The sequence below is a fragment of the Mercurialis annua genome, linkage group LG2 (assembly GCF_937616625.2).
Source record: "Mercurialis annua linkage group LG2, ddMerAnnu1.2, whole genome shotgun sequence".
Taxonomy (NCBI): domain Eukaryota; kingdom Viridiplantae; phylum Streptophyta; class Magnoliopsida; order Malpighiales; family Euphorbiaceae; genus Mercurialis; species Mercurialis annua.
The window spans coordinates 49,135,642-49,207,730 of record NC_065571.1 but is presented as its reverse complement, the minus strand read 5'-3'; the positions used below and the strand labels follow the sequence as shown (position 1 = coordinate 49,207,730).

At 32.6% G+C, this 72,089-nt stretch overlaps 5 protein-coding genes, 1 long non-coding RNA gene, 1 other non-coding gene and 1 pseudogene across 12 annotated transcripts; 5 read left to right on the top strand and 3 right to left on the bottom strand.

The window, feature by feature from the left end:
* Positions 1-458: 458 nt before the first annotated feature.
* On the bottom strand, positions 459-1,342 carry LOC126669412 (uncharacterized). The gene is made up of 2 exons (XR_007638487.1): positions 698-1,342; positions 459-520 (listed from the first exon to the last, which is right to left on the bottom strand). It is a non-coding gene; the product is annotated as an uncharacterized LOC126669412 (long non-coding RNA).
* Positions 1,343-2,501: 1,159 nt separating this feature from the next.
* Positions 2,502-7,664, top strand: LOC126670145 (cytochrome P450 714A1-like). The gene is made up of 5 exons (XM_050363814.2): positions 2,502-2,880; positions 4,054-4,280; positions 5,518-5,777; positions 6,571-6,937; positions 7,103-7,664. Exons 1-5 carry the CDS (start codon positions 2,595-2,597, stop codon positions 7,526-7,528), a joined length of 1,566 nt encoding a protein of 521 aa, XP_050219771.1. The 5' UTR covers positions 2,502-2,594; the 3' UTR covers positions 7,529-7,664.
* Positions 7,665-10,778: 3,114 nt separating this feature from the next.
* LOC126670146 (cytochrome P450 714A1-like) lies at positions 10,779-16,824 on the top strand. The gene is given in 6 exon segments (XM_050363815.2): positions 10,779-10,975; positions 10,977-11,172; positions 13,150-13,376; positions 13,790-14,025; positions 15,650-16,013; positions 16,219-16,824. Coding segments are annotated over 6 exon segments (1,539 nt in total). The 5' UTR covers positions 10,779-10,885; the 3' UTR covers positions 16,645-16,824.
* LOC126668670 (trifunctional UDP-glucose 4,6-dehydratase/UDP-4-keto-6-deoxy-D-glucose 3,5-epimerase/UDP-4-keto-L-rhamnose-reductase RHM2-like) lies at positions 16,738-19,664 on the top strand (annotated as a pseudogene).
* A 2,246-nt stretch (positions 19,665-21,910) lies between these two features.
* Positions 21,911-21,984, bottom strand: TRNAN-GUU (transfer RNA asparagine (anticodon GUU)). The gene has a single exon. It is a non-coding gene; the product is annotated as a tRNA-Asn (tRNA).
* A 3,708-nt stretch (positions 21,985-25,692) lies between these two features.
* LOC126666831 (probable sarcosine oxidase) lies at positions 25,693-27,135 on the top strand. The gene has a single exon (XM_050359705.2). The coding sequence runs from the start codon at positions 25,839-25,841 to the stop codon at positions 27,072-27,074; it is 1,236 nt and encodes a 411-aa protein (XP_050215662.1). The 5' UTR covers positions 25,693-25,838; the 3' UTR covers positions 27,075-27,135.
* A 22,828-nt stretch (positions 27,136-49,963) lies between these two features.
* Positions 49,964-51,477, top strand: LOC126669147 (probable sarcosine oxidase). Its single transcript, XM_050362520.2, has one exon. It carries the CDS (start codon positions 50,123-50,125, stop codon positions 51,350-51,352), a length of 1,230 nt encoding a protein of 409 aa, XP_050218477.1. The 5' UTR covers positions 49,964-50,122; the 3' UTR covers positions 51,353-51,477.
* Positions 51,478-51,706: 229 nt separating this feature from the next.
* On the bottom strand, positions 51,707-62,919 carry LOC126669146 (uncharacterized). Of its 6 annotated transcripts, none has more exons than XM_050362515.2 (10): positions 62,682-62,918; positions 62,240-62,383; positions 61,217-61,745; positions 55,311-61,087; positions 54,228-55,101; positions 53,462-54,129; positions 53,032-53,173; positions 52,852-52,933; positions 52,645-52,759; positions 51,707-52,049 (listed from the first exon to the last, which is right to left on the bottom strand). In XM_050362515.2, the coding sequence occupies exons 2-9, from the start codon at positions 62,288-62,290 to the stop codon at positions 52,657-52,659; spliced, it is 8,226 nt and encodes a 2,741-aa protein (XP_050218472.1). In that variant the 5' UTR covers positions 62,291-62,383; positions 62,682-62,918; the 3' UTR covers positions 51,707-52,049; positions 52,645-52,656. The 6 variants fall into 6 exon arrangements, with proteins under 6 accessions (XP_050218472.1, XP_050218473.1, XP_050218474.1 ...); XM_050362516.2 differs by having other exon boundaries at positions 55,311-61,076; positions 61,221-61,745; XM_050362517.2 differs by having other exon boundaries at positions 55,311-61,076; positions 61,230-61,745.
* Between the last annotated feature and the right edge of the window lie 9,170 nt (positions 62,920-72,089).

Below are 72,089 nucleotides of genomic sequence, written 5' to 3'. Positions count from 1 at the left end.
TATCAATACATTATCAACCAAATATCAACCTAGATTTAACAAAAAATGTAGTAAATCAAAAGAAAAATAATTTCAATACAAAAAAATTGAACAAAGCCAAAAATTTATAAAAGCTATTGTAAACATAATCATAAAGGAACTAGGCCGAAACAACAAAAATTCATATTTTAAATGATTGATTGTAAATAATACCATTACACTTAATTTTACAATAAATTGTGTTTATTAAAAGCAAAAAGTGAAAAAACAAAATGAAAATGAAAACCAAATAATTAACTAATTTCTATTGCGGAAGAGCACCGAGCATTGCTAGAGATATATTTGATCTCAACAGCAGCCATCTGCAGCAAACAAGCTACCCCCTGTATTTCAAATTTTAACGCATTTGCTTTAGGTTCCTAAATCATACCGTATAAACATAATGATGCAAAACTTTTCAAAAATGATGAAAACAAAAATTCAATAGTCCACGATCCCCTTCATTGATCTCATAAACACACTGGTTCTTGAACTTTAGCCACTACAATAATTCAAGAATTAAACTAATCAATTAAAAAACCCAACTAAAAACAAAGAAAGATATCAAAGAGACATGGCAACTAAATTAACTTTAGCACAACCAAACCCAATTTATGTACATTAATCTATAAAAGTAAACATAAAAGGATAATTTAATACGGATGCAGTAGCTATCTACCTAGCAAATGGATGTCAATCTCTTAGAAACCTTCTCTCTTTCACCATCAGCCATAAACCTTGAAACCTTTTTAAAGGCAAAATGCAAACAATTCGATAACACGATTCAATAAATCACTTCATAAACAAATCCATAAGCAAATTTTGAGGCTGATGACTAAGAGGATGATTCATCCCAATTTTGCCCTCCAAATTTATCAAAATTTCACCCTCTACACCGTCACTTCAGTTTCCACCACTGCCACCGCCAAAAGGAGAATCACCATCTCCATCGCTGTTAAAAAATCGGAGATCCTCTCCTCCATCCTCCAACTCACCGTCGCTAAATGATCTTCGCCTTGTCTTCCGCTTCTAGCGCAGAGAGCGATGTTGAAATTGGAGATTAAATTTGACGGTGAAGAAACGAATTTGGTAATGGTGGCAATGATGAGGTGTTCTGCGGTGGAGGCGGAAAAGTCGGAGGAGAGAGTGGTAGAAGACAATGAGATTTCTAGGGGCAGCACTATAATAACAAAGTATAAATTTACACCTACATCTTAATGGACACGTGTAGAGTTGGTATAAAAGAAATAATTGGACGCGGGTACGGTAGTTTAAGAATTTGATACTATAAATCGTATAAAAGTAAAGTAAAGTGAAATTTTGGTCATTTTGGAAAAAAGCCCTTTTAGCTAAGTGCCCAATTCGGCCCAATATAAATGGTGGATGGCCCAATCATCCTACTTATCTGATCAACAGCTAAAATGTTAGTAGGCACGTGGGTGTATCACGTTAGAGTGGAAATTGGGCCAATCCTGCTGAAATCATCAGTTTCCCTTAATAACCTTTATGATTAATGGGAAAGTAAGAAGAAACATGTGAAGATGAGATTTGAATTAATGATGGAACATTAAAATTAATGGTGGGGTCATACAGAGAGGATTTTATGAATAAAGTAGGAAGAGGACACGTGCCAACCAGGCATTAACATTGTAAGTAAGGTTTTAAAATTCTTAACAGAAAATGACTTCTCAATCAATAATACATCACTTCCCTCCAAATTATTATACTTATTGGACCTCCAAATAATTCACAACTTTCTAGCTAGTGACGGCACTAAAAATTCTATTCATATGGGCCAAATTTTTATACATCGATATATTGTTCGGTTAATTTTAGACGGAACGATATGTTAAGAGGATTTGTTTAATTTTTTTGAAATAAAAATATATAACTTTTAAACCGAATAACATTCTTCCTCCGTATTTTTAGTTGTCATTACTATTTTATCCCTAGTGTATTTTACCTATTGTGTTTCCAGTACACTCAATAATTTCTCCTAATTTTACATAAGTCGAACCATTTTAAAATGATGTATGTTTTGTGAATTGAGTTATAAATTTATTTATTAGGAAGAGATAAATTTAGAGAATAATAGCTAAAGTCATCTTAAAATTTTAAACGGATAACTAATTATATACAATTTATTTGACTAAATGGACAACTAAAAAAAATAAAGAAATTACTATTTAATTTTTATTTTTTATTTTTTTAGACCAAACGACATACATCATTTTAAAATTGCCTCACTCTAGCTTCCCGGTATTTTTTTGTGTAAATTTAGTTCACCACGTTAGATTATAAACTACTATCAATTTACTGTGTGACACATGTCAATAATAAATCTTATAATCAATCAATTTATTGATTGATTATAAGATTTATTATTGACGCATAGACATAATAAATAGATAGTTTATAATCTTACGTGGCAAATTTGTTCTCACCGGTATTTCCCCAACTACCCCTGGCTGTTACACTATACATTACTGCCTTGCTCGCTACTCAATATAAACACAGCAAAAGAAACTTGCGATTCTAGAGGAGAGATAAACAAGTTAGAGAGAGAAAGAAGATCGATGGAGGATTTGGTATTGAAGATGGTATGTTCGACGGTGATGGCGGCGGTGGTTTGCTTCGTTATTCATTTCTACAGAACAACGGTGGTGAAGTCACAGACGGTGAGGCGAAAACTCCGCGTTCAAGGAATCAAAGGTCCTGCTCCTTCGTTTATGTATGGAAATCTCTCAGAAATGCATCAGATTCAGTTCAACGCAATCAAACCGCAATCTCATTCTCAAATCGTAGCTCATGATTACACCTGCTCCGTCTTCCCTTACTTCGAACACTGGAGAAAACAATACGGTATGGTAATTTGAAGTTAAATAAGTTAATTGTTCGTTAAATTTATATGTAGTCAATGTCTATAATGTGTGCAAGTGAAGCCACTTCCCTCTGTTTTTCGTGTTTTCTTCATCAAAATTATTTTTGAATATTGCCAAAGAAAATATTCCTACAATATATTACTGTAACTTAATTTACGTTTTTATGATTCTTTAAGAAACAGTTAAAACTTAAAACCATTTTTTGTATAAACTATCTGTTTAATTTTTCATTACAATATTTTAGGCCAATTCCACTAGGTGTGGTTTAAGTTCACAAATCGGAGTAGTAGGAGAGTAATCAGAATAATTGATTAATTTTAAGATCCATTCAGTTAAAGGTAAAAAATGAGGGTGAAATCGGATAAATTTACGTACTTTAATTTATAAATATGATTGACAAAATGAATATAATTAATTTATAAATATGATTGACAAAATGAGTTAGTTCAAGTGGTAAAAGTGTCTCACCTGAACCGATATATTTTGGATTAAAGTTATTACTAAACAGGAGTGAATTTTTTTAATCCTTATTTACAAAAAAAAAGAGAAATTAAAAAAATTAACATGGTCGTTGAGAAATGAAATAGAAAAATGAAGTTGAAGATTTTAAGAATTATAACTCCTAATTCCAATTGGCCATGCCTATTTTATTATGGATTGTCGGCCAAATTGATTGATTTAATTATTAATATCCTTCATAAAATATTTCTATTAATTTAATCAATAATTATGAATATCTAAAATTATTTTTCAAAACACTCTTTTTTTAATTTATTGAATCTAAGATTGCATGTTCCTTTTAATGGTAGATAAATAATAAATTGAAATGAAGTTATACTGTAAAGTCAACTGCACTGTGTGCAGCTCATTTCATAATTGAGAATAAGAAAATACTGTAGTTAATAAGTCATCTTTTTTCCAGAAGCTGAATATTTTGGAAGCTGATAAAATTATATTTTATCATTCGACTCTTTTGTTTCTATTATTATACAATTTGGAAGATATTATTTGTAATGTAACACATGCTGACAGTTGATTACAATTATATATGGAAAGTGACACATAATATTGACAAACACAACGGTCGGTCGAAAAATAAATCAATTATTTTGATACTCTGAAACAATAATATATATATTGCGTGGAAATGCAGGTCTCATATACACATATTCAACAGGATTCAGACAACATTTGTATATTAACGACCCAGAACTTGTAAAAGAAATGAATCGGTCAACTAGTTTAGACTTGGGGAAGCCAACTTATATGACCAAAAGACTTGAACCCATGCTCGGGAACGGCGTTATTCGATCCAACGGCCACGTTTGGTCTCAACAACGTAAAATTATTGCTCCTCAATTTTTTATGGATAAGGTCAAGGTATGTAATACTATACATATATTATATATATACACACACTAATATATTCAGAATTTATATATGCAAGTAGCTGGTGAAGGAATATTTATGGAATATAGAATGTATAAAGATTTCCTCAAAAGAAAAAAAAAATATAGTAGATAATTACTTATTTTATAAATTTTATATTTTAAATAGTATCATTAAATATTTAAATAGACCATTACTTATAAATTATAAATTTTAGTTTATATCATTGATATATAAAATATAATACTTGTATCCATCTTAAATTTTTTCATTTGTTTATATTTATGAAATAATAATAAAGTAAATATCAATCTCTATCCGTCCATAATTAATAACTAACCATAATATCCTTATAAAATCATTAATCTTTTCATCATGCAAGTGCTACATGTTCATTAAATATTAATAATTTAAATGAATTCTACAATATGTATAAACTATTTTTAATATTTAAATTACTAAAAATTAAAAATTATTTATTATCAAAACATAATCAATTTGATTTAATTGACTAAAACTTAGTCAATTAAGACACCGTTTGGAAGAATTCGGATGATTAAAATACATAAATTTTACACAATTCACGGATTTAAACAAAATCCATTATGTGGAATAATTAAAAGTGATGGAATTCACGGATTGTCACAATCCACCATTCTCCAATACCTTTCATTTAATAGATAGGAAAGTTGAAATCCATCATTTTTTTTATACATGATGGATTGTTGAATATTTTATTATTCTAAAATTATTCTTATAAATCCATTAATTTTAGCTTCTATCCAAAAGATAGAATTTGTAAATCCACCAATTTCATATTCCATGGATTCTAAAATCATTAATATGTCAAATCATCGATTTCAAAATTGTTCAATTCAAAATTCCAAATGATGCCTAAAAGTATTCCAGAAATTTATCTATTTAACCACCTTCTAAAATGAAAACGAGCTTATAATTTGAGACATTCAAATGAGAAAAATAATTTATAATTATGGATAGAAGATGTAAATCACATTTTTATGAAAAACTAGGTCATCCAATGGATAAGTAGGAAGTCATAACATTGAAATTTATTTTAAAAGTAGTTGGTTTGCAATAATTTTGAAAACTTTAATCCTGACATCATTCTTTGAATTATTTACATAAATACAAATGTGATTTTGATTGCATATATATAAGATTTGTTTGTTTATAAAGATGAAAAATAATTGAAAATGGAAGTGGGCAGGGTATGGTGGGACTGATGGTGGAGTCAGCACAAGGTTTGGTGAGCAAATGGGAGGGATTAATTGAAGCAGAATGCGGTATGGAAGCGGTGGAGATTGAGATTGAGATTGACGAGGAGTTAAGAAGCCTCTCGGCTAATATGATTGCAAGGGCTTGTTTTGGGACCTCTTTTTCTAAGGGCACTCAGATTTTCTCCAAACTTAGAACTCTCCAAAAACTCCTTACCAACCAAAGCTTTCTTTTTGGTGTACCGGGTTTTGGGTATGTTTTCACTTCCTCATTTAAATTAATACCCCCATGAATAGTGTAAAAAGAACAAAATACGCCGACAAGCAAATCAAATCGATAAATTAAATTTGATTTTTTTAAAAAAAATTAATGTTTTTTGTTCGGTGCAATTTTATATTTGAAAATGTTTAGTCTCTTTTTTGTGTAAACTGAATTAAAACAAAATCGATCAAACCGGTTAGTTCAATTCAATTTACATATAAAATATAAATTTTTAATTTAATTCGACTTGAACTAAATGCATCGTTGCGCATAATTGGTCAATTATTGCATTTATATAAAAACCGCATTACTTTCAAGCAAATGTTTTTTTGGAAACACTACATTTGCATGTTTCTTTCCTTTTAACTATGGAATTTTAATTTATTTTAATTTAAACACTAAAGTTTAATATTACAAGCAGCAAAAAGTTTTTTAGTAATTTTTGATCATATTCATATTACGTAGCAACTAGATCTCTTCATATTACATTTTATCCTACATCAATATTTTATCATCATTACACCTTTTTATTTTATTTGGTGCAAAAAAACAAAATCTATTGTTCTATGACGTGATAAAAAATATTGATTTTCATACAGACTAATTTGGACTAGAATTACTAAAAACATATACATTGTTTACAATTTTAAAGTTCAATGAATGCATATTAAAATAAACTCTCTAAAAAACAAAATAATAAAAACTATTACACTGAAAATTTCATACCCCATCACTTTCTATGCAAGCAACAAAATTGTAACAAAATTATATACATACAATGCAGGTTTTACGCTTACAAGAATCGGAAATCAATGAGCAAGTTGGAAGGAGAAATAGAGTCTTTAATTTGGGAGACAGTGAAAGAACGAGAAAAGAAATGCTTAGACAAAGATTGTATTGAAAAGGATTTACTGCAGCAGTTGCTTGAAGAAGCAATACTGAATGATACCAACATTTCATCACCCAAACGGTTCGTCGTTGACAATTGCAAGAGTATATATTTTGCAGGTCATGAGTCTACTGCTACTGCTGCCACCTGGTGCTTGATGCTCCTGGCTTTACATCCTGAGTGGCAATCTCGACTCAGAGAGGAGATCAATCAAGTTTGCAGTCATGGATTCGATTCAGATTCATTATCCAACTTGAAGATGGTAACTAATCAATGCTTTTTCAGTTTTTTCTTTTATCTAATCTAAACTCACGAAAAATTTTTAGGTACACCCACTCCACTAATAATTAGGTCTAATGCTTTCCCCTTCCTATTATTAAGGTGATTGCTTAGTAATGATTTACATTTGTTTGATCTGAATGCATAGGTGGGTATAGTGATACAAGAGGCACTGAGGCTATATCCACCAGCAGCATTTGTGTCAAGAGAAACACTCGAAGATGTACAAATCGGCAAAATCAGAGTTCCAAAGGGTGTATGCATGTGGACATTGATTTCAACTTTGCATAGAGATCCAAATATATGGGGCCCCGATTCTAATGAATTTAGACCCGAAAGATTTGCCCACGGAGTTTCTAAAGCCTGCAAATTTGTTCAAGCTTATATCCCATTTGGAGTCGGGACTCGTTTGTGTTTAGGCAAAAACTTTGCGATGATCCAGCTCAAGATCGTTTTGTCTCTCATTGTCTCCAAGTTTACATTCACATTATCTCCTAATTATCACCATTCTCCTACTTATAGAATGATCGTCGAGCCTGAGCATGGGGTGCAAATTATTTTCCGAAAAGTTTAATTAGTATAATTAGATTTTGAAATAAATTAAACACCAAAAGAGTGATTGAAATTAAACTTTTTATCTAGCTAATAAATTGTGCAAATATAGCTACTATGGTTGCGCGGTGCTGAAAGATTGGATTGGATTTGGGTGAGGCTGCTTGTAAATATAAATAAAAAAAAATAACTTTAATAATTTTAATCAAACTGAAAAAATTAACACTAACTTAAGCTAATTTCACTAATTATTTAATTAACTTGTGTTTTTAGTACTATGAATTAAATGATTAGGAAAATTCAAATATATAAATACAGTGATGTCTAGAGTAATATTGATTTTTACAAGATATATGTTATTTTGTTCACTTATATATCATTTATCTACTGGTGACATTTATAAAGTAAATGATAAATAAAATAATTATTGATGGATATCGGACCCATAGATCTGAATTCCAACATATATGAAAGAACCGACTCTTAACAGAGTTTGTATTAAAGACCAATTTTCAAGAATCAGTCTATTAAGATTGAATCCCCGAAGATCGCCCTTAGGGAGAACTCTATAGAGACTCGCTCTTAGCATATATTGAAAGAACGTTGCATTTGGATAAGTCTTGATAATCACCCAAAGAGGTCAAAAAATCACCAATATTTAGATTAACCTTGGCAATCGTCCAAAAAATCAAAAAATCACAGAAGTTTAGATTAACCTTGTGAATCGCCTAAAGAGGTTAAATTAATCAAGGTTTCAATCAACTTCCAAAAATGCACCAAGAGGTTATAAAATCAATAACTCTCCTAGAAAACAGGCATTTAGCGACGGAAAATGCTTTAATTCTGTCGCTAAACACGTTTAGCGATGGTAAAACTTCGTCGCTAAACAAGTAGCTACGGAAAAAAAAATTATTGCTAAATTAGCGATGGATCTGCGACGATGATAAATTGACTAGCGAGCAATCTTTTTTATGTGGAATCATTATATTTGATCAGGGACGAATATATCAAAACTTGCATAAATATTATGTGGAATCACTATATTTGCAACGGGAGTTAAAATGACTCATTTTCTTACAAAATATTCTCTAAATAGAGTGGAAAGAGAGAGAACTCTCAAAATGAAAAAGATATATCTTATATAGACCAAATTCAGGCTTATTCTCACTCGTTGTCTCTAACATTTGAGCATTTAATCACTTACGTCTCTAATTTTTTTTTTCCGGTTATAAACATTCTGAATTTGTGTTTGACGATTAAGCAAACTCCTTTTGTCCAAATTTTGCTTAACACTGTCAATTTTAATAATGTGGCACCTATAAAAATAAAAAATAAAAAAATCACCAGTCCGCGTTAGTAAACACATCATTAAAATTCCATAACACATCATTAAAATTCCATAAAAACCCAAAATGCCCAAAATACCACTAAAACCCTAAAATTAAAAAAATAAAATAAAAATGACCCAGTAGATCTACTCACTGTCGTCTTCCATCTACCTCCCTGATCGAGTTTAGCCTCCTCTGCAACCCCAACACCACAACCATTGTAACCCAACATCGGCCACTCCTCTTAGACAAGAATCTCTGGTTTGAGAAGACGAATACATCTAAGTTATAAGAGACGACCCTCGTCTGAAGAGACGAACCCATCCGGGTTCGTCTTCTCAGCTCAAACAAGACAAAGCTTAATCGTCTGAGACGAGGGTCGTCTCTTGTCTGAGAAGACGAACCCATCTCGTCTAATTCATAGAGAGGCGGCCAGGGTGGCAGCGGCTATGGTGGAGGCGGCAACAGGGTTTAGAGGTGGCTAAGATTAGGGGCGATGACAATTAGGTAAATAGTTTGAGTTTTGTTTTTGTTTTTATAGGCATTTTAAATTTAGAGTATTTTGGTGACTTGTCAAGTGATGTGGAGTGGATTTTCTATTTTATTTTTTTAACGCCACGTCAGCATTTGGTAATGGCGTCAACAACAATTTGGACGGAAGAAGTTTACTTAATCGTCAAACCAAAGTTCAGAGGGTTTACAAGCCGTAAACAAAAGGCCTAAATGTTAGAGACAACGAGTGAAAATAAACCCCAAATTGAGAGAAAAGAAAGAAACTAAACCGATCTTCTTTGAATAACAATTACTCTTCAAATAAGAATAATCATGGCAAAAAATAAAACTCTCTCTCTTCCCTCTAAACACTTCTCAAAACTTTTAGCCGGAAAACCATCTCCTCCACCACCTTTTTCTTTTCTTTGCGTCAATAATTACTTCATGGTTGGAGTGAGTTGTATTCTGTTGTGGGTTCATTTTTTGAAGCACTTAAAAAATCATGTTTGATTCTTGATTTTTTTTTTTAAGTTGCATGTTAAGGATGTATGGTCCAAACATAAATTTTCAAAGCCTTTTTGACTTGCATAACAAAAATTTCCTGTTTTTTTTTAAGATCCATGAACCTTTTGGGATTTTTTTCAATATTATATTGTTTTTTGTTTCTGTAGTTTATTTTGATATTTAATTTTATATTGATAAATCTCTATATTTTATATTTTTGAAAAATATGGTTGCAAAGGTTATAACCTTAAAAGTTCAAGCGGTTTTTTGGCATAATCGATCAAATTTTAAGTTAAGACACTCCTACCGGAACTTACTTTCGTGTTGGATGCCAAAATAGAAAAATTAGCGGAATTTCGGTTTAATTTTTTTTCTTCGATTATTATCATTTGTTTGTATTCTTATATGTTTCATATATTTTTAGATTATTGTATTTGAAAGATTATATTTTATATCTTTTATTGTATTTTAATCTTCCTCTTCAATTTATCTATTTTTGATGAAAAAACAAGAATAATCATGGCTTGCAGTATGTGCGCCGTCAAATATCAAAGTTTATAAAACCATATGATAATTAAGTTTGGCAAATAATGGTTTAATATCTTAAAACTATCAAATATTTTCAAGTGAAGTTAATTCTATCTAATCTTTTAAAAACACGAATTCTTTGATAAATATATTTTAATTTTAATCAATCACTAATAAATTCCTAAAAAATACTTAAACTTTTTGATTTGTTTTAATTATAATTATTCGTAAACGACTCCTCAAATGGTATAAAAATTCCAGATAAAACTATTAAAGTCACGGCTCCTCAAATGGTATAAAAATTCCGCATGAAACTATTAAAGTTATGGATTCAATTCCTCCCGCAAGCATTTTTCCTCCCACTAATAAAACAAATACTATAATATATACATCACTTCTCTCCAAATGATTATAGAAATTGGTTTGCTAGCTGTAGATACTACTCTCTGTTACTATATAACTATATGCCTCGCTAACTCGATATATATTTAAAGAAACTTGCAACTCTAGAGAGAGAAAGAAGATCGATGGAGGATTTGGTATTGAAGATGGTGTGTTCGACGGTTATGGCGGCGGTGGTTTGCTTCGTCATTCATTTCTACAGAACAACGGTGGTGAATTAAGTCACAGACGGTGAGGCGAAAACTCCGCGTTCAAGGAATCAAAGGTCCTTCTCCTTCGTTTTTCTATGGAAATCTTTCAGAAATGCATCGGATTCAGCTGAACGCAATCAAACCTTCTCATTCTCATATTGTATCTCATGATTACACGTCTTATCTCTTCCCTTATTTCGAACACTGGAGAAAACTATATGGTATGTTCATATTTCCTTATAATTACTTATTATCGCCACTATAATCATACTTTAGCATTAATTATTTCTTTTAGCTTCGACTATCAAACTAACAACAAACTCATAAATTCATAATCATGGAGTTTTGAAAATTCAGAATAGTTTCATTGTTAGTTAGTTTATTCGTAGTCAATCACAAGACAACGAACTTTTTAATTAATGGTCATGTTTGGTTCATGAAATAGGTGCGGAATGGAATAGCTATTCCGTATAGAATGAAAATTCTTTGTTTTGGTTCATGGAATAGATATTCCACGGAATTGCCATTCCATGATTTTGTGGAATAAGTACTCCTCTCAAAAACTAAAGAATGGCTATTCCATTCCTTATGGAATAGAATAGCTATTCCATGCTATTCCATTCCATGAACCAAACATGGCCAATGGTGTAACATAAAAAGAGCCAGAGGTCATACTCCCCGTCGAACGGTTGTTGTTTGATGAATACTTTATGTCTAAATAACCTTTGAGTGAAACCGACAATTAAGAACTTTAATTGATAGAAGGAATATTTGTTTAGAATTAGAAAGTATATATAATTATATAATAATGAGATGTCGATGTAGCGGAAGTTACAAAAAATAAAGATAAATTTATGAATTGTTGATTTACTAGTAACTAGACATCAAACGTTCGTTGATTCGATTGAATATCAAAATTTTAAAAATAAATAATATTATCTCAAAACATTAAAAACCGCCTCTCTAATAGGAGAACCAAAGAAATCGAAACTCTAATTGAGCCAAAAAGGAAATAGAAACTGAAATAATTAAAATTGGACATAAATTGCCATTTTGGAGGCACAACCGATGCAATTTGGCCCAAAAACAACGAAACTAGACCAAAAAATCACTTAAATCGTACGGCTCCAACTTTGATAAAATTACAAAATTGCCACTTTGTGTTTCTCTAAAATATTCAATTTTGCATATGTACTCGCATCAAATGTTTTAGATTGCGGAGATAGATATTATTAGAATATGAATTTACTGTATAAATTAAGAAAATTGTTCTCTTTATCTCATAAAAATTGATAAAATTGCTATTTTGAACGTTTCAAAATATAGACAAAATTATTATGTTAATTTGGATCAATTTGAAATACATATACTATCTTTCATGGATTTCATCCACTTTTATTTATATTCTCTAAATTATTACTCTCTCCGTCCCAAATTGATAGGGTGTTTTTGGGGGGATTGCTTCTCTTGGTCTTAGCTTGCTCCGATCACTTTATCCAATGGAAATATTAATAATAAACTTACTTTTTAAAAATTTAATTATAATCTCAACAAAACATTTAGCTTTTCCATATTATAAGTAATTAAATTTAAAATATTTAAATAATTAAATGAAGATTATTATTGAAAGTTAACTAAAAATAATTATTTTAACTTTTATTTTTTAATGTTCGTCCAAACTCAACTTTACCTATATTTGTGGGATTTGTGGGAGGAAGGGAGTATTTATCTATGCCTATTAGTTAGAGTGTCACAATAAATGAATTTCCTTCATGATATGATCCAGTGAAAATCAACTCATCCTTTTTGAATTGGGTTAACCAAATTTACTAATTTAATCATAGTTATGAATAAATATAATTATTTTTTCAAAACACTTAATTCACTCATCATTTTATGGAATCTTACATTGCATGTTCCTCATAATTCATTATAGATGAATAAATCAAAATCAAGTTATACGTAAGACAACTGCACCGTGTCATCTTTTATTGAAAATAATCAATTTGTCATCTGTCTCTTTCTTGTTATATACATGTTGGAGTATGTTATTCGTAATGTTTGACAATTGAGTACAATTATATATATGTTATCGTCATATAATATATATACAAATGGGCGGTCCAATATAATATATAAGAAATTAATTGTTTTGATTATCTGAGAGAAATAATTGCAATAACATAATATGAATGCAGGTCCAATATATACATATTCAACAGGTTTCAGACAACATTTGTATATTAACGATCCAGAGGCTGTAAAGGAAATGAACTTGTCCACCAGTATAGACTTGGGGAAGCCAATTTATATGACCAAAAGACTCCAATCCATGCTTGGCAACGGCATTAATAGGTCCAACGGTCACCTTTGGGTTCATCAACGTAAAATTATTGCTCCTCATTTCTTTGTCGATAAACTGAAGGTATATATTTAATGAGTAAAAAGTTATCATTTCGGTTTTTAAATTTGCACATTACGATCAATTATTTCATATTAATTATTTTAATCAATGTAGGATAATATATTCTATTTTTATATCGATTAAGGAAAAATTTATACAAAATAGATAAATCAGGACCGAAATAATTCAAATTTGTTTTTATTGATCTAAAAATAAACATATTATTTGTGATTGATTAATTGGCCAAACATAAAATAGTTTTTTTTGATGAATAAACATAAAATAGTTGATCATGATTTATAAATAGAGCGATGCCTTTTTCCACAATTTAATTTAATCATGGCATCATTCTTTGAATTAGTTTACATAAATACAAATCTGATTAAATATACATTATATTAAATGGAAAATAATTAAAAAATGAAAGTGGACAGGGTATGGTGGGGATAATGGTGGAGTCAGCAGAAGATGTGGTTAGAAAATGGGAGGAATTAATTGGGACGGTGGAGATTAGGGTTGATGAGGAGTTAAGAAGCCTCTCAGCTAATGTGATTGCTAGGGCTTGTTTTGGGACCTCTTTTTCCAAAGGCAAACATATTTTCTCCAAGCTTAGAACTCTCCAAAAACTCCTCACTAACCAAAGCTTGCTTTTTGGCATGCCAGGTTTTGGGTATGTTTTCACTTCCTCATTTTAAATTTATAAAATAAAAGGAAAATATACTTGCCTATTCTTAATTATACCTAGTACGTTAAATATATTATTCTTTTAAAATTTTATCGGTTTAATCCATTAACTTTTTTATCTTTGCCAAATATATTTACAACTTGTTTAAAACTGACATGATACAATAGCTAAAATTTATACGTTTACATGTCTAAAATTTCAATATATTATACGTCCATATGTCAAAAAAATTTCCTACATAGCATATGTATTATTACGCCACGTCAGCTAAAAGTTAAGTATGAATATTTTTGACAACTCTCAAAAAGATGATGCACCAAACTAGTAAAATTTTAAAATTATAAGATATTTAACAAAAGAGACATATTCTTAGATACATAAATACATTTTTCTTAGTAAAATAAATTAAGATATTCAACGATGAAATTAGTTAAATTGCTATGAATAAAGTTACGACTATTTTGTCTATTGGTTACGTTAAGAATCAATTGTGTTCAAATAATAAAAAGTTACGACTATTTTATTTTGAGTTGCACCTTATTTGGTCCTATGAGATTGTTTTTTTTTTGAGATAAAAAGTTCTATTAATCAAAAGCTGATTGATCAGCCAATATATAGAATTTGATAATCGGAGGGACATGCCCCAACCAATTAGATAAACTAAAATAGTCATATGCTACCGCATGAGATTTTCTATTAAAACAACATTTATGCATCTCAATTAAGTTAAAGTAGTCATTTGCTATCAAACTGATAATATTACAAAGTAAAGAGTTGTTGTTGAAGGCATCCATTACAACCTTTAAAATAAAGGGAATTAGATTAGCTTCACTTGCCATGATAATACTAACTTTAATCGCACGACTGCTACAGCTAGCAGCTATAACTTCATCGTTAAAGTCCCTAATCACATTTTCTGTGACATATCTCTTTTCTTGAACATTAAAGACATCATCGATATTGACGCAAAACATACCGATATTTGGTGAAATCCGTTGTAAGATGGTGGCTCTAATTGTTTTAGAGATCCAAGTCGCTTGCATCGCAAAAAACAATTTCATCTCTAACGATGAAAAAAAAAACTACTCTTAATTTCGATTAGATCAGATCTAATGAAATTAAGATATTAGAATAGAAAATAATTTCTAGATCTAGACCATAAATGGTCAAGAAAGAAATTTTATTCAAAATTAAAGACAATAACTATGGAGAAAGCTAAAAAGACTGAATATGAGAGATTAGGGAGGTGATTTTAGGCCAAGAATGGCCAAAAACCACCTCCCAAATGACAAAAAAAAAGAAAATTTACTAGGGTTTGAGAGGTTTCTTAAAAAGAGAGACGGCTAGCTAGGGTTTTTTTGTTGGTCCTATGAGATTGTTACTGGGTGCATATTTCATTGTTGAACTTGATGGCTTTTTAGCAATTTTGCTATTATTTTTTTAAACATATAATTATTAAAAAGTCGGGAGTTTTTAAACATTAGACTTAAATTTATTTTCTCTTTTAAATACACATAATTGGTCAATTCTTGCACGTCTAAAAGTTACATCACCTCCTATGCAAACACCAAAATCTATAACAGTATATATACAATGGGGGTAATGACAGGTTTTACGGTTACAAGAATCGCAAATTGATCAAGAACTTGGAACGAGAAGTGGAGTCACTAATATGGGAGACAGTTAAAGAACGAGAAACAAAATGCTTAGAAAAAGATTGTATTGAAAAAGATCTATTGCAGCAATTACTTGAAGAAGCAACACTCAATGATACTGATTTTTCAGCCAAACGATTCATAGTTGACAACTGCAAGAGTATATATTTTGCAGGTCATGAATCTACTGCTACTGCTGCCACTTGGTGCTTGATGCTCCTCGCATTACATCCCGAGTGGCAGTCTCGACTCCGAGAGGAGATCGCTCGATTTTGCAGTCATGGCTTCGATTCAGATTCATTATCCAACTTGAAGATGGTAATTAATTATATACGCATGCTTTTTTTAATGATTTTCTTTTATATATAAAATGCAATAATATTGACTTAAATATCTTAACTAAAAAAGTAAGAATTTTTTCAAGGTATATTTATCAGTTTCAACGTAATTATATAAGTATGTGCTAATTCATTTTGCATAATAGCTGATAATTTATGTTTGTTTTGTCTCTATATATGTATAGATGGAAATGTTGATACAAGAGGTACTGAGGCTATATCCACCAGGAGCATTTGTGTCAAGAGAGACACTTGAAGATGTACAAATTGGCAAAATCAAAGTTCCAAAGGGTGTATGCATTTGGACTTTGATTTCAACTTTGCATAGAGATCCAAACATTTGGGGACCCGATTCCAATGAGTTTAGACCCGAAAGATTTGCCGACGGAGTTTCTAAAGCCTGCAAATTTGCTCAAGCTTATATCCCATTTGGACTCGGGACTCGTTTGTGTTTAGGCAAAAACTTCGCGATGATCCAGCTCAAGATCATTCTCTCGCTCATCATCTCCAACTTTACATTCACTTTGTCTCCTAATTATTGTCATTCTCCTATTTTTAGAATGATCGTCGAACCTGAACATGGAGTCCAGATTATTTTTCGAAAGGTTTAAATTGCAATATGTAACTAGCTTTTGAAATAATTAAAAAAAAAGTGCTTGAAATTAATTTTCTGTGAAAATAAATTGTACAATATAGCTACTATAATGCTGTAATATTATTGGAATTGAGCGAGCCTTCTTGTAAATGTAAATAAAATTTGCCTTGATATTAAAAGTAGTAATTTTAGTCAATTTCACTATTTATTTAATTGGACATACTTCCTCAATCCAAATTATTAGGCAATATTTCAAATTTTTTTGTCTCAAATTATAGACACTAGATATTTATTTTACTAAATAATTGTCAATATCAAATTATCAAAAAAAAAGTAATTGTCAATATATCCTCATTAATTATAGAAATATTTTGAAAAATAATAAAACCCATTAAATATCAAAGGAATTATTTTTCAAATACATGTTTTGAGTAAAGTATTTACACCATTTTGGCCCATCTTTTCCTCTTATCCTACATTACCTAATAAGTTAACTTATTTACCAAAAATACCCACTATATAAAGAAGTCTTATCTCATTTTAGGTTAAACTTTTACATAGCCACCTTTTTTCTCTCTCTCTTCTCTCTCTTCTTCTCTTCTTCTTTTCTTCTTTTCTTCTTCTTTTTCATTTGATTTTCAGTTTATCTCCTCCGATTACTTTTCCGTTCGTTTTTCCGGTCGCGCTTCCGTTCGTCTACTTTCGATGGATTTCTCGTCGTTTTTCCGTTCGTCTTTTCTGTTCGCGCTAGTCCGTTCGTCTTTTCCGTTCGCGCTATGGATTTCTCAAGTCGTTTTTAGATTTGTGTAATTTTTTAGGTTTTTTTTAATGATTTAAATATTTTGTAAATAAATTATTGTAGATCTATAATTTTTTGTTTATAAAATTATTCTATTGTTCATATAATTATTTATTTTGTCTTCTCTTATTCATAATTTGTTTATTGCTACTGATTTTGTAAAGAAAATATTGATTTGTGGTGCATTTGTAATAATTTTATAATATCTTTACGTTTTAGTGTATTTTTGGTGTATTAATGGTGTATTTCTGCCGTTTTTTAGTATATTTATGGTGCATTTACAGTGTTTATGGTGTATTTGCAGTGTTTATGGTGTATTTGCAGTGTTTCATGGTTAAACCACAAAAAAACACTACAAAATGCTATAAATACACTACTTATACACCACTTATACACTATATACACTAATTTACACTATGTAAACACCATAAAAACACTTATACACTACTGTTACACTATAAAAAATAAAATAAAAAATTCCAGGAAAAAATCTATAAAAAATAAAAATTAACATTATATATACACTAATCTTACACTATATAAAAAAAATTGCCGGTCGGTTCGGTCGGTTTGGTTGACCGAACCGAAAAAATCGAAAACCGAAATTGAAAAACCGAAAAAGGTATTTTGGTAAATAAAATAACAAAACAAGTAAATAAAGTTAGGGCAAAAAATCAAAAAATAAAACTCAAAACTTGCAATGTAAAGTTGTAATTATTTTGGCGAAACATGTATTTAGGGAAATTAGCACAAAACAAAACTTACCACTATATTAAATGAGGGTGAATATGGTATTTTTTTTATATATAACTCATTTTATCTAGAGAATTTAATTTTTTTAATATGTGTATTTGTCTTAAATTGTCTATCAATTTAAAATGGAGAGAGTATATTTTTAGTATTTTGAATAATAAGAAAAAAAATATTGAAAATTTACTTCACTAATTTTATATGACTTTTAATTTTTCTTTTAAATTTGATAACTATATTACTACCAAATCTAATTAAGCCTAATTCAGTACTAAATCTAATTAAGCCTAATTTAATACTAATTAATACACATTAATTTTAATTAACCCGTTGTTGTACACTCACTGGAAATCGTTGCTGACTCCGACACCCATCAGAAACCGCCTCTGGTATCAAAGAAAGGAGCGGTCGGCAACATATACGAAGGCGGCGGCAGTTGCCGGTAGGTGTGTGACAACGGTGAGGTGGAAGTGTGAAAAAAAGTATAAAACGTTCTTAGATTTTTTTTAAAGAAATTGTTTGATATATAATTTTTTGAAATTGTAGGAATTGTTTTTTTTTTTATTTTGAAAACTATCAAGTGCTAATTTGAAGGATTAAAAAATATTAAGGACTATTTGAAAAAAAGAATCAAACGAATCAAATGGTTTTGTTTTTTTATTTACCAAAATACCCATGTTGATAATTCTTTCGGCAACTCTTTCGAATTCACCACCAACAATATTTACGGTACTCATGTTCTTCTCGAAGCGTGTAAGGTTATAAAAAGAATCAAACGGTTCATTCATGTGAGTACGGATGAAGTTTACGGAGAAACTGACATGGAGACTGACGTAGAAAATGCCGAGGCTTCTCAGCTTCTGCCTACAAATCCTTATTCAGCTACAAAAGCTGGTACTGAAATGCTTGTGATGGCTTACCATAGATCTTATGGTCTTCCTACAATTACCACTAGAGGTAATAATGTGTACGGACCTAACCAATACCCCGAAAAGCTGATCCCGAAATTTATCCTCCTCGCGATGAAAGGTGAGCAATTGCCAATTCATGGGAATTGATCGAATGTGAGAAGCTACTTATATTGCGAAGATGTTGCTGAGGCGTTCGATGTGATTTTACACAAAGGTGGTATAGGGCATGTTTATAACATCGGAACGAAAAAAGAGAGACGAGTTTTGGATGTGGCGGAGGATATATGCAGGCTATCCAGATTAGACTGTAAAAAGTCGAAAAATTATGTTCAAGATCGGCCTTTCAATGATCAAAGGTATTTTTTAGATGATGAAAAGTTGAAGAAGCTTGGGTGGCAAGAAACGACTTCTTGGGAGGACGGGTTAAAGAAGACGATGGAATGGTATACGATGAATCCAAATTGGTGGGGTGATGTTGCTGCTGCTCTGCATCCGCATCCGCGTATCTCGGCCACAGTTTGTTCCAGTGATGATTCTTGGTTGTTGAAGGATGAAAGTGATCACAATATTAATTAGACTTCAACAATTGATTAACATTAAATTTGTTCATTTTGAATATGTGCCCAGCTGGAAGATTTCATTCCTGCAGATGAACTATGGGGGCCTATTTTTTTTTTTTTGATAACGGGACCAGTAATACAAAGGCGCCTTTGTATTACTGGTCCCGTTATCACTTTTTATAATTTATGTAATTTTTTGTTTTTTGTTTCTTTTATATACTGATCATGTTTTAATTACTAGGTATATTATGAGATAATTATAGAGATCTTCTAAATTTTGTTTATGGCATTTGATTCAGTTCTAGTATACAAGTAAAATTAAATTCTAAATAATATTTTTTGATATGTGATAGCTTTAGTGTTCATTCGCCATTATATTTTTATTTTATTTCTCTCTTTTTTTTTTATTTGAACTAATAGGCAACAAATAACGATGATGAATAACTTACAGAGCAAAATATTTTAAAATCCCTCATATGTGTTATAATTTCCACTTTAGTTGCTATCGTTGAAAATCAAATTATTTGATTTATCACTTTTGTTTTTGTCAATAATTTAATCTCTCTACCTATTTTTGTTATTAGTCAACCAAGTTAAAGGATTTAGAGGTAAATTAATTTCAAACTTGACAAAAATAAAAGTGAGGGACCAAATTATTTTTTAAAAATTAATTTTTTTATTTGATTTTTTGACTCGGTTGACTAACACTAAAAATAGACGGAAAGATAAATCATTGACGAAAACAAAAGTGAGAAGTCAAATCGTTTGATTTTTAAATAAAAGATATCAAAATGTGAATTTTAACACATATGAGAATTTTAGAGTAATTTGTTCTAATTCATACGCTAAAGATTCTAGAAACCATAAAATTGATTCAACCAAAAGAAAAAATTAAGAGTTATTGAAAATTATTTATATGTTTTTTTATTTTTTTAACTTTTGTGTTGGTTCTACAAGAACATAAATTCAATGATCTTTTTTTTTTTTGAGGGACAATGATCTTCTTTCAACTCCTGTCCAATGTTTTTAAAACCGGACCGGAACGGGAACCGGCTTCGTCGGGGGTTCACGGTTCAACCGGTTCAACCGGGTTGGATCGGATTTTTTAATTTTAATAAATATAAATTTTTTAAATTAAAAATGTATAATATTATAAAAAAATATGATAAAATAGTTATGTAATACCATTTTTTAGAGTTTTTTTATAAAAAAGTAAAATATAATTATAAATAATTAATATTTAAGAGTATATAAAATAATTATTATATATGAGAAATAAAAATTAATTTTAGTAAAATTTATTGTGTGAAATATAATAATAAAAATTAATATTTAAAAATATGTTGAATAATTAATTTGTGTTAGAGAGAAAAAATGAGTGTTGTATATGAAAGAGAAAATGTGAGTTATTATGAAAGAGAAAAAAGTATGAAAAAGAGAGAATAAAGTAGGTATGAGAGAGAAAAAACAAAATAAAATGTGTATAAAGTAAAATATGTATAAGAAAGAGAAAAATAAACACATGAGATGTGGACATGTGTAAAATGGGACCACAAAAATATTCTTTGACAAAAAAGAGACTTTTTGGTCTAATTTTTCTGAAAACCGGGTTTGGCCGGTTTTGGTCAAAAACCGGATTTTCCCGGTTCAATCCGGTTTTTGACCGGTTTTTGAAAAAGTTGACTTTTATATCTAACCGGACCGGACAAAGGTCCGGTTCCCGGTTAACCCGGTCGGACCGGCCGGTCCGGTCCGGTTTTAAAAATATTGCTCCTGTCCATATTCCCTTGTCTTGTATCAACAAAATTTAACAATTCTCTTGATGTTGACCTATTCATGGGCCTGGTATCCGTTTGGCCTTCAGGTTCGTTACCTTGTGCCGATTTTGTTGAAGAAACCCAACTCTTTTGACCCAAAAACTCAGCTTCTCCACTCGACGATGAAGAAAATGAAAATCTTACGTGAAGTTAGATCAGATCTAGCTTAACTAAGACACAAAACTAGAAATCAATTCTAGAAAGACCAAAAATGGTCAAGAGAATACTAATCATAAACTAAAAAAAAAACTACTGAACTATTTAAAAGCAAGAAGATATAAGCAAAAATAAAATTATGGGAGTAGGGAGGTGATCTTTAGGCCAAGGAAAGGCCAAAAGACCACCTCCCTTCCAAGAAGAAACCGGCGGCTAGGTCAAAAGATGGAGAAGTTGGGAGAGTTTAAAATCTTCCTTTTGAAAAAAGGAAAAAAAAGTAATTTAATGCCGCTAGAAGGAGGGGTTGAACCTCCGACCTTGTGGTTAACAGCCACACGCTCTAACCAACTGAGCTATTCCAGCTGATGGAACAAGTAATGACAGACAACTACTTTAAAGACATAATGTATATTGGGTATTTTATTTTTCCTCTTTTTCATTCTCATTTGATCAAAAAAAAATAACTTTGTTTTGTTGCTGTTACAATTCCTCTTAGCTGTATTTCTGTTACAACAAACTTTATTATCTACTAATTTGCTGCCACCTGTCTTGATAGTTACGTGACAATATTATTGTTGGTATCTGGTTTTTTTTTTTTTGAATTCATCGGATTTCATTAAATTGAATATGAAACAGTTATATTTGTAAGAAATTCGGGATAATTTGAAAACTAAACCCGACGACCTGACATGGAACATACAACATGCTGCCTGATTCGCAGACCTTACTTACGGAAATAAAATAAATTACTAAATGTTTCGCGAATTAAGTGCAGTCTTCAATCACTCTTCATTCAAACTTCTCCAAACACCCGCAAACTCACAGCATCCGATTTAATCAACACTTGATATAACTCCCTCTAAAAAGGAGACAACAACTCCTTCTAAAAAGGAGACAACAACTCCTTCTAAAAAGGAGACAACAAACCTTTCACAGAGAAAGTACAACAAACCTTTCATAAAAAAAGGATAAAGTAAAACATTCATAAAAAAGACAAATAATAAAAAATAAATAAAACTAGTATAGCTCATAAACGAATCCATTTTGTTACTGAAAGATCTTCAATATATCGTCGCTTCTTGATAATTGAATTGCGCTTCGTGATAAATTTTTATCCGTCAGAAAAATGAAAAAGAATTAACTATTTATTATATTCTATGAAATTAAAATAATATAAACAAAAGGGGTGGCTACCGTCAATAGAAAAATTAAGCCATTGACGGCTGCAGAAGAAAAAATAAGAAAAAAACTCTACACGGCTAGGGTTTGTTAGAGAGAAAAGAGAAGAGAAGGTGGCTTGTTGGTATCTGGTTTAAGTTGCATGTTTAATGAGTTTTGAACGTGAGTCTTAGAGTTAGAGAGATATTAGAGGAAAGAGGATAGATTTAAGATGGGCCAAGAGTAGTGATGGATGTGGATAGAGTAATTACGTGCCATAACACTTGTATTGAATAAACCTAGGGGTGTAAACGAACCGAGACATTCGCGAGCATCTCGGTGTTCGGCTCGATAAGAGCTTGGTTCATGTTCGTTCATATTCTAAACGAACCGGTCTCGAATTCGATTTTATGTTCGTTAATATAAACGAGCTGAACATGAACATTGTGGTGTTCGGCTCGTTTAAGTTCATGAACAACTCGAATAAGAGTTCGTAAACAAACTCGTGAACAAGCTCGATTAAGAGTTCGTAAACAAGTTCGTGAACGAGATCGTATATAGTTCATTAACAAGCTCGTTTAAAAATTCGATTGCGTGTTCGCGAACTAATTCATATTTAAATTAATTCATATAATTATGTTTTTAATTTATTCAACTATTATTCGTGAATGATCTCGATTACATTGTTTTTAATTTATTTAGCTCATGTTCGTGTTTGTTCGTTTCACATATCGTGTTCGTTCGTTTATTGCTAAACGAGCGAGCTCGCAAACAAGCTCCTTTATTACTTATCGAATTTGTTCGTGAACAAACTCGTTGAGTACTTATCGAGCTCGTTCGCGAAATTGTTCGTTTAACGGCTAAATGAACGAACACAAGCTGAACACGAACTGAATATGAATACTATAAAATCTAAACGAACCGAACATGAACACTCTGTTCAAAGCTCGACTAAACATGAACCGAACATGAACACCTTATTCACTAAACGAGCCGAACATGAACACTTTATTCACTAAACGAGCCGAACATGAACACTCCAAAACTCGGCTTGACTCGGTTCATTTACACCCTTAAATACTTCCTCCAATTCATAATATTTGTCGCATCTGAGAAATATGAATATTTGTCGCATTTGAGAAATTCTTTTGGTCCAATATACTTATCATGTTAGAATATAAAGAGAGCATTAATTGCTATTTTTCCATATTTGCCTTCCATTAATTTATTGAAAGAATATAATAAACAAATAAAAATGGTTGTCATAAGTATAAACAAGTTTCAATGTAGGGTTAATTTAGTAAAATTATTTACAAATTAAGATATATTAATTATTTTTTTAATTCTTGTGCTAAACCCAAATGCGATAAATATTATGGACTGGAAGGAGTAGTAAAAAAAAGTCAGTTTAAGACCTAAAATTTATGACATTTACATAAACAATGAGATAAAATGATTTTTTTTAACCTAATGCAATTATTAAATCGAGCATTACTTTCACTTTGTACATAATGTACCAAATTATTACAACTTAAATGTTTTGTTCTATCCTATTGAATGTTTATTATATTCTGTTACCAATCATGAATTTTTTTAGCACTAATCATTTAAATAAGTATATACTACAATTTAACATTAAAGTCTCTATGTATATTTTAATTTTGATTGTTCTGTCCTATATGATTTAATTTGGAGCAGAATTTCAAACAATTTAAAAAAAACATTTCTAGGATGCCACTGTCACCATCTAAAACTTTTTTATATACTATTAATTGGGAGTTGTTTTAGATCGAATTACTTTTAAATTTATTAAGAGTATTAGAAATTAATTTTAATTAAAATACATATAAAAAAATTCAGTTTGATGTGGTGATTTTGATAGTTGTTAAGAATATAGTAGTATTGCTGGCATTGGTGATGATAGCGGTGACAAAGCTTAAAATGAGTAATAAACAGAGAAAAGAATTAAAAAGACGAAAATAATATTAAAGTTAAAAGAGAAATATAAAACCTACAGAACTAATTATGATCATGTGTTGATTAAAAATTAAAATTGGCCCGATCAAATTTGAAATCAGCCAAAATTGGTTCTATATTTATCAAAATTGAAATCAATATCGCAATCGACATGAAATTAAATTTAAATTTTAACCTATCCGACTTTCCACACATCTCCCTCTCTAATATATAGTAGTACATATATGTTTAAAAAAAATTATGATAGTAATTGTTTATACGTTTACCTAGAATAAAATTAGGATAATTATCTAATGATCTACTCTCCCCGGTCCATAATATTTGTTGTATTTGAAAAAAAAATCAGTCCATAATATTTATCAAATTTAAAATATTAAGAAAACATTTATTGTCATTTTTCAAATTTGTCCTTGGCAATAAATAATTTAGTAAGAATAGAAAAGTTAGTCAAACATAAAAAAAAATAGTAATTAATGTGAACAATTTAGTAAAAGAGCATATAGATTGAAACATATATATTTATTACTTTCTTAATCTATGTAAAATGACCAAATGAGATAAATATTATGGACCGAATGAATAATTATATGTAGCGGTCGTGTTATATTATTTTCACAATAAATTAATAAGTGCTCGTGATACAAAAAGATTCAGGTATTATAGTATATTATTATTATCATAATCTTAATAATATAACCGTCTTAATAGTTTATTGAATTACCTAATATAACCGTCGGATTGAATAATTATACGTGCAATTACTGTATTAATATAGAAGTTTTTTTTATGAGAATGTTAATATAGAAGTAAAATAAACTCTAATGATCACTCTACTTAGCGATAAGTACGAGGCGGAATAATTATGAACTTTCTATCTTTGGATTATAGCACACATGCATGCTCCGTCAGCAATACATAATAAAACAAAACAAAGCATTCAATATCAGCATGCAATTGGATGATTTCTTTCTTTATTAGTAGTATATACCAACTGGCTCTCGTCAAAATATTCACTCCAACAACTGCCTCACTCTCAATAAAGATCCCACTAATATCACTATCTACACACAAAGAAACTAAACATGGCATATTCCGGCGATGAATTTGATGTGGTAGTGATCGGTGGAGGCATCATGGGCAGTGCCACTGCCTATGAGCTAGCCAAACGAGGTCAAAAAACGCTTGTGCTCGAACAATTCGATTTCTTGCACCACCGCGGCTCGTCCCACGGCGAGTCACGCACCATCCGAGCCACCTATCCGGAGGATTATTACTGCGCCATGGCCATAGAGTCTTACAAGCTTTGGGAGGAAGCTGAGTCGGAGATGGGCTTCAAAGTTTATTACAAAGCTCAGCAGTTCGATATGGGTCCTTCGGATAACAAGAGTCTTCTTTCGGTCATCTCTAGCTGCAGCAGAAATTCACTTTCTTGTCAAATTCTTGACAGTCAACAAGTGGCTGAGAAATTTTCCGGTAGGATTAACATACCGGAGAATTGGATCGGGGTGTCGACTGAACTCGGTGGAATAATAAAACCCACAAAAGCTGTGGCTATGTTTCAGTCACTTGCAATCAGGAACGGTGCAATTTTAAGAGATAATATGGAGGTGATTAGCATGGACAGGGATGGAGCGAAAGGTGGATTATGGGTGTTAACTGCTAATGGTGAAAAGTTTTGGGGTCAAAAATGTATTATTACAGCTGGAGCATGGGCTAAAAAGTTGGTCAGAACAGTGAGCGGTGTTGAATTGCCTATAAAGGCGTTAGAAACTGCGGTGTGTTATTGGAGGACAAAGGAAGGGCATGAGAAGGAGTTTGGTTTAGGTGCGGAATTTCCGACATTCGCTAGCTACGGTCAGCCTTACATATACGGTACACCTACATTGGAGTTTCCGGGATTGATAAAGATTGCTGTGCACGGAGGATGTGAGTGTGATCCGGACAAAAGGCCGTGGGGAACTGTCTCTTCCATGGATTCTTTGAAGGAATGGATTCAAGAGAGATTTTCCGGGATAGTCGATAATGGTGCGCCGGTTGCTACTCAGTTGTGCATGTATTCAATGACTCCAGATGAAGATTATGTGATAGATTTTCTTGACGGGGAGTTTGGAAAAGACGTGGTGATCGGAGGTGGATTTTCCGGTCACGGGTTCAAGATGGCTCCCATTGTGGGTAGGATTCTGGCGGATCTTGCACTTCATGGGGAGACAAAGGGAGTGGATTTGAAGTATTTTAGCATACAAAGATTCGAAGACAATCCTCGAGGAAATTTGAAAGACTATGAAGAACAAGTAGGATGTTCTTCCAATCATAAGTAGATGAAATAATATGTATCTATCAGATTTTCATTCAAATAAATCACTTTTATTATTACATAAATTATTCTATTTCTTCACTGCACTATGAGTGTGGCGTACTCAGTTGATTGAAACTTTTGCAGCAAATTTCATTATGATTGTGGTGCATGATGTAATTGACGCGATTATATATAATATGGTATATTCTTCACCAAAATATTTGTACAGAGAGTATAAAACAAAATAACTAACTCGGCTTCTAAATTTATATCTAAAGGTCAAATAAATATTTTTTAACTTTTTAAATGAATTAAATCCTAAAACTAGCATTTTGGAGTTGAATAGATAATTTAGTCCGCGTTGAAGTATACAATTTTTAGATTACTTGAACTAAATTGAGTTTGCAATGTAATTAATTTATAGAATTAAAAATGACTTGATTTAACTGGCACGAAGACACAAATTTGTTCTCTCCCTTCTCTCTAGAAAAACTCATATCTTCTCCACTTTTTGAGTGTGGGAAAAGATGATCTTTCCGGCTAGCCGGAAAGACCATCTTCTCTCCGCCCATAATATTATTCAGTATAGATCTATTATGTTCTTTTTTATTTGAATAAAGTCTTTGGATTTGAAGTTTTTGTGTTGTGATTTGTAATTTTTCATATTTGAATAAGTTAGAAGGTCTTTGGTGTTTGTAGGTAGATCTATCAAGATTTTTGGTGGGTTTTCGAACTTTAAATCCGATTCTTAAAGATCTAAAATATATGTGGGGTGTTTTTAGATCTATACAAGTTTTTGAAAAAATGAGGATTTTTAGATCTATCAAAGTTCTTGTAAATCTATATTCGGAGAGTTTTGACAACCCATTTAAACTTTGGTTGATCTAAAAGTAGGGAGGTTTATTGGGTTATCTTTGTTAAAAATTCATTGAAGATGAAGATTGGAATGTTAGCCTCAACCGAATAGAGCGGTTTCAAAAGCAAATCGGAAGAAGAACTATCCAAGTACTCCGACTACAAGAAACATAGTTTCATCGTTGTTAAGTTTATGCGGAAATATAGTCACAGATATTTTCTCACTTTTGATTATTTTTTACTTATCCAATTGTTACTTAGCTTCTAATGGTTTCAAATTTGAAAGATCATAATGTGTTGTGATATGACTTTCATATGTTGTACTTGTATCTTCTTAATGAATTTCTATCGTTTGAAAAAAAAAAGATTTTGAGGGATAATTAATTTTAGAAATCACTGTATTTTTTTAAAATTTTCAAAATGGCCACTGAACTAATTTTTATTTCAAAATAATTACCGAACTTATTATTTCTGAACCTGTGACAGTTTCTAAATAAATTTCGGAGACTTTTGTCCCACGTGACTCACCGAATGCTGACTCGCCCTTTCTATTCGCCATGTAATCGTCCATGTCGCTTATAAGCCTCCACGTCATCATCTTCTTTCCTAATTTTTTTAATTTTTTCCATTAAAGATTTAAAATAATATAAACTCCATTAAACATGAATTGTTTTACGAAATTAATTTTTACAAAATCGATTTTTTGCAGAATAATTTTTTTCATAAATTTCTCTAATAAACATCAAAAATTTTAAAAAAAATATTTCTTAATTTTTCAAACCCAGACAAAGATTTCGTTTGGATTCATATCCAGACGTTCTTCTTCGTCTGGATTTGAAAAATTAAAAAAAAATTGATTTTTGATTTTTGATTTTTGGTGTTTATTAGAATTTTTTTCTCTTTTGGTGTTTGTTAGAAAATGTTGATACAAATCAGGGAATAAGATGATAAAGTGGAGGTATAAAAATGACATAGACAATGATATGGCAAAGAGAAAGGCGTGAGTCAGCTTCCGGCTAGCCACTTGGACAAAGGTCGCCAAAATTTATTTAGAAACCGCCGGAAGTTCACTAATGCTAAGTTAAACAACCACTTTAAAACGAAATTATTTCGATAACCTTTTTAAAATTTTGGAAAAATACAGAAAACCCCAGCATTAATTACCCGATTTTGAGGCATAAGTTTGCACAACGGTTAATCCTTTATTTTAAACAAAATAACTGCAGAATTCACGTGGAAATATCCATAAAATAAATATAAAAGGATGATTAAAATAGAAAATATTAACATATGCCATATCAAAAGGAAAATTATAAATAGAGTTCGTTGGTTATAACTAGGGGTGAGCAGAAACCGAACTAAACCAAAAAAATCGAACCGAACCAGATTGAAGTTCTTACTTTGGCTCGGTTATTCGGTCAAATCGGCGTGGTTCGGTGTGAAATGTATAGAAGTTTGGAGTTTGGTGAACAATTTGGTTTTGACAATTAGAAAACCGAAAAACCGAATCAACCGAATAGCTAAAACTACGTCGTTTTAACTAGGGTTAATACTCTCCTTAAACTGACGAAACCGGTGTCGTTCTGCACCCCTATATATACACTCTTTAAAGAAAAAAAACCCTAACACTCTCATTTTAACACAACCTCCATCGTTTCTTATTCTCTCTGACTCTCTCGCTTACAAAATTAAAACCTTAGATGTTAAAGTCTCTCTGATTCTTCAATTTCTCTATGATTTTTTCAATCTCTCTCTCTCTCTCTGATTCTTCAATCTCTCTCTAGTCTCTGATATTATCTTCAAATCCTACACTATTTACTATTTAGGCATAGCAATTTCCCATGGCAATCTCGCGCTGACCCAGTGAATGTGAGTTCTTTGATGTTTATTATTGCTATTTTTCTAAACTTTCTGATGTTTTATTTAATTATTACTCCTCCTCAGTTTCTTGTTTGTTTGATATTGCTATTTTTTTTTCATTCCATATTCAAATATGGAGATTCGGTGGAAGCCCTCTTTGGACAAGGTAAAACGATCCCTTTCTTTTTGACTTCCTGTGGTTGTTATTTTGACAGTAGATGTGTTATATTGAATCGGATTATCCTTTTTATTTTTTGAACGGGATGATGGTTTGAAAAGATGATCTTTTAATCGGCTGAGTGTTTAGTGAATCATTGGTGGAAGCCCTTCGTTTGACTTATGATCTGTTGATCTGCTGAATCTTTTCTGATCAGCTACATCCTCTTGTTTAAGTAAGAATCTAAACATTTCTGTTATATTTGTTTTTTGATTTTGTTTTGAGTTTTTATTTTTCTGATTTCTAGTATTTTTTGTTGTTGTTTTCATTTCTGCAGATGGGTGATCATGAACAACAAGCTACTGGTGTTGGTGGTTGTGATGGGCTTGATGACTCTAGTCCTGACTTTGAGTTATCCCTGTCCTCCCAGCACCAGCAAGATGTTGGTGAGGAGCCTGTGGCTGTGGATGTGGGCTATTCTCAGCCCTCTCAACAGCAACAAGCTGATGCAATTACTGCTACCACTGGAGGTAATCCAGTAGTAGTAGAAAAAAAAAGCAGATACCGATAAGATCTAAGGTTTTGGACCATTTTGAGCGCATTGTTGATAAATATGGGAAATTGCTTATGGCTAAATGTATATATTGTGCTAGAGTATATCACTCTGACACTAAATTGAACGGCACTTCCACACTTAGAGCACATAATATGGCATGTCTTAAGAACCCTCATAGTAAAGACACTAGGCAATCTCTGTTAACTTTACAACCTGCTGTGAAATTTGATGGAAATGAGGGGAAGGGTCAGTTGGGAACATGGAAGTTTTCACAGGATGCTGTTAGGGATGCACTGTCTTACATGATTATTGTTGATGAACTACCTTTCAGATTTGTTGAGGGTTTGGGTTTTAAGAAATTCATGCATGCTGTTTGCCCTAGGTTTCATATTCCATCTAGATGGACTATAAATAAAGATTGCTATCAAAAGTGTCTGGATGAGAGATTGAAACTAAAAACTGTTTCTAAAAACCAGAGTCAAAGAGTTTGTATAACTACTGATACTTGGACTAGTATTTAGAGAGTCAATTATATGTGTGTTACATGTCACTGGATTGATAGTGACTGGAAGCTGCATAAAAAAATTATCTCTTTTGTTCCTGTTTGTGGTCATAAGGGTGATTATATTTCTAAAACTTTAGAAAATTGTTTGTTTCAGTGGGGTTTAAAGAATGTTTTTACTGTGACAATGGATAATGCTGGCAGCAATGGCACATCTATTGCTGTATTTAAGAAAAAAATGATTGTTTGGGGAACTGATGTATGTAAATGCCAGTTTTTACATATGAGGTGCATTTCTCATGTGCTTAATTTAGTTGTTTCTGATGGTTTAAAAGAAATGAACTTGTCTGTCAAGAAGGTTAGGGACTGCATCAGATATATTCGGAACAGTCCTTTTAGGCTTAAAAGATTTAATGACCTTGCTGCCGAAGCTAACCTTGGTACAAAAAAGTCCCTTTGTCTTGATATCCCTACAAGGTGGAATTCCACCTACTTAATGCTTGATACTGCTTGCTTATAGAAGTCAGTTTTTGATAGTTATGAGGAAGTTGATGAAAATTTTAGATTTGATATGGCTGAAAATATACATGGTTTTCTTGATTGGCAAATAATTAAGAAGTTTGCTATTTGCTTGTCATATTTCTATACCACAACATTGCGTATTTCTGGATCCTTATATGTGACATCTAACCTGCATTTTCTAGAAATATGTGATTTATCTGTGTTGTTGGATGAAATGATTCCAAGTGAAATTTAATTTAATTTTCTTAACAATTTAATTTTTTTATAATCAACCTATTCCCTTCTCTAAAGTTGTTTTTGAAATTTGATTAATTTAAATAATTAAAAAGCATTATTTTAATTTAGTTTAATTGTTTTATTCATTTTAATCATTGGTTAACCTATCCGGTAACAAGACCAAATTTTTAAATATTGTCATCCTTATTAGTACTAGTTTCGCATTACGTGCTATGCACGTGGCTCGTAACGTAACTCGTCAATGAGCATATTAGTAAATTTATTATAGTTATATTAATTTTTTTATTTATAATTAATATTAAATTAGTTAAGAATTTTTGTAAAAGTAAATATAATATATTCGGTTATTAAAATTTTTTTTCATACTGAATTTAGTCTTCTTTTAGTTTTATAATAACCATAATTAAAGAATTAACTTAATTTTATTAATAATATCTTTAAAAATAATAAGATAGAAATTTAAATAATAATATATTGAGCAAATACAATATTTTAATTTTGTATTTCAATCAAACTAAAAGATAGGTATTCCTACTAATTTGGAGACAATTTAATTATTGTTTACATACTAAAAATTAAATTGGAGATAATTTAGCTACCTATTCTAATTAGGACTTTAATTACAATAGTGATTAATTAAATAATTAATTAGTTAATGACTATAAAATCTTTATTTAGTAGTAAACTGAAAAGGATTATTCAGTAAATTTGCCAGTCTCCCCCCCCCCCCATCCGTGCTTTTATATATAATACTAGCGTGTCGCCACGTGCTACGCACGTGAGCGACATTTATATGACCCGTTGATATATAAAATGTTAATTCAGGATGACCCGCTATATATATGAAATATTAATAGTTTGTTAAAACAATAATATTAAATTTAATAATTTAATTGATAATTGACATACGTAGTCTAATATGTTTTTTATGAACATTATCTTACATGACCTGTTATATTGATAAAATATTAATTAAATTAATTATAATAGTAGCACGTGAGTGATTTTATATGACCCATTTTATTTATTGAATTTAATATTTTAGTTAACTATACTGGCCTAGCTAAGGATGAATTTAAAACGAAAATTAATGTTGAAATGTTACATTAACATTGATATTATCTAACAATTTACTTCCTAAAACTTCTATTATCTTTAATATTAGACTTCTATTTAATTTTAAATATTTATAATTTTATATTTATATTTCTTTATTAAAATTAAATATATTGAAGATTGATATTATATTTGGTCACATTGTACGTACGTCAATGATATCTACTTGACCCGTTACATAAATTAAACATCAATTAACTTATAAATATAATATTTGAATTTATTTTTACTTTTTAAATATAGTTTTTAAAAAATTAAAAAACTTATTTCTATTAGTTTCTATTAATTTTTTTTGTATGTTGTAATTTGTAAAATATGAGTAAATTAAGATTGCTAGTTGACATTTACGCTATATCAAATTAGCAATACTGTATGATTCTTGTGCTATATTTTGGTGTTGTGATATGCATTTGAATATATATTTTTTTGATTATTTGTATATTAGCAATGATAATGTCGTATCATGCATTTGAATATATGAATTAGCAAATCCTACGTTAATATAGTTAATGTCCGTTCTTCAAGTTTACATTCCCTTAATGAAATTAAACATTTAGTTTGTGATTATATTAGAATTAAACTTGTAATTAACTTTTTATTTTTTGTATTTGTATTAAAATAAACTTCTTAATAATTTACTTGAACAGTTTTACATAACCCATTTAGAACACCTGATGGTCAAACTAATAAAAGAGTTAGATTTTGAGTAAAACATACCAACTAATTAATATTTAACTTTTTCGGCAATCAGTATACTAACTAAAGTTGTTTGAAAAAAAATTGAAAATAATTTTTTCTGCCACGTGCTACGCACGAGAGCGACATTTACACAACCCGTTATATTTATTAAATATTAACCAAGTTATAAAATACAACCTTTTTTAATAACCTATTGTAATTCTTTTTTTTATTTTAATTGAAATTGTAGCATGTGAGTTTATATGACCCGTTATATATTAAATATAATATTTAAATTTTTTAATGAATCATTTAATCATATATTAGTTATTATGAGATGATATTTTTAATATAAATTTAAATGTATATTAATTATAATTTTAATTATTAAATAAAATATTTCAATTTTTAATTGTAGCATGTGATTGATATTATATGACCCATTATATATATAAAAGAAATATTAATTAAATATTATATTTTAAATGTTTTAAATTTATACTTTCATTTTGACATAATTTAATATTTAGAAGAATCTCACATCAACATTTTCTATATACAGTCCAACCTAATATGACTGTTTAAACATTAAACATTAAATGTTTTGTTAACTTAAACATTAAACATTAACTGTTTCGGTACTTTCATAATGCGGCTTCGTCTCGTAAAAGAAGAAATCGTATCTCCAGGCTTCAAGATGAGGGAGGGGAATGGAAGTATAAGAGTGATGAAATTGCCGATATCATTAAGAAATATTTTACAGACCTTTTTTCTTCCTCTAATACATACAATGAGGTTTCGATTCAGGTAGATAGGAAAATTTCTGCGGAGCAGAATATCTCTTTACTTAAACCAGTAGAGGCGGAGGAGGTTAGACATGCTGTGTTTAGTATGCAATCAGATAAGTCGCCAGGTCCTGATGGGTTGAACCCGAATTTCTTTCAAAAATTTTGGCCAGTGGTTGGGCATGATGTTGTGAAGGTCTGCCAGGATTTTTTTATTAATGGCTCTATGTTAGAGGGTTTAAATGACACTGCTATCGTCTTAATCCCTAAAAAGAAAAATCCCGAGGGAGTCGCCGACTTGCGTCCGATAGCGCTATGCAATGTGTTGTACAAGGTGATTGCAAAGGTGTTAGCTAATAGATTGAAGGAGATGCTGCCTCTGATTATAGCTGAGAACCAGAGTGCCTTTGTTGGTGGAAGGCTTATTACCGATAATTTTCTTATCGCTTACGAGATTGGACATTATCTCCGGCGCAAAAGACAAGGAAAAGTGGGAGCAACGGCTTTAAAAATTGATATGAGTAAAGCGTATGATCGTGTTGATTGGGGTTTCTTGGAAAGTATGATGCGGGCGTTGGGTTTTTGTGATCAATGGATTAACATTATTTTAATGTGCATTACTACAGTGAGATACATCAGTTTGGGAGATTTCGCGGAGACGGAACCTATTGTGCCTAAACGTGGTCTTCGTCAAGGTGACCCACTCTCTCCATATTTGTTCCTTATTTGTGCGGAAGGTTTGAGCTTGCTACTTTCTAATTGTGAACAAAATAATAGCATTCATGGCATTAAAATAAGTAGAGGTGCTCCTTCTATTACTCATTTATTTTTTGCCGATGACTGTTACCTATTTTTTCGAGCCTCGATCGAGGAAGCTATGGTTGTTAGGGATGTGTTGTTGCGTTTTGAAAAGCTGTCTGGGCAACGTGTTAACTTTGGTAAAACCAGCATTTTGTTTAGCAAAAATGTGATCTCTGATGATAGAAGAAATATTTGTGGGGTTTTGGGAGTTAGGGAAGTTGAAGATCAGGGGTTGTATTTAGGTTTGCCTTCGTTTGTAGGCAAGAACAAGCTCCATATTTTCAAGTTTTTAAAGGATAGGGTTAAACAGAAAATTGATGGTTGGAATACCAAAAACTTATCAAGAGGAGGTAAAGAGATTTTGCTTAAATCGGTTGCGCAAGCCCTTCCTAATTACGTGATGAATGTCTTCTTATTACCGCTTGATCTTTGCGGTGCTCTTGAGAGAATAATGAATTCGTTTTGGTGGGGTAGGAACCATGAGACTAAGAAAGGCATTAATTGGGCTCGGTGGGAGAGGTTATGTGTTCCGAAAAAATTTGGAGGGCTAGGTTTTAAAAAGGTTCATGAGTTTAACTTAGCAATGCTCTCTCGTCAAGCTTGGAGATTGATTAATAGAAAGGATTCCTTGGTGTTTAAGGTTTTCGAGGCTAGGTACTTTCCTAATAGTTCGTTTCTTGAAGCGAAATTGGGTAATAACCCTAGTTATGTTTGGAGAAGCATTTTCGCTACTCAAGACATTATGCGTAAAGGAGTCCGGATTCGAATTGGGGATGGTGAGAGCACAAAGATTTGGTCGGATCCATGGTTACTAGACGGTATTACAGGTCATGTGTCTTCTCCTGTTCATTATGGATTAGAGAATGCCAAAGTCTGTCAACTGTTTAGAATGGACAGCAAACAATGGGATTTAGAAGTAATTGCAGATTTATTTGACAGTGATGATTGCCAAAGAATTCTCAAAGTTCCATTATGTATTCGTAATATTAATGACAGTTGGACGTGGGTGTTAGATAGTAAGAATCAATTCTCGGTGAAAAGTGTTTATCGTGCGTTGACGGAAGAGATGAATCAAGAGCTGAGTTTTAGTTGGGGAAAATTATGGAATATTACTGCTCCTTTAAAAGTGAAAAACCTGCTGTGGAGAGCTTGTGCTGGTCATCTTCCTACCATTGATGCACTGGCTACTAAACGTATATTTATTTTTCCTATTTGCCAGGTCTGCAACTGTGCTGAAGAGTCCGCGATTCACTTATTTCGGCATTGTGAATTTGCGTTGAGCTGTTGGAGATTAGCGGGTTTGGATGTGTTGCATGGTTCGCCGGAGTGTATGCAGGATTGGTGTCAAGATTGGCTTAATAGACTAAATGTGGAGAAGTGTAGTTTAGTTGCGTGGATTTGTTGGAGTATTTGGAGTAATCGTAATATGGTGATTTGGAAGAATCAGAGTAGCTCGGTTAAAGAAGTTGTTAATTCAGCTGGTTATCAATTGTGTGCTTGGAGTACAGCTGCTGTTCAAAATCTGCATATTGGTAGAGAGGAAGGTCTAGTCTGTTGGAAGGCTCCTGCTACTGGGTTCTTAAAAATTAATGTGGATGCAGCGGTCTTCTCGGATGGTAGCGGTATTGGAGTATCTTGCGTAGTTCGTGATTCAGAGGGGAAGTTTATTCAAGCTAGAGTTGCTAACCTGCTGGGTTCGGTTTCTCCACGTAACGCAGAGATTATAGGTATCCGTGAAGCTCTAAGTTGGCTCAAAGGTACTTCGAATGCCATTATTGAGTCGGACTGTTTGGACGTCATTAGCAAGCTTAGAACTTCAAGCGGAGATGAAGAGGAAGGGTTGATAACGGATTGTCTATTTTTAGCGAAGGAGTATCATAATTTATGTTTTACTTTTGTTAGGAGATCTGCGAACAAGGTAGCGCACACTCTGGCGCAATCGGCTCATTCTATGTCAGGTGTTACGGACCGTGAAAATCCTCGCACCGAAACGAGGTTATATTCCCGAGTTCTCTAGAATTCTCTTGAATTCTCTTCGTAAGTCTCTTCACAAGACTCTCCGGAATAATCTAGAAAGCATTCTCCAAGTCTCTTATGTAATTCTTTAGAATTTCCTCCTTAAGTCTAAGAGTTTGCTAGAACTCTCTAGACTTGTGTAGTTGTACATATTTAGTTCTATCTTTGTATAGAATTGTATAGAATATTCTAGATGTAGAATATGGACCATTAGATCAAGTAGATCTTAGCCGTTCATTGAGGAGGTGGAGGAGTATATATAACCTCACTCTCTCATTTGTAAGGTATCCAAGAGTTGTGTAATCAAGCTTTCATAAAGTAATACAAGCATTCATACGTTCTAGCCATCTTACGATCTTTACTTCCACTTAAGTGTATTTAAACACTTCGCGAGAGGCTGACTAGTAACTTGCTCGAGAAAAGTTCACTAGTGCCGCACGGATCTTTGGTTAGAAAATCCAAGCCCGTGACAGTTGGTATCAGAGCTTAGCTAACACTTTAGTTTTGCTCGTTGAAAGATGGCACAGTCGGGAAGCGAGATGATCCACACGGAAGATCCAACGACACAATCGAAGAGGGGAAGGTCCAAGTCGAGGGATGTTATGGCGGACATGAATTCGAGGCTCGCAAAGGTGGAACTTGCGGTGGCCGATGGGCAAGAAAGCTTCGAGGAGGCGGACCAACGCATCGAGGAGCTCGAGAAGGGAAGAGAAGAGCTTGGAGAAGCGATGCAAGGTGCCGTGAACCAAGCCGTGTCGAAATGTCTAGGCCAAATCAAGACTTTGGAAGAAAACCTCCAAGCCGAGATTGTTTCGTTGAAAGAAGAGCTCGAGAGGGTCGTCAACGAGTTGAAGGAGACGAAGGATGAGCTCAAGTTATGCAAGAAGGCAGTCGCTCAAGGGGAAAGCGTTGCCTTGCCGGCTATAGTTTCCACTCCATCGAGGATGGACATTCCGAGGCCCAAGGCGTATAAGGGTACGAGGAATGCGAAGGAGGTGGACAACTTTATATGGAGCTTGGAGCAATACTTCAAGGCTCTCGGTGTTGGAGAAGACACCAAGAAGATCGATAGCGCTACACTCTACCTAGAAGATACCGCGATGGTATGGTGGAGACGGAGATACGGCGATATCGAGAAGGGAACTTGTACCATCAACACATGGGACGAGTTCAAGAGGGAGCTTAAGAGGCAATTCTATCCGGAGAATGCCGAGGAGGAGGCGAGAGCGAAGCTAAGGCGTCTTCAGCAAAAGGGAAGCATTCGCGACTATGTGAAGGAATTTTCGGAGGTACTTTTGGAGATCCCCGACTATCCCGACAAGGAAGCCTTGTTTGCCTTCAAGGATGGTCTACAAAATTGGGTCAAGATGGAGCTTCAACGACATGGAGTCCAAGATCTTGCTACCGCTATTTCTATTGCCGAGTCGCTTATCGAGTTCAAAAGGCCGGAGAAACCCAAGTCTAGCAAAGACAAGGGAGGCAATGGAAAGAGTGGGGGAGACGCCCAAGGGAAGCCGAGCTACCATAAGTCTAACAAATTCGAGAAAGGGAATGGCTCCAAAGAGTACAAGGGCGGAGATAGGCCGATGAAATGCTTCTTTTGTGATGGACCGCATAAAGCAAGAGACTGCCCGAAGAAAGCGAAGCTCTCGGCCTTAGTGGAAGAAGATGAGGAGCGGCAACGAGAAGAGACCAAGATGGGGTCGTTGCAAATCCTTAACGCTATCAAGGCTAAGGTGGAAGTGCCCAAGACCGAGAAGAAGGGTCGTTTGTTCGTGGAAGCCAAAGTCGGTGGACAACTTGTGAAAGCATTGGTGGATACCGGGGCATCGAACAACTTTCTTCAAGTTGACGAAGCGAAGAAATTGGGCATCACCTATAGCGGAGAGGGAGGATGGCTTAAGGCAGTCAACTCGGAGCCGAAATCAATATATGGAGTTGCTCGAGGAGTGAAAGTTTGCCTAGGTGAGTGGTCGGGCCTTATTGACTTTTCTGTTGTTCCTATGGACGATTATCCTATTGTACTTGGCATCGAGTTCATGGATCACGTCAAAGCCGTGCCGATTCCTTTCGCCAACACCATGTGCATTTTGGAGGAAGGCAATACGTGCATGGTTCCTTTAGCGAGAGAAACAAGCCTTAAGGCGAAGCAACTCTCGGCCATGCAACTCTCCAAGGGAGTGAAGAAGGCCCAACCGACTTTCCTAGCTACGCTTAAAGAAGAGAGAGCGGAGTCGCTAGCGAAGGAGCAACCCATGAAAGTTGTGCGTGTTCTTGAGGAGTTCAAGGACGTTATGCCCCCGGAGTTGCCGAAGAAGCTCCCACCGAAGAGAGAGGTGGACCACAAGATCGAATTGGTGCAAGGTGCCACCCCGCCTGCGGCAGTGCCTTACCGCATGGCGCCCCCCGAGTTAGAAGAGTTGCGGAGGCAACTTAAGGAGTTGTTGGATGCGGGATATATCCAACCTTCGAAAGCTCCATATGGTGCGCCCGTGCTTTTCCAAAAGAAGCACGATGGGTCGCTTCGGATGTGCATAGACTACCGTGCACTTAACAAGATCACGGTGAAGAACAAGTACCCCCATTCCATTGATTGCCGACTTGTTTGATCAACTTGGAGATGCGAGGTGGTTTTCCAAGCTTGACTTGAGATCGGGGTATTGGCAAGTAAGGATTGCGGACGGAGATGCGCCGAAGACTACATGTGTTACGAGGTATGGCTCCTACGAGTTCTTAGTTATGCCTTTTGGACTAACGAATGCTCCCGCCACATTTTGCACCCTCATGAATAGAGTATTCCAACCGTTCTTGGACAAGTTTGTCGTCGTGTACTTGGACGATATTGTTGTCTATAGCAACACGTTGGAGGAGCATGTTGAACACTTACGACAAGTTTTCCAAGTGCTAAGGGAAAACGAGTTGTACGTGAAGAAGGAGAAGTGTGACTTCGCGCAAAAGGAAGTCATGTTCTTGGGGCACATTGTTGGTGGAGGAAAGCTAAGAATGGACAAGTCCAAGGTGCAAGCTATCGATGAGTGGAAGCCACCAAAGAAGGTTCCCGAGTTGCGCTCTTTCCTTGGCCTCGTCAACTACTACCGAAAGTTCATAAAGGGCTACTCCGCAATCGCTTCACCGCTTACCGATCTTTTAAAGAAGAACAAGGCATGGAATTGGGACGAGAAGTGCCAAGGCGCATTCGAGACGCTAAAGAGGGCGGTGATGGAAGAACCGGTGTTAGTCCTTCCGAATCACACGAAGTCATACGAGATACACACCGACGCATCCGACTTTGCGCTTGGTGGTGTATTGATGCAAGAAGGGCATCCGGTTGCTTACGAGAGTCGCAAGCTGAATGATGCGGAGCGCCGCTATACGGTCCAAGAGAAAGAGATGACCGCGGTGGTACATTGCTTGCGTACGTGGAGACATTACTTGTTGGGTTCGAAGTTCGTGGTGAAGACGGACAACGTTGCGACAAGCTACTTCCTCAAGCAAAAGAAGTTGTCGCCAAAGCAAATAAGGTGGCAAGCTTTCTTAGCGGAGTTCGACTTAGTGATGGAGTATAAACCGGGCAAGGCAAATCTTGTGGCTGACGCACTTAGTAGAAAAGCGGAGCTAGCGGCCATCACAAGTCCAAATTTTCCATTGGTGGATCGAGTCAAGGAGGGACTAGAGCATGATCCGCAAGCCAAGAGGTTGATGGAGTTAGCGAGTCAAGGGAAGACTCGCCAATTTTGGCTAAGGGACGGAGTGCTTACCACCAAAGGAGATCGAGTATACGTGCCGAAGTGGCAAGGCTTGAGGAAGGAAATCATTAAGGAGTGCCATGACTCAATGTGGGCGGGACACCCCGGCATACATCGCACAGTGGCACTTGTGGAGCGTGCATACTATTGGCCTCAAATGCGGGAAGATGTGGAGCTATACGTGAAAACTTGTCTCGTGTGCCAACAAGACAAGGTCGATCAACAACAACCCGCGGGACTACTTGAGCCGTTACCCATTCCGGAGAAACCTTGGGAAAGTATCTCCATGGACTTCATCACTTGCCTACCGAAATCCGAAGGATGTAGCAACATCATGGTGATGGTAGATCGGTTTAGCAAATATGGAGTGTTCATCCCCGCACCAACGAAGTTCAACGCCGAGGATGCCGCACGCCTATTTTTCAAGCATGTGGTGAAATATTGGGGTATACCGAAGACCATAGTGAGCGATCGAGACACCCGCTTCACCAGAAGATTTTGGATGGAGTTGTTCAAGATTCTTGGGTCCGAGCTCAACTTCTCCACAAGCTTTCATCCCCAAACCGATGGACAAACCGAACGGGTGAACGCGTTGTTGGAGTTATACTTGAGGCATTATGTGAGTGCCAACCAAGGAGATTGGGCAAAGTTGCTCGATATTGCTCAATTCTCGTACAACTTGCAAAAGAGTGAGTCGACGGGGTCTAGTCCATTCGAGATTGCTACGGGGCAACAACCGATGACCCCACACACTCTTGCCGTGGGATATAAGGGGCCAAGTCCTACCGCATTCAAGTTTGCCAAGGGATGGCATGAGAGTTCGGATATGGCACGAGCACATCTTGCAAAGGCCGCGAAGAAGATGAAGAAATGGGCCGATGCAAAAAGGAGGCACTTGGAGTTCGAGGAAGGAGATCTTGTGATGGTGAAACTCCTTTCTCACCAAACACGGAGGTTTGCGAAGGTACATAAGGGGCTAGTAAGGCGCTACGAGGGACCATTTCCTATCGAGAAGAGGATTGGTAAAGTAGCATATCGCTTGACGCTACCCTCACACTTAGAGATGCACCCGGTGTTCCATGTGAGCTTGCTAAAGCCTTACAATGCGGACAAGGACGATCCGAGTAGAGGCGAATCAAAGAGAGCACCGACGGCCATCACGACATTACCCGAGCGTGATGTCGAAGAGATTTTGGCGCATCGCGTCATACCAAGGCGGGGCACCCATCCGAGCTATGTCGAGTATTTTGTGAAGTGGAAGGGAGCACCCGAGAGCGAGGCAAGTTGGGAGCACGAACTCAACTTGTGGAATAGCAAGGGACTAATCGAAGCATACAAGGAGGATGCGACGAGGACGTCTGCCGATTGAGTGGGGGAGAATGTTACGGACCGTGAAAATCCTCGCACCGAAACGAGGTTATATTCCAGAGTTCTCTAGAATTCTCTTGAATTCTCTTCGTAAGTCTCTTCACAAGACTCTCCGGAATAATCTAGAAAGCATTCTCCAAGTCTCTTATGGAATTCTTTAGAATTTCCTCCTTAAGTCTAAGAGTTTGCTAGAACTCTCTAGACTTGTGTAGTTGTACATATTTAGTTCTATCTTTGTATAGAATTGTATAGAATATTCTAGATGTAGAATATGGACCATTAGATCAAGTAGATCTTAGCCGTTCATTGAGGAGGTGGAAGAGTATATATAACCTCACTCTCTCATTTGTAAGGTATCCAAGAGTTGTGTAATCAAGCTTTCATAAAGTAATACAAGCTTTCATACGTTCTAGCCATCTTACGATCTTTACTTCCGCTTAAGTGTCTTTAAACACTTCGCGAGAGGCTGACTAGTAACTTGCTCGAGAAAAGTTCACTAGTGCCGCACGGATCTTTGGTTAGAAAATCCAAGCCCGTGACACAGGTCATCGGGAATGGTTCTTTAACTGTCCCGAATTCCTTATCAATGTACTCGCTTCGGATTTGTTTTAATGGAATTACATTTGAGATCAAAAAAAAACTTAATCTCATTATCCAACATTAACTGTTTTGTCAATTATCCATACACATAATGTTTGATATTTGCTATAGGGTTAAGTTTAGAGTTGAACTTAAACGTAAATTTTAGAAAAGATATTGTAGTTAAACTTCTTTACCCGGATATAGTTACTCTTAATTCTCTTATTAAAATAAATTTATAATTATCCTAACCTTCGTACATATAAGTAACCACTTTTATTGTCATTAAAATTCCTTAAATACAATTAATAGTATTTACATCAAATTTAAACTCTTGATTAATTATTTATTAAACTCTCATGTAATTATTTAATATATTGAAGGCTAGTTTTGTAATTTTGCCTGTCCCCCCCTTCCCACATATAAGATAGTTACTAGTTTTTCGCCACGTGCTACGCACGCGAGCGGTATTTATATGACCCGTTATTATATATTAAATATTTATAAAATTGTAATTAAATTATTAAATATAATCTTTAAACAAAATTAACTTATATATTTTTAGATAATCAATTAGATTTTGTGACCATTCATCATATGTATTAAACATTAATGAGAAGATGGTGTTTGGTACACATAAAACAAAACCAGCAATATGACCCGTAAATTAATCTAATAGTAAATAAATTATTTTTTTTTGGATAAATAATAGTAAATAAATTATTAAATATCATATTTTAAGTTTAATGAATTATTATAAGTTATTTTTATTAAAATTGTAACTAAAACATGAATTATATTTATTTGACTCGTTACATATATATAAATATATATTACATATAATATTTACTTTTACAAAGATAATAGAGAAAAAATAAGAGTTTTATTTCAACAAAAATAACACAAAAAAAAGAATTTAATTGAAATTTATACGTATAAAGATATTTAACATACTTTAGACACAATTATTAAAAAGAAAATTTTGGACACATATAGCAGTAGGACTTTGTTGATCTTTCTTTTAGAATACTTGTATAAAAATTAGACTTTTTTTATTACAAATATAAACTGCCATTCAATATAAAAAATATTATTAAGTTTAAATTTGTATTAAAGTTAAACTCTTGCTATTATTTAACATATTATTCTGCTATCTTTTTATTATCGTTTTAGGTAGTTAAAATTGTATTGAAGTTAATCTCCTAGTATTTATTATCAATAAATTATTTCAATAATAAAAATTAATAAATTTTGAATTAAACTCTCATTTGCTATTTTTTTATTAAAATTAGATTTGTATTTAATTTTATAATTTTTTTACTTATATATATATTAAACACTTGATAAAATGGCAATTACCCATTAGGCAAGTGGCCTTTTCCAAGACGTTTTTAATCATGATAATGATATATTATTAATAAAATACTAACGATAATTTTAGATAATTCTAGCACCTATTTTATTGTGTAGATCTTATCCTTATTTATATTTCCTTGTTAACATTAACTTCTTAATTAATTTATACACTCAGTGTGTCATTATTATTATAATTCTTTGACTTGGGTTTAAGACCTCTTTTATAATTAATTTATTTGTGTTTTAACACTTTTCTGTGGCCTTAAAAAAATTATATATTTTAAGTTTAATGAATTATTATAAATTATTTTTATTAAAATTGTAACTAAAACATGAATTATATTTATTTGACTCGTTACATATATATAAATATATATTACATATAATATTTAATTTTACAAAGATAATACAGAAAAAATAAGAGTTTTATTTCAAAAAAAATAACACACAAAAAAAAATTAATTGAAATTTATACGTATAAAGATATTTAACGTACTTTAGACACAATTATTAAAAAGAAAATTTTGGACACATATAGCAGTAGGACTTTGTTGATCTCTCTTTTAGAATACTTGTATAAAAATTAGACTTTTTTTATTACAAATATAAACTGCCATTCAATATAAAAAATGTTATTAAGTTTAAATTTGTATTAAAGTTAAACTCTTGCTATTATTTAACATATTATTCTGCTATCTTTTTATTATCATTTTAGGTAGTTAAAATTGTATTGAAGTTAAACTCCTAGTATTCATTATCAATAAATTATTTCAATAATAAAAATGAATAAATTTTGAATTAAACTCTCATTTGCTATTTTTTTATTAAAATTAGATTTGTATTTAATTTTATATTTTTTTTACTTATATATATATATATTAAACACTTGATAAAATGGCAATTACCCATTAGGCAAGTGGCCTTTTCCAAGACGTTTTTAATCATGATAATGATATATTATTAATAAAATACTAACGATAATTTTAGATAATTCTAGCACCTATTTTAATGTGTAGATTTTATCCTTATTTATATTTCCTTGTTAACATTAACTTTTTAGATAATTCTAGCACCTATTTTAATGTGTAGATTTTATCCTTATTTATATTTCCTTGTTAACATTAACTTCTTAATTAATTTATACACTCAGTGTGTCATTATTATTATAATTCTTTGACTTAGGTTTAAGACCTCTTTTATAATTAATTTATTTGTGTTTTAACACTTTTCTTTGGCCTTAAAAAAATTATATATTTTAAGTTTAATGAATTATTATAAATTATTTTTATTAAAATTGTAACTAAAACATGAATTATATTTATTTGACTCGTTACATATATATAAATATATATTACATATAATATTTAATTTTACAAAGATAATACAGAAAAAATAAGAGTTTTATTTCAACAAAAATAACACACAAAAAAATATTTAATTGAAATTTATACGTATAAAGATATTTAACGTATTTTAGACACAATTATTAAAAAGAAAATTTTGGACACATATAGCAGTAGGACTTTGTTGATCTTTCTTTTAGAATACTTGTATAAAAATTAGACTTTTTTTATTACAAATATAAACTGCCATTCAATATAAAAAATGTTATTAAGTTTAAATTTCTATTAAAGTTAAACTCTTGCTATTATTTAACATATTATTCTGCTATCTTTTTATTATCGTTTTAGGTAGTTAAAATTGTATTGAAGTTAATCTCCTAGTATTTATTATCAATAAATTATTTCAATAATAAAAATTAATAAATTTTGAATTAAACTCTCATTTGCTATTTTTTTATTAAAATTAGATTTGTATTTAATTTTATAATTTTTTTACTTATATATATATTAAACACTTGATAAAATGGCAATTACCCATTAGGCAAGTGGCCTTTTCCAAGACGTTTTTAATCATGATAATGATATATTATTAATAAAATACTAACGATAATTTTAGATAATTCTAGCACCTATTTTATTGTGTAGATCTTATCCTTATTTATATTTCCTTGTTAACATTAACTTCTTAATTAATTTATACACTCAGTGTGTCATTATTATTATAATTCTTTGACTTGGGTTTAAGACCTCTTTTATAATTAATTTATTTGTGTTTTAACACTTTTCTGTGGCCTTAAAAAAATTATATATTTTAAGTTTAATGAATTATTATAAATTATTTTTATTAAAATTGTAACTAAAACATGAATTATATTTATTTGACTCGTTACATATATATAAATATATATTACATATAATATTTAATTTTACAAAGATAATACAGAAAAAATAAGAGTTTTATTTCAACAAAAATAACACACAAAAAAATATTTAATTGAAATTTATACGTATAAAGATATTTAACGTATTTTAGACACAATTATTAAAAAGAAAATTTTGGACACATATAGCAGTAGGACTTTGTTGATCTTTCTTTTAGAATACTTGTATAAAAATTAGACTTTTTTTATTACAAATATAAACTGCCATTCAATATAAAAAATGTTATTAAGTTTAAATTTGTATTAAAGTTAAACTCTTGCTATTATTTAACATATTATTCTGCTATCTTTTTATTATCGTTTTAGGTAGTTAAAATTGTATTGAAGTTAATCTCCTAGTATTTATTATCAATAAATTATTTCAATAATAAAAATTAATAAATTTTGAATTAAACTCTCATTTGCTATTTTTTTATTAAAATTAGATTTGTATTTAATTTTATAATATTTTTACTTTTATATATATATATATATATATATATATATATTAAACACTTGATAAAATGGCAATTACCCATTAGGCAAGTGGCCTTTTCCAAAACGTTTTTAATCATGATAATGATATATTATTAATAAAACACTAACGATAATTTTAGATAATTCTAGCACCTATTTTAATGTGTAGATCTTATCCTTATTTATATTTCCTTGTTAACATTAACTTCTTAATTAATTTATACACTCAGTGTGTCATTATTATTATAATTCTTTGACTTAGGTTTAAGACCTCTTTTATAATTAATTTATTTGTGTTTTAACACTTTTCTGTGGCCTTAAAAAAATTATATATTTTAAGTTTAATGAATTATTATAAATTATTTTTATTAAAATTGTAACTAAAACATGAATTATATTTATTTGACTCGTTACATATATATAAATATATATTACATATAATATTTAATTTTACAAAGATAATACAGAAAAAATAAGAGTTTTATTTCAACAAAAATAACACACAAAAAAAAGAATTTAATTGAAATTTATACGTATAAAGATATTTAACGTACTTTAGACACAATTATTAAAAAGAAAATTTTGGACACATATAGCAGTAGGACTTTGTTGATCTTTCTTTTAGAATACTTGTATAAAAATTAGACTTTTTTTATTACAAATATAAACTGTCATTCAATATAAAAAATGTTATTAAGTTTAAATTTGTATTAAAGTTAAACTCTTGCTATTATTTAACATATTATTCTGCTATCTTTTTATTATCGTTTTAGGTAGTTAAAATTGTATTGAAGTTAAACTCCTAGTATTTATTATCAATAAATTATTTCAATAATAAAAATGAATAAATTTTGAATTAAACTCTCATTTGCTATTTTTTTATTAAAATTAGATTTGTATTTAATTTTATATTTTTTTTACTTATATATATATATATATATATATATATATATTAAACACTTGATAAAATGGCAATTACCCATTAGGCAAGTGGCCTTTTATAATTAATTTATTTGTGTTTTAACACTTTTCTGTGGCCTTAAAAAAATTATCCATGGCCTTAACATCATCCCGAAAAAAACAAAACAATGAATATGATTCGTTTTGAATTATAGTTGTTTATCACTTCGTAAATGTTTTAGATATTATCTATAACTTAGTTAGAGTTATATTTATAGCCAACTTCTTTATTAAAATCTCATATGCTTTTAACTTCGTAAATAGTTTAGTTATTGAAGGTTAATGTAGTAATTTTGCTTGTCCCCCCTTGACTCTTATAGTATAGTTATAGATAGATTATAGATAGATATGTTTATGAATAAAAGACAAGTATATATTTCACCTCTTTTAATAACTTATTATACTTTTAACATTTTAAAGTTACACTTTTTTTTTGAAATCAGTTACACTTTTTACTTAATCAGTTAAATTATTTTAATCTTTTATTTACAAATTTACTAAAAATGAAAGAGTTGTGGTTTGGAAACAACATGTGTTGGTCTAGCGGCGGCGGCCGGCTGCCGAAATTTGCCAAATATTTTAGTTGATAGGTAGTGTGGACCATGGCGGTTAGGGGGGATACTGAATGTTGAGCAATTGACTATTGACTATTGACCATTTATCAAATATTAACATCAAGTATATCTATAATCATAAAAAAATAAATTATATATATGGATTTTAAGTAGATTTAAGGTGAACTTAAAATATAAATTATTCACTTGAACACAAAAATATAAAATTCAATATAACCAACTTCATATCTACTATCGGAATGCATTAGACTCGCGTTAAATTTTAATTTTGATCTAATTTGAATGTTACACCAAACAATTAGCGACTGCAGACTCCGACGGTGGTTTTTTGTGGTTTCTAAATTTGATATTCTTATAAATATATTTTTTCCTGGAGAGTTCGGGAGCAGTGACGGACCTAGACATAAATTTTTGGAGGGGCCAACTCGGTGGCGTGTCATACGTCCATTTTGGTCGGAATAGATGGGAGATCCAAATTTCTTTAAAAATTAAGTTTCGATTCCATGCTCCGTCTTAATTAGTGTGGAAAAAATTGTCGATTTAGATTTTTTCTTACAATTTATTTTTCCAACAATATTTTATGTCTATAAGGCCCAGCTAAATCATTATGTATATATTTTAACATATTTTATAACATTAAATTTTATGTAGTTTAAAATCATATTTTATGACACCAGGTCAACATTGTATATAAAAAAAATTAAAATTGATATATAAATCAGATAAAAAATTAATAGCAAGTCAGTAAAAATAAAATTGAGATCCATAAATAAATATACAAATAAAAAAAATATATCCATATAACTATAAATCTTTTATCAGTTAAAAATCTATAGAAGTGTCATTTTTTAATATTTGTATAAGAACAAGAACAAAAATAAATAAAATAGCCAGAAGCTAAAATCTTCATAAAATGGCCTAGTTCACAATTTTTTTCAAGTGAGGTGCCCATGGCCACCCCAGGTGATAGTGACGGTCCGTCACTGTTCGGGAGTAACTTTGAGATATGATTTTAAATTTTTTAAAATAAATGATGAATCCCTATAAATAAATATATAATTTAGTTATGTAGATATTTTTACATATAAATAAAATATGCATATGTACGTAGATGTAAATAATATTTACAAATATAACTTAATAGTATTAATTACACGATATATGAATAATTTTTATTAAGATTTAGCTTAACGATATGAAATGTTATTTTTATTTTATTTCTCAAAAATATTAATATAATTTAACTTTTTTTATCAAATACTCTAAGTTAATTATTAGCGAGGCTAACGGGAATTAATAACTATTCTTTAAATCATTTTTGAACAAGCGAAACAACTATCCGGGGGAGAACCAAACTCAATCACGTAAACTCCTACATATAATAATTGATCATTGTTTTGGACCTATAGCAAACACGCATGCTCCGTCAGCAACATATAATAAAACAAAGGGAAGCCACGCGATTGGATAATTTATTTGCTGGTGAATGCCAACCAAGTAGTGCACTTGAAAATAAAGATTCTTAATAAGTTGCTTTTGATTCGACATAACCCCTATAAAACACACCCTCGGTTTCAACACATATCAGTTTATCACCATTTCTCCGAATTAAAATCAATATCCACATTTGATTACTACACACACAGGCAGAGAAACCAAACATGGAATATTCCGGCGATGAATTTGATGCAATAGTGATCGGTGGGGGTACCATGGGCAGTGCCACTGCCTATGAGCTAGCCAAACGAGGCCAAAAAACACTTGTGCTGGAACAATATGATTTCTTGCACCACCGCGGCTCATCTCATGGCGAGTCACGCACCATCCGGGCCACCTATCCGGAGGATTATTACTGCGCCATGGCCATAGAGTCCTACAAGCTTTGGGAGGAAGCAGAGTCCGAGATGGGCTTCAAAGTCTATTACAAAGCTCGGCAGTTCGATATGGGTCCTTCTGATGACAAGACTCTTCTTTCCATCATCTCTAGCTGCAACAAAAATTCAGTTTCTTGTCAAATTCTTGACAGTCAACAGGTGGCTGAGAAATTCTCCGGCAGGATAAACATACCGGAGAATTGGATCGGTGTATCGACCGAGTTCGGTGGAATAATAAAACCCACAAAAGCAGTGGCCATGTTTCAATCACTTGCAATAAGAAACGGAGCAGTTTTAAGAGACAACATGGAAGTGATTAGCCTGGTCCGGGATGAAGCAAAAGGCGGATTAAGGCTGTTAACTGCAAATGGTGAAAAGTTTTGGGGTAAAAAATGTATTATTACAGCTGGGGCATGGGCTAAAAAGTTAGTCAAAACAGTGAGTGGGATTGAATTACCTATACAGCCGTTAGAAACTGCGGTGTGCTACTGGAGGATCAAGGAAGGACACGAAGCAGAGTTTAGTATAAGTGGAGAATTTCCAACATTTAGTAGCTATGGTCAGCCTTGTGTGTACGGTACACCATCTTTGGAGTTCCCGGGATTGATCAAGATCGCTGTGCACGACGGACGTGAGTGTGACCCGGATAAAAGGGTGTGGGGAGCAGTTTCTTCATTGGATTCTTTGAAGAAATGGATTCAAGAGACATTTTCGGGACTTGTTGATAATAGTGAGCCGGTTGCCACTCAGTTGTGTATGTATTCAATGACTCCGGACGAAGATTATGTGATAGATTTCCTTAACGGAGAGTTTGAGAAAGATGTGGTGATTGGAGGTGGATTTTCCGGTCATGGGTTCAAGATGACTCCAATTGTCGGTAGGATTTTGGCGGATCTAGCACTTCATGGGGAGACAAAGGCAGTGGATGTGAAACATTTTAGCATACAAAGATTTAAAGACAATCCTCGCGGAAATCTGGAAAACCATGAAGTCGGATCTTCTTCCAATCATAAGTAGATGAGCTATGTGATCCCACTTCCTGTGTATTTCCAATCATAAGTAGATGAACTATGTTATGCCACTTTCATGTAGAGCAAGAAAAACTGCTGCTCATAATTTCATCAGATGCCAATCTTTAACCAGCGCTCGACTACAGCAGAGAACTATTACTGCCAAACTATATGTCAAGGAATGCAGTGTTCGTTTAGGATGCGCACATTTTAATGCACGTCACTTGATAATCTTGTATTTCCAAAACCTACTTATCAAATGTGACACAGAGTATGAATGTAACCAATGTAAAAAAATTAATTTAGTTTGTAATCTAAAATCAACACACTACTTCCTGCTAACCTCGAGATCTGCCACATATACCAAATAAGTACAGATGAATTTTACGAGAAGACCCTATTCCTTTTCAGGCTTAAATAGAGATTCTGTAAAGAATGAAATCATCATGATACAACCTTCGGTTGGGTCTGAGTAAATAAATTCTGTAACTATGGCCTCGCTAACAGAGACAAAGGGTTTTCTATCTTATTGGTCGCAACCGAGCAATCTGGGATTTTTGATATAAAATGTTAATCTAACAAGTTGCTTGGTTGATGTAGAAACAATCGATCTGACCGCATATTTAATAAAGAGAACAAAAATTGATTTACAAGCAGGCCTGCAACCGTCAGAAGCATAATGTAGACCGGGAATATATAAGAACCTGAGTTGGAAACAAGAAAAATATTTAGTCAGTTTCCTGTGCCTAAGCATAACTGCTATTACACAGCTTTACAAGGTTACATGCAGCACATTCTCAGGCTAAAAGCATACAGAATAAACACATAATTGCTATTAAAAAAAAAAGCATGTCCAATAAAAACGACAAAATGATGCTCACCAAAATATTAAATTAAAAATGTACACTTCTTCATTTCTTGGTAAAGAAAAATCTACTTCATAGCTTCAAAGACAGTTATCCTGTACCAGGCAATATTCAGACACGGCATAAATAAATGACATGACATGAAATTAAGCGGGTTTTAATTTGGTGTAAAAAGGTTTGTATCATAAATGGCTCAAGCAATAAGTAAATATAACAATTGAGTGAGCATTACGCTCAGAGAGTCAGAGACCAATTCAACATACAAAAGGAAAGCAGCGGTAAGAAAGGATTGAAAGAGAGGAAAATACAAGTCTGGATAGGATAATCTACCAAAATACATGTAAATTTATACAAAAGAGAAGCATGCCTATTATATTCCAAGTTGAACTGATTAGCACCAACACAATAAGAAGAGAAAGAAATAATCACTAACCAGCTTGGCTTGTCACACCACAAAAGTTGCAAGCAGGACATGCAATATTGCCCAGTAAATCATAATACCAAGCCTTAAAGCAGGTTGTCGCATTAGTGCCCTATCACAGGAAACCCTGTATATTCCATAAATTAGACAAATATTACACTCAAGAAGCCTAGTATAAGCTTTAGATTAATACAGTACAAAGACAAACAGAGTGCCTACCATAGACCATCTATCATGTCAGTTACAGGTCTTGTAAATTTTGGCACAATTCTTGATGACGTAAGTGACTTGAAACCATGAACTGTAGAGACAAGGAAAAGAATCGCAAAGCTGTTATTATCTACAAGCAAACTTACCAGAGAAAAACAAAACACAAATGATGGGTCAAGTTTAGACTACCTTTATCATCATCTTCATCCTCTAGTCTACTAGTGCCACCAGAATCCATGTCGATAGAAATAGCAACTTGATCGTTGTTGGGTTTGCGTAAACTGCGTACTTGAGACTTCGTAGACAGCCCAGGTACTGCCCATTTGTTTATCTGCACAAAGTACACAGTTAAGAAATTGTTGCCACAATAATTTGTGTTCCTTGAGATTTTTACTGCTTTTACTTCCCTTTGCTATGTGGAACAGATCAGAGAGAAAATTGGAAAAAATATAGGTGCATATGAAGAGAGACGTGTGGACAGATGCTAGATGATCATGTCATTCTTGTGTATGATCATGGTAAAAAAATTACTAATTAAATTTGATGGCATTATACAGGAAGAAGTCATTTTCATACTGTTGTAAAGAGCGTTAATAGTACATATCTTTTAATAACTCACCACAGGTTCAACTTCCACAATTTCAGAGCTTGAACTAGTTGGCTGCCCCAATTCTCCAGTAACTGCAAGCATATTTATTTGGGATTCTTTCTCACGCAAAGATTTCTCAAGACTTCGTTCTCTGCGCGTTAAATCCTCTACTTTACTCATTTCCATTTGCAATAACCCATCACTGCTTTGAGCTGATACCCGTAAGTCCTCTAGTTCAGACAAAATTGAAGTTATTTTTTTCTGAATAACTTCTTTGCATTCATGAACCTGACTGCTATCATGAAGATCAACATCCAGAGAAACTACTGTGCCTAACCATGTCAATAACTGATAAATCTCATCTGAATTTCTCCTAATGTTTGTCTGAGATGCAAGAAGAGCATCACTTGTACATCTAGTGACCTCTTGTCTTAAGAAAGAGATCTCACTATCGCGATCTTGCAGCTGTGCTTGAAGATTTTCAACCTCCACAAGGAGACTTTCAGAAAAATGATGAAGCTCGTCAAACTTGCTCACAGTAATGGACAGCTTTTTTACAGCCTTCCCTCTAGAAGCTTCAAGGTTTTCAATATCCAAATTCTTCTGCTGCACAATTTTTTCCAATTCCTCAACTCTTCTCGTTAAATCTTCCATCTGAACCTCCTCCTCATCAAGAGCTTGCATAAGGGCTTCAATTTCTGCAACCACCAATATGGGCAGTGAATAATTGAATTTAGACTTTAAACACTAACATTTAGCATTTAGAAAAGAATCTTTCAAAATTGAAAAATCTAACCTAGGTTTTTGGCAGAAAGAGTATCCGTCAGCAACTTGACTTTCTCCTGTAACTCAGCTAAGATGGTTTGCTGATCCTGAAGTTCTTCGACTCTGTATTCCAATAATTTTTTCTCATCTGTCATCATTTCAAGCTTTTTCTCCAAATCGTTCACGCGAGATTTTGTGGATTTCAAATCAAGGGAGTAGCTTGTTGAAGTAGCTTCGGCTTGCTTAATTTGACCAACAAGATCCTTGCAAATCCTCTCTCTCTGAATGTCCTTCTCCTGGAGCTCCTTCTGCAGATTTGAGATTGTGTCTTTCATTTCCTTGGTATGGCCCTCTATAGTCTCACTTTTCGAGCTAGCAAACGTATTCACAGCCAATAGCAGTTTCTCTGCCATATCCCTGACATGTTCCTCGGACGAAAAACTACTCTCTCCACCATAAGAATATCCACCATCACCAAGTCTTGCTGGCTTCAACTTCAATCCCTGATCTCTGACAGTCACAAAATTTGCAACTTCTACTCCTGTGTTTTCAATTTCAATGAGAGAACTGGAGCAGGCTTCATAAAGCAAAGAGCCATTCCTGCGCAGCGCAGCAATTTCCATGTCCTTTTCCATTGCAACTGATTCTTTAAGTTTGAGATCTCTTTGAACGGTCTCAAATGACTCTTTTTGGGAAGTGATGCCTATTTGAATGGATCCCATTAACTTGGAAACATAGTTGGCTTGTTGGTGAAATGTCTCTGAGTGCTCATGTAACATCACTTTAGTGGCACCGATTTCTTTAACGAGTTCTTGCAAAGAGCTACATACTTCAGTAAAGTTGTCATTATCAAAACGGTCTGGCATATTTGTTTTTGATGAAAAACCCATACTCATGAAGTTCATCTGAGAAGGAAAGCTCAAATTAGATGAAACATAACAGTTGGAGGAAAAAATTAAGGCTCTGGCTCCTGACTCATGAGCAAGTAACACATGCAATCAGATAAATACTAAAAAATACCAAAACAAAGCTAGTCTTTGATTCAATAGTGTGTGTCTGATTAATATAAGGAACTATAAATGAGCACACAAAGAATAAATAACATAAAATTTACCTTGTTTTCCTGATTGTCATCAGATGCACCAAAAAGAGGCACATGAACCTCAATATCGGTCCCTACATTCTGAAGGCACGATTTCATCCCAGACTTGAGGTTTTGCATAAATTCCAGCTCTTTAGAGGAAACACCAGCAACTAAATCAGGGATATTAGAAAAGCTTTTCCTAAGGTCATTTGCAGCAGAATATAACAAGTCAAGTTCATAATCTCGTTTCTTTTTATCCTCAATGTGAACCAAGGATGACTTTTCAAGACGTGAAAGAGCATCAGATTTGGCAGCCTCTGCTAAATCCTTATCCTCGGAGAATTGCACAAGTTCCGCAGTGACTTTGGATAGCTCCTCTTGGAGGTTGTCATTCCTGTCTTGAACCTCATTGAGTTCTGCAAGCAGCAGCTCTGCCGCTCTTCTAGACTTTCTAGACTCTTCCTCGGAGAAAGCCACAGCAGCGGGCATATCACGACATAATTTCGCAATGTGTTCCAGCTTCTTCATAGGATCACCCTTATAAGTTTCACTACCAAGGTCGATACCTTCTAGAGCATTCAAAATCATGGAAAGAATATGCTCTTTCCCTTGCAAAACGTTGTCATTTTCAACCAACCGATTCCTCAAGAGCAAATTCTCGGACTCAAGGGATTCTAACCTGTCAGATAAACTAGTTAAGTCTCTTACTTTCAGTTCATAGTCTGCAAGAGCATTTTCACGGTGCTTGATCTCAGATCTCAAGTACTCCAACTCAGTACTTAACTCTTCTGTTGTTTTTTTTAGACTATCACGTAACTGAACCAAGGACTTCCCTTTTTTCACTGCAACATTCAACTTCTCTCTTAAAGAAGCAGACTTCTGCTCCTCTTGATTAAGAAGCCCTTGTAACTCTACTTTTTTCCTTTCAAGTTCTTCAACTTCACAAACCAAAGCCTGTTGCTTCTGCAAATATCTATCTTTTTCCTCTCTCACATATACTAGCTCACTCATAGTCTCATCCAGCTTTTTCTTCAGAACATCCATGTTTAACTCATCACTATCCACGGCATCTTTCCCAACAACGGCTACATCATATTCCACATCCAGGATACCTTTAGTCCTCTCTTCACTGTTATTGGTTTCAGCTTCTCTAGCATTCTGGTGAGCAACAAAATTAGTACTGTATTTCTCTATAAGCTTCTTCAGTAATTCTTCCAAGCATCCAATACCATCTTCACCAGAATTCAAATATCCCATAGCAGGATCCTTCAGTGCATCACAAACTAAATCTTGCAGCCTGCGTATCTCCCCATTAATTCTCTGAATATGCTTCTCATTCCCAAGCTCCTGAACCAGTTTCTCCCGCAAACCAGTAACCTCATTCTGCAGCTTTTCATTGTCAGAAGCATATTGAACCAGATTTGCTGAAAGTTTATCATGGTCGCCATTTAGAATCTCCAATCTTTCAGACAGGTTCTCTCTCTCATTAATAACTGCTTGAATATTCATCTCAAGATCAGATACTCTCTTCTGGGACTCCTCCAACTCAGAATTAATGCAAGATATTTTCTCTGTAGACTCATCCAAATCTGCAGTAAGTGATTCACAATGGTTTTTAAATTTGTCAAGATTAAGCAACAGAGAATTCCTATCATTAGTAGCCTCTGAAAATGCATTTCCAAGCCACTCAATCCTATCCTCAGGTTCCACAGTCTGTAAGTGTGCAGGCATATGGATCCTGTTCAAAAGTTCTTCCCATCTCTGCACCAACTGATTTCTTTCCATCAATGACTGTTCCAGCATTTCATTTTGCTCAGCCAACCCATAAAACTTTCCTTGTAGATCCTCATATTTCCTTCTCAAGTCCTCCCCTGAATTTGAGTTTGGCTGTACATCCTCCTTCCAGGAATCCATGACATCAATACCAGCGTCAGAATATGAACCACCCACAGAACTCTTATGTTCCCATTCAGTCGGAGGCAAAGAGTTTCCAGTTGCCGACCTAGCTAGCCAATCAACCTTCTCAATTATATTTCTTGAATGAAAATTCTCGGGCAAATCTAGATCTTCGAAAATCTCTTCTATCCTTTGGAGCACTGAATCTTTGTGAAGGAATGATTCTCTCAATGTAGTAGCAGAGTTGCGAATGTATGAAAGCTCAGACTCCAGAGCCTCCACGCGCTCACCTGCCTCTGAATAGACCTTCAATTTACTTTCTTGCTCATGCAGTGTGGCATCTTTCAATTGCAATTCTCGTGAGCATCTTTCCAATTCACTAGATGTCTCTGACAAGGACTTTTTGAGATTATCACGCTGAATTACCAGCCCTTTCCCCTTGGCAACAGCAATGCTAAGCTTCTCTCTAAGTGAAGACACCTTCTGTTCTGACTGTTCCAGTTCACCAACTTTCTCCTGCAAATCCGTTTGCACATGGGAAAGAGCATCCTCAACTTGACTTACATGTTCCTTAAGTAGAAGAATTTCAGTTTCATACTGAAGTTTCAGGGCAGTCAACTGACTTATTTTTTCCCTAATTTCTGTAAATTCCTCCATATCTGAACCAACCAGGTTCCTAGATGAGTTAACTTGTTCATCAGCCTCCTTACATTTGCGAACAAGTGAAGAAATGAGTGCCTCCAGACGCGAAACAGGCAACCTGTCTGTGTCGACCTTATCATCTTCAAGTTTAACTACACCCTCCAAAGATTCTATCAAGTCTTCAATGGTACTTAACTCAGCACTTTTTCTGTTCACTTCCTCCACATCCTTTGCTATATTCACCAAGTCCAAATTAAGCTTCCTGTTAACAGAATGCAGCTGCAGCCTCTCGGCCAGAACATTCTCCAATTGTACCAGAAGAACTTTAAACAAATTGTAGTCTGCAGGAGCAGGCAATTTCTCATCTTGAATAACAATCTCTGTGTCGCCCAAGGAGCCACATGAATCTATAACTAATTTCTTAAGTTCACAATATAGTCTATCCAATGTAACAGTACTTGAATCATTCTTTTTGAGTAATAGATTACACTTCTCATTCACTTCATTGAATAAATTAAAGGTTGCTTCATTTTCTGAACGAGCCACTTCAAGCTTCTCCTTCAGGTCCCCAATGGTCTTAACAGCTAAATTAACAGAAAAAGTAGCATGGCTAATTATGTCCATAGAACCATCCCCATCATTATCAGTATGAGGTCCAGTAGTCTCATCGAGCAACTTTAATGCTTCAATAATTTGGGCAATAGTAAAATTCCACTCCTGCTCTGCGATCCCTTCTCTATCAACCACTGCCTTCTGAAAATTTTCTAATTGACCACGAAGTGCAGAAGCCAACTCATCTGAACTTAGCTGTAAATCAAGCAGCTGATTCTGAAATTCATCAATCTTTAACTCTCGCACAGACAAATTTTCACTAAGCACACTGTTTTCTGCTTTCAGATTGCTATTCTGTTGCTTCATGGTTTCATAGAGACATTCGAGCTCATAATTCTTTTCTTTAACATCAGAAAAATGTTGCTTTACTGCTTCGTAAAGAACGACAAATTCAATGTTTGTAGCTTCCAAATTATTGGTGTATTCCTCCATGGCTTCAATCTGAAACTTAAGCTCCTTAATTGTGACACTAGCAGCGCTTCTACTCTCTAGTTCTGCCTTAAATAACAAGCTGGCATTTGCAGCATCTGATGTTAACTGCATAAGTATGGTCTTCAAATCTCCTGCACACTCTTTACTTGATGAAAATGGATCTTCTGCTGGAGATTGATCCTCAGCCATGGCTGTACTCTCAGCCTCGTGCTCTTCAGAATGCGACTTTGACTCAAAAGCTTGAATCAGTTTTGACACTGGTGGAGCTGCCACTTTACTACCAGATCTGTTCAACAATCCTGCATGAGAATTAGCCCCTTCAATTGCCTTCTCAAGTTTTCGCAAAATCTTTTCTGCCTCCTCCAGTCGACCTTTGAAGGCTACAAACCCCAAAGATTCATCTAAGACTTCCATCTGAAATGATTCAGGTGGTGGGCCTCCTGAAAGAGCATTATACAGGGACTTTCCTGGCAAAGAAGCAGCAATTCCAGCATCTTGCTTTCCATCCCTTTTGTGTAACAGTTCATCAACAGATTCAATCTCATAGAACCTGTTGTGTATGTCCAAAGGTCGAACTTCATTAATTGATAATCTTTTGGCTTGCACATCGTCAGATTCTCTCATCATAGTTTTAAGTACTTCTAAACTACTTTTAAGAAATATGTTCTCCACAGTTAGCTGTTCAAGACACATTGTCACTTCTTCTATGTCAGCCTCTAACTGCATATGTTCCCTGTGATCTTTAGATAACTTCTGATTCAGAACAGCATTCTCAAATGAAAGTCTTTCCATCTCATTAACAGAATAATCTTTTTCCTCCTCAGATTCCTTTCCAGCCTCTGTTATTACAGCAAGCTCCACCCTTAAATTGACATTTTCAACCTGTAGAGCTTCCATTAAATCCTTGCAGTTAGACAATTGCTTAAATAGCTTCTCATTTTCAGTAGCAAGATACTCCTTCCGCTCTTCAAGCTTCTTGCACTCTTCTGTAACTGAAGCAAGAGTTCCACTTACTTCAGAACTTTCCACCTGTAAAGCTGCCACCAAGATATTGCAGTCAGATAACTCCTTCAACAACTTCTCATGCTCATTGAGACAAGCATTCTTTTCATTCACACGTTCCTTTCCCTCCTCAGTTAATAAAGCAATAGTCTGATGTAAGTTCTCATTTTCTGCATGTAGTGTCCCCATCAAACCCTTACAATTAGCCAACTCCTGCGACAGGTTCAGTAAATCTGATTGAGACCTTTCCAGACAGTTCTGCAACTCATTTTCTCTGGCAGCAACTTCCTCAACCTCAGTTTTAGCTGCATGAAACTGGAGTTGCAGCTCCTCTTTCCCATTCACAGTAGCCTTGAGTTCAGACCTGCAGGCTGCAAGCTCTTCAGCAAGACAATCGTACCGATCACGGGATTCACAAAGCGAAGCTTGAAGCACGGAAAAATCAGAGTCCAATTTCTGAAAATCGTGATCAAGCTCAGTATGCAAATCTGACTGTTCAGTGAGTTGCAAGTGCAGGATATCCTTTAAACAACTTGTCAAGAATAGTTCTTCTCTCAGTCTCTCCATCAAAACAGCAGAATTATGCTGCAGTGAGATCGAACTGGTGGTAGATTCTCTTGACAAAAGTAGCAGGTTATATTCATCTTCACTAAGCCCTTTGATCACCTCTATGAGCTGTGTGAAGGTGATTGCGCCCACATCACCAGGAGGGAATGCACTAGATTCAAAATTTGAACTTGGAATTTCAGTTAATAAAAAGTCTTTATGGCTTTTATCCACAAATACAAAAGGCTCCTCAGGCATTTCTTGCTGCTTACAAGCCTCCACATTTCTACCAACTTGGCTGCCTTCCTTGTTTTCTCCGAAATGAGCAGTCTCCGACAGAGTCTTGAAGTTTTCTAGACTAGATGGATCTATATTACCAACTTCCTCTGATTGATTTTCCACTTCATGGACACCGCCCAAGATTCCCTCTGCCGCTGAAGGAGACAAAGTAGAAGCCAAATGCCCATCTGACATGCCTATAGCACTAGCTGAGGCAGATTTATCATCTGCCCCATCATTTTGCTCAAGTTGAGAGGCTGAGTCCTTCAAATCTGCTCTTTCTGAAGCCGGAGTTCCAAAATTACTTTCATGCTCAGATCTCCCATCTTCTTCAAGTTCCAGGATTCGGTGTGCGCCAGAATGCTTCAAACCCAAACAATCAGCTTCCTGCATTGCCCCTACCCATCAACAAATGAGAATTTAATTATACATCAAATCCACACATTAGTTGCTCCAATTAGCACAACAAACATCCCCTAAAAGAGACAATATAACAGAAAATAGTATGGAGAGAAGAAGAGCACAACCTACATCTGTTACCTGATCACCAATTGCATGAATATCAAGGGAATCTCTTTGTGTCACAAAAGAACTGTCCTCCTCCCTATATCTGCTCTCCGGTTCGTCTATAGGAGTGCTGTCATCTCTGGTTTCCATTCTGGAAGGAGGAACAGAAACATCGATTCTTTCCCTGCGATTTGGGTTTGAGGAATCCATAACATCCTCATAGACTGCTGTTTCCTGATTTTCCATATTACTGCTATCATCCAATGCTGTTTCGGGCGTAATGGACATTGACAATGAGTCTACTGCCACAATATCAACATGAGAAGTCGCTAAGCTCTCAGTAGAATGAGATACTGAAGAGTCTAGAACTCCCATATCAGAATCCTTGGGGGATACCGCTTCAAGAACTTGAGGCGTTTCTGTTGAATTAGCAATGTTAGCAACTTCATCAGCATTAGGTTCCAGCTGCTCAGATTTGCTGAACTTTTTTGAAGATTTTGCATGACTACTACTGCCTTTACCATCCTTCTTCTGACGATATTGTTGAAGCTGAAAAGAGAAAGCTATATATTAAAGCCCAAACATTCAAACTAATTCTCTATTTGGTAATAACTAAGTGAGCAGAGAAAAAAACAAAACAAGGAAAACTAAGTGAGAACACGAGGTCCAGCTCAAATGGGCCTGGTGTAACAAATTAGTTAATTTTTCATTCTGAGAGAGCAATTGTAATACAGTAATTCATTCTCTATTCTTCTTGTCTCCAGTGACATCCTACTCTTACCTATCCTCATAACAAACTGAACAAGTGTAAACCTAACACTATAGTCAGAAATAGAAGGAGAAAAACAATAGAAAATGCAAAACATGTGTGTTAAACTACATCATGTTTCTTCTCCAGCTCTCAATAGCAACGAAAAGGCAACTAATAATCCAAAGTGTAGTCCACTTCAAATTTGAAGCACACTACAAAATAGAAACACTCACTCCAAAGTCCAATGCAATGGCAACAAATGTGCACCATAAAAGAAGTCGATAACAATTACCTTTTTACGACCAGCGGCGAGCATATCGGTACGGCTCTTATTCTTGTCCATCCGATTCACTCCGTTTATAAAACCTACACTATCTCCTACTCAATCAAATCCTTGTCATCCAACTCGCAACCTACCGTTTGATCCTTCCTCCCTCTGTTATAACATGACCAAACAGACAGTTAAATCATAAGCACAATAACGCATATAATACAATAACATTAATCTAAAACGAATTCCATCACATGATTCATATTCATTCCAGTGCCACAAATACTATAAGTCATTCAGTATGCTAATGTAACGGGAAAAAAACTGTAATATTTTCTCAGCAACCAAACAGACTACAGCTTACGAGGTGAACACTTTGTATGAATCTAAAATTGCAAGCAAATAACCCTAACTTCACAACAAAAACAAATTAAATAGATGGACGGAACAAATTAAAAAGTACCTTTAATTTCGGCGTCGATCAATTTGGTGATTGTATGGCCGGAGATTAGGTGACCGTCTGTTTGGTGTGCAATCAGCTCAGTTTGCGGGTGAAATTGAATAAATAAAATTGTGTAATGAGTATGTAGAAACCTTTTTTTTCCTATTTGTTTGTCTTAGATCTAACGCAAAGTTCGTTTTTCTCTTCTCTTTTCTTTCTTTTCTGCTGCCTGCTGGTGAAACGTCGATACAGTCAAAATGGGAGATTATAATTTTACTGTTTGGAAACGGTTGCGTTTTATTTTTACCTGTAAATGGATCTAGTTAAAAAACGGTTAGGACCCAGGTTGGGTCGTAGGGTCCATATTGTATACTTTGGCCTTAGCCTAAGTTTCCTTTGGAAAAACTTAGAGGAAATTAGGCTCTGCACTGTGTCATCCCATTTTAATTTGACTAATACGGTTTGTTTAGTCCGTGTTGACAAATACTTTAACACTTTGCAGATATAATTTTTATATTCTGAAATTACGGTTTCAATTTATTTTGCTCCATTGCTTAATTAATTAGATACATGAGAAGACGAGAACGCGCCGTTCTGGAAAACCAAAGAAGGAAGCAGGTCCATCGCTGCTAAAAGTAGAAGACTTAGAGGTTTTAGATCTGAGAGGATTTTGGTGAATGACGCACGATGAAATGGCGGTGGTGGTGCAAAGTTTGTTTCTTGAAAGTAAACAGGTGGTGGTGGCGGTGGAAACTGATTCAAAAACCTATTTACTTAATTTGATTATGTTTGTGAATGATGCAAGGGAGGAAGGGAAGTGTGGAAGATAATGAATTGTTCAGTTATCTTTTTTTCCTACCAAATATAAATATAAATAAAAAAAATATTATTATATTAGGAGATTGGTAATCAGATTTCTATTCAAAAAAAATAGCTCAATATAAAAAAAGTTTTATCAAAGAGATTATTGAATTTTAATTTTTAAATTTTATTTTTCAGATATTTTTTCCTTTATTTTTAATTAAAAGACACTAATGGATATAAACCTTGTGGTTCATGAAATTCATTTTAAGTAGATAAATATTTTAGAGATTGCTAAGTATTTACCTAATCGAAATCGACAAACAAAGTTTAATTCTTTAGGATATAATAGTAGGGGCTTTTCCTTTCTTCACATACCTAGCTAATTTACTAAATTGTATAATATGAGTGTTGTACCTATTATTATGTCAAACTTGTAATAGTTTATTATGTTAAATTAAATCTATAGTAAACATGCGGTAAACTTATTTTTAAATTCATAGGGGATATTTTTTCATATCCTTAATTGTTTATATTATTTTTTATTTATAAATTTTAAGATTTGATTTATTTTTTAATAAAAAGATAGTAAATTGTTAGTAAACAGTTAATAAATTGATTTATTTTTTAGTAAGCTGATAGTAAATTGTTAGTAAACGGTTAATAGATTAACTATGCTTTATATTTAATAAATTAACTATAATTTTTAATAAAATCAGTAAGCTGTTAGTAAACGGATGGTAAATTAACTTATCTTTTAGTAAATTGATATTAAACGATTAATAAATTATTTGAAAAAATAAATTAATAGTAAATTTGTTTTTTTAAATAAACTGATAGTAAACTTTTTGTTAGTAAACTTATAGTAAATTTACCGTATTTTTATAAAGAAAAACGTTAGTAAACTGATAGTAAACTTTTTATTTGTAAACCGTTGGTAAACTGTTAGTAACCCGGTAGTAAACTTAATGATTTTTTAAAATAAAAAACAGTATTTTTCTACTCAAAAAGTGTAATTTCGCAACTTTTAAAAGTCAAACCGTAAAAATTAACCCAAACTGGTCAAACCGTATTTTTCAAAATATTTATACAAAGTATGGGTATTTTTAAAAAATTCTCAAAAACTTACCTATTATACCTCATTTTTTAAAAAAAATACCTCATTTTTAAAAAAAATTGCAAAAATATTCCTTTTACCTCTAATATAATAATAAATTATCAATAATTTCTAACAAACTATCAAAAAACAATATTTTTATAAAAAAATCAAAAAGTGAGATATTTATGAAAAAAAATAGAACCTTTGCTTTGCAATTGAGGGAAAAATAATAATTCAGAAGTTGAAAGCTACGAAAAGGCCCAATACTCTATTTATTTTGAGGAAATTATTTTAATTATTGTTACTACACTTATTTGGAAATTTTATACTTTATTTTATTTTAGCATATTTTATCTATCTAATTATTAAATAAAATTCACCTAATATAATAAATTAATAAAATGTATTTTTTGTCTTCAGTCCTTTTTTTTATTTTGTCTTCTTATTGTTATATCTTATTTTTTTCCTTCATAATCTACTTAATAATAGAACATTTTTATTTGTTTTTTATCACTAAATTTCAATTTATTTTTCTTCTATTTGTTACCAAAATTAAAAGAAACCTCCGTTTAAAAAATATCAAATTGAAAAAAAAAATTGAATAAACTACGAAGAAAACTAAGAAATAAAAGGTAAAACAGTTAAATAAAAAAAACGAATAAACAACTTGTCTTACTTAATTTATAATTTACGTTACTTAAAAAATTCTCCATAAGTTATATTATTTTAATATTTTATGGCCATTTTTTTAATAAAATTATTTTTTCTTGATTATTTTGACAATATTTCCACTTATATGCGATAGATGAGCCATATTGGGTATTGATAGATGGATTTAGGCCACTCATATAATTTTATGTATTTTAGGAACCCAACTAAGTTGAGATCAGTTGGTATGGTGGTGTTATGGAAGGCAGATGTTATTTTGTAATCGAGCTGAATCGAGTTGAACACTGTAAAGTTTGGACCCGGTTCAACTCTAAGAAAACTGATTTTTAAGTTTTTAAGAGTTTGAATTCGAGCTTAGTAGACTGATGAAAAACAAGCTCGATTCGATTATATGATTACAAATTTAATATTGTTCGCGAGATTTTCACCTTGTTCGAACCTTTGAATTTGTTAATGGGTAACCTTTAGTACTGATGCTTTAACCGGTGTGATTTTAGATGAGATAAATAGGATTTGAATGACGCAACCCTTATTCAAATGACGTAACCTGAATGCAAGTAACGTCGTCCAAATTGTGAATGACGTTAATGCCGTTCGATTAAACTAACAGTATTAATTTGGGAATCCTGAGATCCAAGCGAGATTAATATCAATTCTACTCCTAAACTAAGATTCAATCCGGAAATTGGGATAAAAAGCCTGGGCTTTGGTTTTTGATTAATGATGTGTTGATAAAAAATAATAATACAATGATACTAGCTATTTATAGAGAACAAAAACCGTAATAAGAATTTTAATTCTAATGAAATTCAATCTCCTAAAAAATAGAAAAACAAAAGCTAAAATAAAGATACAGCTCTTATTAGGCCAAAATCTCATATGAGCCCGGTTAACTCATTCTTCCCAGCCATGGGCCAACATATCCAAAGTCTTCTCATAAGTCTTTTGGGCCGGTGCAAACAAATATAAAGGTCTAACTGTGCCGTAGGAATGTAAGCGGGCCGAGCCGGGCCGAGCTAGGTCAAACTCGAGCTCGAACTCGAATGGGCTTAAATTCTTAAATTCGAGTTCGAACAATATTTGAGTTACTCGAACTCAAGCTCGAGCTCGAGTTCGACATGAATTTAGTAAACATAAAAATTAATTATTAAAAAATAATCATATATAATACATTTTAATTATTTTTCACTATATATTATGTAATTTAACCAATTTATATGTACACGTCTAAGTTTAGAGGGATAAAAAATTAAATTTAAAAGGATAAAAATTAAAATAATAATTGATAAATCACTGCCACCTGTTCCGGTCAACTGAGCCTGAGAAGATAAGAAAAAAACAAAGAAAGTCAGCCGAAATACCGGTGGAGGACACCGGCAAATCGCTCTGACGGTCTAGTCAGTTTTTGTATGAGGAAAAGGAAGAAGAGAAGAGAAAAGAAAGTGTAGAGTCAGAAAAGAATTACCTTTAGGGTTTGTGCATAAAGTGCCTTATATAGGTTCACCAAATACAAACCTACCGTAGTGGATCATTTCTCTTCTCTGGTCCCCACAGAATTGATTAGTTGAGGTGGCAGCTCCTCATTGTGTCTCTTTTATCGAGTAAGATACGTGATGCGGGGAACCTTATATGTGTCAGATTCTGTTAGTGATTTCAGAGAGTTTGTTGGTAGAGAGTCCAGCTCGGTCTAGAAAAAGGGTATCGAGCTTGGTCGATCACTTTGGTACGCCGTGTCAGTTATATCTCGTACCGAGATAACAATGTTTTGACTAGGTCTTTTGTGTAATTCGCATTCTGGTATGTCAGCTAATGAAGGTATCTCGGTCCGAGTCCCCTGTTTTGTTTGACCTGGTGGGTCCTATGTTGGTGAGGCTGCTTTGCTGCCTATATGTTACTAACTACGTTATCAATAATAATAAAATTATTGTTGTTTTTTTTTATAACATGCTCGTTTAAACTCGTGAGCCTCACGAGCCTTAATAATTGATACTCAAGCTTGGCTCAAGATGAAGCTTGAGTTCAGTTCGAGCCGATCTCGAGTTTTTTTCGAGTCAATCTCAAGTAACTCACGAGTAGTTCAACTCGTTTACTTTCCTATGCAGAACAACAAACCTTCTGACTTTTTATTGCAAATATATCCTTTTGACAATTTTTGTTATAAATCTATCCAATTTTTTGCAATCAATTTAATTGTGCTAATGTTTTGTTTCAGTTATCTTGTTTAACATTTCTGGTTATTTTTAATTTTGAACTTGCTTCTTTTTTGCTTCATCGAAAGTTATAAAATTTTAACATTTTTTTAATTTATTTGTGATTGAGGAGTTGCATTTTTCTTTAAAAAATGGATTTCGCTAATTAAGAAACTAATATAAATATTAAACTCAAAATTAGAACAGTTAAATTAATTGGAAAATATTAGATAGAATTTTGAAAGCTTTTAATAAAATTAAAAAAATCAAAAAGGTATAAATTTTGGACAAAATTATGCCTAATATAAATATGTTGGATTTTATAGGTTCATAACGCAGCGGAATTTCAAAAATTTATCTAAAAACCCAAACCAAGATCCATGTAATTCGAATTAACAGAATAATTACTTACTTGTATGTCGAATTCAACAGCAATGTAGGATGGAAGGAGGTGGTTCACTTTGGTGATACCTGGCCTCGGATCAGAAACGCCTCCAAAAGAACGCGTCCTCTACGAGTATCCACACGAACAGACCTTAGCCAAAACTAGTGCTTGTGTGCTAGCACTATTGCTTCACAAACAATTTCGAATCTTAGTGATTTAGTGAATAATGAATTTCGTGATACTCAAACCAACTGTTTAATGAGTATTTATAGTGATAAATAACACTAGGGTTTGAGACAAATTCGAATTTCAATCTCATTGCAATTCTACAAGTTTATGTTTATCAAAAACTCTTTTTTTGATAATTATCCATATATATATTAATTATTATATTTATTATCTTCCAAAAATAATAAATTAAGGAAAACACTTATCCTTAAATTTCGAATTAATATATATATTTATTAATATATATATATAATTAATCACATAATCACATTGGGCTTGTACAACCCATAACTGTTTTGGGCCTGTTCTTAGTGTGCGATCCTGTAGGTTCATATAACGTTGGCAGTAGGCTCGAAATCCCTATTTCAGCCCACAAGTCATAAGTGGCCTCTAGTAAGACATTATGACTACCCAAATTATATGAATATCGATAATCCGATTTAACCATTTACAATAATATTTTAATCCCTTTGTCTCTTGATATCCAGATTGAATATAAGGCATAGTTATGTCATCCTTATAACATTCAATCATTAGTTTCTTGACTCTAAGTAGACTGAAAATGATAACTTCTTATCAATTAGCATGGCCATGCATTTTATTCAGTCTATCTTCTTCAAGGGGCCCATAGATATCTTACTCAAATAAATGAGGGACAAATTCCTTCTCAGTCACTCACATCTCTCACATAGTTACTTTCATATCCAATGACAATCTATTCCATTATCCTGTTAAAGATAATGTAAGATTATATCAAAATATGAAATAGCTATGTAGAAATCCATGATGATTTTAAGGTCAAAGGATTATACTAATAGAACTGTAATGAGAATTACTTATGACAGTGATCTATGTAGTATTCTCACAGTGGGTCATCCAGTGCCTTATTTCTCAAATAGCACCTATAATTTGACTTAATATCTCATATACATGATTAGTAAAACATAATCATCAGTCAACATCATACTAGTCTCAATGTTCTATTAAGACTAGGGATAGATGGTATATAATTCTTTTATTAAATCTAAGGGTTCTACTATCAAGTCACATACTCGATGACCTTAGAAAGAATTAACCATTCAAGTATTTTAATCATTAATATAAAATGATAAAAATTGTCAATCAATAAATAATAAAATGATAAAGTCAAAACATGGTCAAACATGATTGACCTAGTGCATATCACTAACAAAATAAGCATATCTATCCATACTATATATAGAACCACAAATAGAGGGACATACACATTTATGTTAATGCACTTTTCACTTTATAAAATATATTTTAATTAAAAAATTATTAAACTAAACTATTATATTAAGATAACTATTAAAATTAGAGTACTAATTAAAATAAACTACTATGTTAAGATAATTGTATATAGTATTAACTAAAATATACTACTTAAATTATTTAATAATTAGTATTTTAATTATTTTTTAATCATATAAAATTTTAAATAAGATAAACTACTTTAATTACCATTTTAATTATTATTTGATAACTTATATTTAAATTTTCTATAAATATAAAATTTAGATATCAATTAAAAATGTTAATCTATTAATAAATTATTTAAAATATTAAATAAAATAAACTATTTTTAATTAACTGCTATTTTAAATAAATTTGATAATTTGACGAGTCGCACTACGAATCACGTGTAAAACACGTAAAGCTATAATAAATGGTTGTGTATAAGTTAAATTTTATAAGATTTGCGACTTTATTGAATTAAATATTTTTTATTATTCTTTCATCAAAAAATATTTTATTACTCAAATTGAAATTAATATTATTGGAGTCTATTTAAATATTTTGCAAATCAATCAAATAATTTATGAATGAGCTCAATTCAATTACACTTTAGATTTTAGAAATTGAGTTAAAATATTTTCTATTATTTCATGCATTATGATTTGGCTTAATATATTATTTAACTCCTAAATTTTACCATTTTATTCTTTACGGCCTCTAAACTAATTTTGTGTTTCATTGAACCTCTTAACTAATTTTTTGTTCTATTTGACCCCTAAAATTATACTATTTGTTCAATTTAACCCCTTAACTAAATTTTTTTCTCATTGAACATCTAAACTATTTTTTACCCATTTAACCTCTCACACAATGTATTAATTTTAAAAAAGATGTAAATTGTTTTTATATATTTAAAATAAAAGCGATGTATTTTCTATATTATTTAAAAATCCATGTAAGGACTTTAATCATGAATTTAAGCGTGGTTTTAAATTTTAACACAAACTCAAAAAAATCATAATTGATTTTAAAAGTTTGAAATTGCAAAAGGTTAAAAGTTGGTATCTTAAAATTTTTAAACTTAAAAATTCGAGTTAAATTTACGAAACACATTAAAATTTATAATTTTTTAAACAGTTAAATATTCATTTAATATTATCAAAGTATAATAAATTTATGTATTTTATAAATATCGTTAACAAAAAGAGACAAACTCCTTATATCATTGTTGAAATGTAAAAAACATTTACATGTTTAAGAAATAATATAATGTAATTATTTGATCAACTTTAAAATATTTTTTATTTATTTTTTTTCTTTCTAATTTCTATTGTCGTTAACCATTTAGGTAAAATTTTAAATAAATATATTTTATAAAAAAATTATATGTCATCTCGTACATAAATTAATTTGTATACTTCTAAGCGTCCATACTAGATATAATATGGTTGAAAATTAAATAATTGTATATTTTGAAGAGGTTAAATGGATAAAAAAATAAAATTTAAATGTACAATAGACAAAAATAATAGTTAAGCGGTTAAATAGAACAGATAGTATAATTTGAAAGGTTAAACAGAAAAAATAAGATAAAAGATCGAACGGAACATGAAATTGATTTAAAAATCGTAGGGAATAAAGTGATAAAATTTAGAAGTTAAATAATGCATTAATATATTGTGAACACACTTTCTTTTTGGTTTGGAAAGAGTATAAGTATTTCCGATGGGGTAAGAAAAGTGCCTCTACTCGTTTTCATTCATTCTCCAAACAAAGTGGAACTATCATCCATCTTAAGGAACCCAAGACCCATTTTGCATTCATTACTTACTCTTCTATTTCACTCTCTTATTGTTTTTGTTTTTTAAAATAGGGCAAGTCAAACAATGCGTGCTTTAACTAATTATAGGAATATTCAATTAATTTTTTTGTTTCTTGCGAAATTCATTTTCTAGCTATAATAATATATTCCAATTTTTTGTTGAAAGGACCATGAGTTGTATTAAAAAAACAATTCACAATTAAATGAAACTTCATTATATAATTCATTTGATCATTCAATAGACATTAAAATTTAAATATTTAGACAAAAGAGATAATGTTTTGGCTGAATAGATCTATCAAGATCTCATCAGCAAACATACGGATCTGCTAGTGATTTTATTTGCATAAACTCACTAATTGATGGATATATAAGTGTTGCCTTTATTTATTTGTATATTAAGGAATCATTTGAATTTTATTTAGGTAACATTTTTTTAGGGTCGTACCCTACAATTAACCCATAAATATATATATCATTTTCATTTGAAAAAAGAAAGAATATAATATATTCACAATTTTGTATATTTTAATTTAAATGACCAAAATGCACTACTTAATTAATGGAAAGGAGGAGAATCAAATCAACAACCAAATCCTCAGAAATGTCTCCTTGATATTTGTTTAATGTTTTGTCTTTGTAGTTTTGTGCCTTTTTTTATTAGGTAAAAGGAAAAGTCAAATTTAGAGGGTGAATTCGAGTGGAATAAGTATTAATTTTTTTTTTTTTTTTTTGAAACTGAATAAGTATTAATTTAAGATACATGAATGTGGTGGCATATATAAATGTTTGTCAGTTTGTAAATTAAAGATAAATTATAAGCTAATATTTTGAGAGCATTTCAAATATTCTTAACATCATGTTATTCTTATTTTTATTTTTATTTATTAAAAACACCGTATTAATGCTTCAAATTAACACCGCAGATAATACATGTTATAATATTTTATTTTTCCTTGATTAGCTTACAAAGCAAAAG

Bases quoted from the DNA above. Each gene is read 5' to 3' on its own strand.
- LOC126670145 (XM_050363814.2), top strand. From the start codon at position 2,595: ATGGAGGATTTGGTATTGAAGATGGTATGTTCGACGGTGATGGCGGCG. The intron at 2,881-4,053 runs GTATGGTAATTT...GTGGAAATGCAG, and splicing joins ACACTGGAGAAAACAATACG to GTCTCATATACACATATTCA. The intron at 4,281-5,517 runs GTATGTAATACT...GGAAGTGGGCAG, and splicing joins TTTTTATGGATAAGGTCAAG to GGTATGGTGGGACTGATGGT.
- LOC126666831 (XM_050359705.2), top strand. From the start codon at position 25,839: ATGGCATATTCCGGCGATGAATTTGATGTGGTAGTGATCGGTGGAGGC.
- LOC126669147 (XM_050362520.2), top strand. From the start codon at position 50,123: ATGGAATATTCCGGCGATGAATTTGATGCAATAGTGATCGGTGGGGGT.
- LOC126669146 (XM_056104439.1), bottom strand. From the start codon at position 62,290: ATGGACAAGAATAAGAGCCGTACCGATATGCTCGCCGCTGGTCGTAAA. The intron at 55,102-55,310 runs GTAAATTTTATG...TTTCCTTCTCAG, and splicing joins ATGACAATCAGGAAAACAAG to ATGAACTTCATGAGTATGGG. The intron at 52,760-52,851 runs GTAGGCACTCTG...TGGAATATACAG, and splicing joins GACATGATAGATGGTCTATG to GGTTTCCTGTGATAGGGCAC.